We start from the raw sequence: 63,929 nt of genomic DNA, 5'->3' as shown, positions 1-63,929 counted from the left end.
GCATGATATGGCCAGCAACTTTGCAATATTTCTGGTGTGCCATAAGAAGACTGATTACATGAAGTCTGAACTCTAGGCATTAAAAACCCTCTCCTTTACAAGAATAAGATTTGTTGCCACAAGCTTTTGTTAATAATCTGATTTACAGTATGAGGGCCTATTGTGAGACGCAAAGTTGTACGAAGTGGCCACACCAGCGTCGCTATTCTAGAAATACCATGTGACTCTTTTGGGTTCCAGTTGTATTTCACAAACTTTTACTTCTTATTATTAATTTATTTTGTTACTGTTGTTTGCTTTACAGGTTTGAGCATCTATGTATAAAATTTTATTACAGTAAAGATATTACATATGTTTTGCATTTGTTATTTAAATTTTATGCAGTTTATCTTTTTTTCAGAGAAGGAAAATCTTACGTTTAATATAGAAAAATATTTTCTACTTAAGCAGTTTCGCTGGCACAATTCTTAGAACTTGGCTACATTATTAGTGTTCGCAATGTACGCAAGTAATATAAATGAATTTAAAAATGTATATGTGGAAATGTTCCAAGCAGATTTAAAACTGCAGAGATTGCAATAGTTTAGTTGACTGTTCTTGAACGGCTAGCATTTAGGACATTGACTCAGCTCGGACAGAACACTCATGTAATGGATGTGTATTTGCAGATTTCAATCATAAGTAATACTGTATGTTGCCAAATCTGTTGAGGGACCTGATATACATTGAGCAATAAACAGATCTTTATTATATGGTTTTCTTCAAATAGATAAGCTGAATCTTTTTTTCTTTATTTTTTCTTCCAAAGATGGGATAATTCGCACTTTTGAATCTTTAATCAAGTCATTTATGGATGCACTAGAAGTATGCATTTATCTGCTGTGATTGTTTTTTCAAACTTTGCCTGTTAAGTCCACTTTTTTTTTTTTTTTTTTTTTTACTATTCAGCTTTTAAGATGCGTAATATAATTTGAAATAAAAGTCAGCTCGAGAATTTTTATCTGATGTCCTTTAGTTCAATAATTCCTTAGAGTTTCGCAAGATCATTACTTAATGAAGACAAAAATAACCTTTGTTTGAGAGATTGGTGGGTTGGCGAGTTTCCTTTATGTGTGCCTTTAGCTCGTAATTGGCGTTCATTTCTGATGACAGCTTCATCTTTTGCCTTAAATAATGTTGCGAATTTTGTACATAGATAGATAATTTTAGTGAAAATGTTGTATTTTTCTGTATAAAGTAACATGTAAAGCTTGAGTGAAACAATGCTCTGCCGGAAAAATAAAAATATAGAAACTAATTAATATAGCATTGGGTAAATGGCTATCTTACTAATTTGGTGAGATATCGCCAAGCTGGCAGCGGTTTTGGCGAAAAATCATTAAAAGTCCTTAATCTTGGCGACATTTGTGCCCCATCCCTGTATAACTGTAATGGGTATCATAATTTAATAACTGTAATTGATCGTCTGTGAAACTGTAACCGTATCCAGTTCTCATATGCCTTCCAGTGATTTCGAGAAGTACTAGAAACTTCTCGGCGGCCGGAAGATAACTATTTGAAACCGCTAAGAGCATTAGTTTCCCAGCTGGTGAGTTGTTAGTTCAGAGCGACTTCGGAGTATTGAGATATCCGTGAAAGCTTCAGCTTTTAGATGCGCTTTGCATAACATTTCATAGTTTAACGTTCTTAGTAGTTTGAAGTGTAACTACTAATTGTACTCTGTGATACTCTAAACACCTGTACGAGTATTTCGGTGAAAAATTTCAGAACTCTTAAGTGTTTCCTTTGATAAAATAAATTCTATGCTATTTTGCAGTAATTTTTCATATTAGCCTTTTTTTTTTTACTAACTATTTATGAATTTGCTATTTTGGGATTGTCACCGCTGTATCTCACAGACATAAGCCAATTCTGTTTTCGAATCGTAATTGCTTTACTATCTGATACTTAATTAACTGTTTTCTGATAACAGCATTTCTTATTATAACTTCTAATTCAGTCTTCCGTGTGGTTGATTTTGCAGTTATGCGAGGTGCATCAAAGAATCATTTATCTTCAAGGCTGATATTCAAATTTCCTTCATGTTCAGGTAGGTACACAGCGCGGCGGGAGGGGGGGGAATTCAAATGTTCAGATTTTAAATTACGTCCAAAGGGGCATTTTTTAAATATTTGTGTGCTACATTTATTTATTAAATATCATGTTCTTCGCACTTAAACCATAAAATTCAGTTCAACAACAATATCGCAAAATAGTAGTTTTAAAATGAGTATATATTTAGAATTTTCGATACAGAGACTCACGCGTTGGAGATAAAAAAAATGTTTTCTCTGTACAACGTTGCCATTGCTCGCTTTGAAATCCTTGAGTTTGTTAATCAAAAATTCGTTAAAGTTTTACGAAATAGGAAATCCATAATGAAACAAATTTCAAATTTGGTCTTCCACGTGCCCATATTCGTAGGAGGATTACGTCATTCAAAATTCGATGGCTCTATGTACCGTTGTTTTATCACAATACGAGAAATATATATACATTTATGCAGATTTTTCATTATAACACAGGGCGATAATACTTTGTGGCAACAGTTTGAAAAGTGATTCGCGGTTTGTAGTAAATCGACGCAAAATCACAAAACGAAAAATTTGAGTCAGTTCTATATCTCCCGTTCTACTGGGCCGATTGACAAAATTCAAATCGCGATTTGCATGTCTCGAAAGCGCAACTGAGTATATATATTAGATTTATATATAGCATCGTTCTAACATATGTATTTTTACACAAAATCGGACTTTTTTAGAAATAACATACCAATTTTTTTTTCATATTTTTACTCTACGACTCAAATTATGCCTAAATATTAAATTTTGTAAAATATGGTGCAAAATTTACGGAGAAATTCTCGAATTTATCCTGTCGTCTTTTTTCAGCTTGCGCTAAGAATAATTCACTTGGCGAACTTCTTAATACATGGCAACTGATTTTCCTTTCCTCGTTTCTACCATTTTCTACTTCGTTTCTCCCATGAGCAGAAAAAAGATACATCTTTCCTATTTTCATATAATTTTAACGAAGTGCGTAAACTACATTTGATGTTTTTATCGCTTTCAACAAATATACCAAATTTTGGAACGAGCCAATATATAAATTCACGTATATCTTCATAAATTTTGAATAAATAACTGCAATTTTTTTGCAGGTATGCTTAAAAATGCGTCTACTTTAAGATGATGGTAAAAATTTTGTTGATTATAATTCAAAATTGTTTTCGAAAAATTTATAAAAATTATTTAAATATAAAAATTTTAAATATAAATCATAAAAAATGGATGAATTTTATTTGGAATGAACCTGAATTTCGAAATGTGAAAAGAAGAATAAAATAAGTTTAGTAAAAAAAGAGAGATTAATAAATGTATACCAAACTCAATTAACATTGTAGAGCTAAAATTTTGAGAGCTAATTTTTTAAAAACTACTCGTGCGATTTTTACAAAACTAGGTAGTTTGGCGTAATTTGAGTCGTAGAATTAAAATATGAAAAAATTGGCATAGCCATTTCAGAAAAAGTCCAATTTTGTGTCAAAATACCTGTATTAGAACAATACTATGTATAAATCTAATACGTATCATAAGTTGCGCTTTAGAGACATGAAAAACGCGGGTTGAATTTCGTCAATCGGCCCAGTAGGAATGGGAGATATAAACTGTCCCCCCCCCTTTTTTCTCCCGCAGTGTACTTCTTCGGAATGAAAACTGGATACTCTGTATCTGTGCATCAAGTTCTAAATATAACACAAATAAAGCCTGGCGTTTATGGTATCTGTTTTAACTTTCAGATATAAATTTAAAGTAAGTAAAAATATGAAAAATTATATAAAAACAAATCTTAATGAATGGAATATTGGCAGAAATGTTTGTAGAAACATAGTAAGTTCTCAGCAGAATTCTAACCGTTGCCATTTACCAGATATTAAGTTATTGGAGCTTTTATACTGCAAGCTCGTAGCACCTTTGTAAATTAAAATTATAAAAAAAAAATATATAGCGTGAAATAAACGTGCTTTTAAATAAAGTGCATTAAGTGTATTTCGGTTGCTTTTTATATTCTTTGATTAACTCTTCATTTGACGATATATCAAATAAATATTATCATCTGAGATTTTGTCTGATTTAGGGTCGTTTTTTATCATTACTCAGACCTCTGCGTATATTCGTTGAAATCAATTTTTAAAAATCGATTTTTTTGGGAAGCTATCTCTGTTTTGAATATGAGATTTTTTCTGTACGCTTTTATGTTGATTTCGACAATTGGGAGAAGTAAGTCGATTCATTTTTATCAGTATATTCAAATTATTTCTTCAGAAACTGATTGCGAATGCGAATTGAATTGCAAATGCCAACTCATTCGTAAATGAAGGTTAATTTTGTGATGTTTAGTCTTAGAGAAGAAGGGGGAGGGGAATTGTGTAAATTTCAATTTAAAACTTGACGCATGTTGGAATATTTATTAGCACTTGTGGGCTGAAATGCGGTTTAGCCCACTGCTTGGCGAATTTTTTTGAATGGATAATAAATTTGCCAACATGGCTAACCCGATATTTTGAAGCTGTGATTTTATTCTGTTGCCACTAAATGTTATCGCCTTGTGTTATATTTAATGAAATCAAATATTGAAAAATCTTCATAAATGTTTCTCTCATTGTGATAAAACAACGGTACCTAGAGCCATCAAATTTTGAATAACGTACGTTTCTAACCGCATATGGGCATCTGGAAGCCCAAATTTGGAATCTGTTTTTTTATCTGTATCATATTTTGTAAAATTTTAACGAAATTTTGATTAACAAACTCAAAGATTTCAAAGCCAGCAATGGCAACACAGTACGGAGAAACAAAAAAATTTTTATCTCCTAAGCGCGAAACTGCGTATAGGAAATTCTAAAGCTATGCTCATTTTAAAGTTATTTTGCGATATTGCTGTTGAACTGAATTTTATGATTTAAGTGCGAAGAACATATTCGAGAAATAAAGGTAACACATAAAACGTTAAAAAAAGCCCCTTTGGACGTAATGTAAAATCTGAAAGCTTTCAATAATGTTCATATGTGGTGGTTCTTTAATCGAGGTTTTTTTTTTTTTTTTTCCTTGTGGGTTTTTGCCATTTTTCTGCATATATAATTCGGAAACGGCGGTTAAAACGTTAGTCAATTTTCTTAAAGATGGAGGGGTGGTCCGAAAGGGTTTCCACCTGAGTTAAATTCAATATATGCATTTCTAAATCCCCTCAAAAAGACTTTTTCCTGAAAAGGGATAAGTGAAAAATTTTTTCTTGTATGCTTCGTTTTAAAGTTGCTTAGTTTTAATATTTTGTTATCTTTTTGGCTCAGTCCTAGAAGATAGGAAAAGCTGAGGTTATGCAATTCTCTGATGTTTTTTAAGTGAAAATAAGTCGATGTGTACATGGGCAAAGCCAATGCATTGCGTAATGCCAAAGTTGTGCGGGATACCGAGTTTGTACGATTCTCTGGTGTTTTTTTTAAATGAAACTAGATCGATGTGTACACGGGCAAAGCCAATGCAGAGTTTTTGCAATTCTCTGATGTTTTAAGTGAAAATAGACTAATGTGTACATGGGCGAAGCCAATGCAGTGCGCAATGCTGATGTTGAGCGCGATGCCCAATGTGTACATGGTCAAAGCCAATGTAGTGTGCAATGCCGAGTTTGTGCAATTCTCTGATTTTTTTTAAAGTGAAAATAGATCGACGTGCTCATGGGAAAAGCCAATGCATTGCGCAATGCCGAGGCTGTCCGTGATGCCGAGTTTGTGCAATTCTCTGATGTTTTTTAAGTGAAAATAGATCGACGTGCTCATGGGAAAAGCCAATGCAGTGCGCAATGCTGATGTTGAGCGGGATGCCGAGTTTGTGCAATTCTCTGATGTTTTTTAGTTTTAAGTGAAAAAACATCAATGTGTACATTTTCAAAGCCAATGTAGTGTGCAATGCCGAGTTTGTGCAATTCTCTGATTTTTTTTAAAGTGAAAATAGATCGACGTGCTCATGGGAAAAGCCAATGCAGTGCGCAATGCCGAGGCTGTGCGTGATGCCGAGTTTGTGCAATTCTTTGATGTTTTTTAAGTGAAAATAGATCGACGTGCTCATGGGAAAAGCCAATGCAGTGCGCGATGCCGAGATTGTGCAAATCTCTGATGATTTTTAAGTGAAAATACATCAATGTGTACGTGGTCAAAGCCAATATAGTGTGCAATGCCGAGGTTGTGCGCGATGCCGAGTTTGTGCAATTCTCTGATTTTTTTAAGTGAAAATAGATCGACGTGTACATAGGAAAAGCCAATGCAGTGCGCGATGAAGAGTTTGTGCAATTCTCTAATTTTTTTTAGGTGAAAATAGATCGACGTGTACATAGGAAAAGCCAATGCAGTGCGCAATGCCGAGGTTGTGCGCGATGAAGAGTTTGTGCAATTCTATGATGTTTTTTAAGTGAAAATAGATCGACGTGCTCATGGGAAAAGCCAATGCAGTGCGCGAAGCCGAGGTTGTAGTGAAAATAGATCGATGTGTACATGGGCAAACCCAATGTAGCCCGCAATGCTGAGGTTGTGCGCGATGCCAAGTTTGTGCAATTCTCTAATGTTTGTTGCAATTCTCTAATGTTATTCTCTAATGTAAGTAAAAATAGATCGACGTGCACATGGACAAAGCCAAGGCAGTGCGCAATGCCGAGTTTTTGCAATTCTTTGATTTTTTTCCTCTTTTTGAGTGAAAATAAATCGATGTGTACATGGACACCAAGTTTTTACAATTCTTTGATGTTTCTCGAGCGGATACAAATCCTTGTCACATGGGCAAAGCGAGGCTATATGTTATGCCGAACAGTAATGTAACGTATTTTATATGCAATCTTTAATGTATCGTTTGTGTATTTTAAATTTTATTGTTGTTTTAATTGCAAGTTATACTTTACAAATCTTTGTTTTTTGTATTTAAATTGTATTTTTAATTGTTTGTTTTTTATATGTTGTAATGCTTTCCGAAAAATATCGATAATCCGACGATATACTCAATAGTAGCAAAACTGTAAACTTTGTCCCTATAAATAATTTTTACTTTGTTATTTTAATACGTAGTATTTGCTATCGCAATTGCACTTGATAATATGAGTTCATTGATAATATGTGTGTGTGTGAAGCATTGCTTTGTGTTCTAAATTTGTAGTGTTTATTTTCTTTCATTGTGAGAAATTATATTTTTTTATTTGTAGAATGTATAGAATTCTAATATGTCTACAGAGAATATGACGTGATTTAAGAAACAGTAATATAAAAGCTGTGTATGATGTAGATATGCAATAAAAATATTTTTCTTTTTTTATTAATGTAAAGTTTAAAATTTTTAGAAAATAATAAAGATTATCTACTTACTAGTACCTAAGGGATTGTGTCGTTACGTAGCAACACGGTAATTTGTAAAAATGATAAAATTAAAATGTTCGATAATATGTATTTAAATTTGTTGGCAACTACTCTCGTAAAAGAAAAAGAAAAAAAGAAGAGGAAAATAGTTATTGATTTGAACATTTTGGCAACAGAGAGAAACCAGACGAAAAAACTTTAAAATTTTAAAGCAAAGGAATATAGTACTTTCCTGAATTGAAAGAAAGTTCAATAAGATTTTTTGGTAATAAAGATGGTAACTAAAAGCCGACTATTTTCGACCTACAGAATCCTTGTTTATTTACTTCAAGCGTTTTTTTACTAGTAAAGAACTTTTTTAATACTTTAAAATTGTGGCTACGAGGAAATCTACTTGCGGCTCTTGAATATTCCTGAATTATCTTGCAACTCCCGCTGGTGTAAAGCATGACCACCCCTGCTATATAAAATTTTAAAAAGCGGATAGTACATATGTTCTTTGTAATCGATTAAATAAATAAAATGCTGTTTTTTAATGTGAATTTTTTTTTTTTTTTTTAAAGTAAGAAGGAAATAAATCAATATCTACGGTTATATATAGATGTAAATTTATAGGTAATTTTCAAATGCTTTCTAGGATTGCATATTTATTTAATATTACCTTTGAATAAATAGCTACCGGTGAAAGGAGTTTTACAAAGCTGAAATTAATGAAAAATTATTTGAATAAATAGCATCAGAAAAAACGTCTTACTGATTTGTCAATGATTTTAATAGAAAGTGGTATTATGGATATTTCAGATATAAAAGATGTGATTAAAAATTCTGCTGCGGCTAAAACTTGAAGAATTAAAAAAAAATCTAAAATGTTCTAAATTTTAATTAGTTGCCCAAAAGGGTTTGCTAAGGTCTTTTATAACTTTTTTTTTTTTTTCCTTTTTAGCTTTGTTATTAAGCATCGTTTTCTTCGCACTTACGCCATATACAGTTCAACAGCAAAATCACAAAAATTTTAAAAGCTGGATAGCAGCATATATTCAGAATTTCCGATGCAGTGTTGAGTGTTAGCATACATTTTTCTTTTCTTTTCTTTTTTTTTCAGTCTTTTATCACTTTATCATATCAATATTGAATTTTTCTTAGAAAAATGGCTTAAAAAAATTTTTTTTTGTCTTTTTATTATTAACGCTTTTGTGCGTTAAGTTGATTTATTCAATATCACAATCTTCACACTTGCGCCACATAAAATTCAATTCAAAGCAAAATCACAAAATGTTAAAAAAAAAGCATATCTTAAGAATTTCTGGTAGACAGTCCCACGAGCTGAAGATAAAAATGATTTATTCGGTACCGTGTTGCCAGTGCTCACTTTTAAATAACTGAGTTTGTCAATAAAAACGTCATTAAAATTCTACAGAATATGAAATAAATAATAAAAAATAAATAACGTCATTCTGTGTCTTCATTCTATTAAATGCATTTTTATTTATTATTTAAACCAATTCTATTCAAAAGTAAGAAACGAATATTCTTAAGAACGACATCTGTTGCTTTCAGACAACTTAGTTTGCTAATCCACAATAGGCTTATTCAGTATGAAAAATAAATATCTTACATTTTGCCGAATGGCAAGAGACTCGAATGAAAAGTGAAACGACGTTTTTATAGTGATTTGACGGAAAATCGCTTTTGGAGATCGCTCCTTTGCGCTAAAAAGTGTATTGAATGGCATACCATATAGAATAGTCCAACATATTTCGTAGATTTTTTTGACTAATAAAATTTGTTTGTTTAAATGATTTTTTTATGTACGCGAAAATATAATTTGTATTCATTATGCTAAATAAATTTCTTGTTTTTTCTAAATAATTTGCATTTTCGCTTTCAAATTATTATATTTTTTGATAGCATTGAACTGCAAGGGCACCTTGTAGCCATGGGGTGTGTTTGGTCGAAATGATATGTATCATCCATTTAAGTGGAGTCATCACCTTTACACGTTCGAAAAATCGAATTTTATTTTATTTTATTTATTTATTTATTTTTTGCATTTTTAGAAACTGTAAACAGAGCGAGTGCGAGTGTAAATCTGAGATCATGCAAATATAAAAATTGAATTCCACCACCTGTAATGGATGCTGTCAAAGATATATTTAAAGGTATTAGTGTGTCATTATTACTAAAAGAGTGTTTAGGAGGACAAACACAGAATCCAAATCAATCATTGAATCTTTGATTTGGAAATTGCGTCCTAAAACTTCCGGGTGTGGTTATAATGTTAAGACAGCAGTAAATGAGGGTAAATGAGGCAGTTATTATATACAGCGAAGGTCAAGCTGGGCGATTACATACTAGGAATGAACTTGGATATCGAATTGGTGATAATGCAGTCAGGTTTACACTGATCAACGTCGTATTCAGTCAGCCGAATTAAAGGCAGAGATGTCTACAGTAAATGCTTGCAGAGTAAAAAAAGGAGCCAAACTTGCTGCAGTAACAGCTATTGAAGAACAGGAGGGTATGCAGTATGCAGGTGGGCAGTTTTAAACTGTTTTAGTGTTATTTGAGAGAAAATATATTGAAAAGTTTCGCACTTTAAAACCATTTTTCTCAAAATGGTGATTTTCATACTTGCGCGCACTCTTTAAAAAAATCTATCATAGCTATTGATTTAAAAATTTCAGGGTAAGTACATAATGATATTGCTGAAAAAATGCATCTACGTTTTTCTTTGAAAAATTATTTTTTAAATATTTATAAAATTTTAATGAAAAAATTTTTAACACTTTTTCTGTTTTCTAAGATCTTATTGTAATGGTGTTAATATTCATTGATATTTTAAAATTTTTAAATAGGTGTAGAATCATACCTAATAATGTTTCATCACAAAATTGTAAAAATTATTACTGTAACTAGATTTGTATTACTGTCAGTTTGCGCGCAGTGCTTTAGTACAAATTTTAAATTTTGGGGGAAATACTGATTATTTTTTCTGTATAAAACAAATTTTTATACACTATTAGTAAAATAAATCAAGAAACATAATTATCTATGTATAGAAATGGCACACTGAAAATTTCATATATCTATGACGATAACAATTTGACTTATTAAAACTCGAAAATCGATCAAAATTCTTACTTTTTGTGTTGTGCAAAGGTGATGACTCCCCTTAAGCGATTTACTTTAAATGCGCGGTCATAATTGGCAATACAGGGGATTTTATGATTACCAATGATTGCAGATCTAGTATACAATATTTTAGGGAACAGAATTTCAGCAGTTTCTCAGTCTGCGGCCCGAGAACCACAAGTGATTCTTGAAGCCTGGCCTTGTGGTCCCAAATATTAATTTTCAGATTAACTGCTTGTGCCACACTATAGCTGAAAATCTCAGAGCTTGGATGTTACACATGGCAATCATCGTCTACCACATTTGCTTCCAAGACTGACATTTTATGAAATTTATTACCCGTTACCTACCTACGTATGACTGTTATGCTGCTTATCAGCATTCATATCCAAGTATAGAATAGCTATGCAAGAATTGGCGGGCTTATCCATAACATTAATGTTAGTGTCAATATTTATTTAATTTTTAGTAAATAAGATAAAGATTATCCAAACTTTAACAGCCTTGAATTTTTAAAATAAATATCAGTTTTTTTCTGTTAACTGGATTACTTAATACTTTTGTAAAATGAAGCGAATTTTAATGAAGTGTATTTTAGAAATATCAGTCTACTGATAGTAACACACACTGCTTCGAATGTATTGCTTTCGAAGTAATGCATTCCAATTGCTTTCGAAGCAAACAAGAGTAAGGTGGTCCGCAGGAACATTCTAATTTATAAAGTGCCCCCCCCCCTTTGAAAAAGTTTGAGATACGCTGGTTTAAAGGGTGTAAGAACATAATATGAAAAAACTTATTATTTGAAACATTTGGAAAGGAGCGAGTTGATTTAAGTTGATTTAAGCGAGTTGATTTAAGAGATGAAAGAAAAAATAATAGGATCTAATGTACCTTAAATATGAGATGCTGAAGAAGGAAAGTTTAATATTGAAAGGAAAGAAAGTCTACAGAGTTTATCAAATGAAGGGCAGATTTGATTATACCATGATGATACCTTTAGATTTGATTATACCTTAACCTCAGGATAAGCAATACCTCAAGAAAAGTTGCCTCCCAATTTAATAGGGGGCAGATTAGCCGGCTTGTGGTTTAGCTGAGTCCTGACAAAAAGAAAAAAAAAAGTTGTTTGTTTATTTGAAAGAGTGAAAAATTATCATCACAAACTATCAGCCTAAAGAGATAAAGAAAGCCAGGGCCAGCTCTAGGTACTTTGCATTTTGGTGTGATCTCTGCAAGTCCTAAATTTTGCTGTTCGTTCTTGCTCTGAAGTCTAAGAACATTGGCGCCTCTAAATTCTGCACCTTGGTGCATACATCGGTTTCACTGGCTTCGGTGAATTGTTCTTTTAAGGTCTTTTAAACTATCTTCATTTTCAATGATGTTTATTTTTCCGTTATTTACAGTATGCTCTTTTTGTTTTGAATATTGATTTAATTTATGTAATCAAACGTAATCTTATTCTATACCTTAAATTGCATGAAAATAAAAGTAAATTTGTAACGCCATTTTTCTCTTAATAATAATATGAGATATTTCTTTATTCTATGTTTTATTAACTGCTCTGGTATTAACCGGGATTTTGAGTCAACCGTGGTCATCGTCCCCAACATTATTCCTGTAAATTTAAAAATGCTTGTAAATTCATTTGTGGTAACCGTGGAGATTAAATGAATTGCTGTAGAAACAAAGATGCTGCCTTTGTAGAGTTCCACTTTTCAATTAGCTTAACTTGGTCCCTACTGAAAGTGTCCAATCACTTGCCATCCCGTCTGTGAAAGTAACAACAATGTCAGAAGCAGGTTTAAACAGGGTAAGTAGATAGTACGCTCTTTCAAGATTAAACATTTCTTTTCCGACACTGGAGGTAGTGACGTCAGCGCATCACAGATGTCAACCAAAGTCAGTTCTTCGCTGATTGAAGAACCACATACGCAAAGCTTCGTACTGCATGAATGGAAGCAGGATTTTAAGAGTCAAGCACATTGATATATTTCGACCGCCTCATCCGCGACCATGAGCGCAATCACGCATACCATTCGGACCGAATTATTCTCAAAATAGGGTGGAAGGATGGGGACTTCTTTCCCTTCGAGCATATAAATTCTCTCTTTCCGGACGTCTTCACGTGATCTTTCACGTTCGCAGCAAGTAATAACACCCCTTTTGGACGAGTCTACGTGTTTTGGCAGAATGCCAGCCAAGGTTGCGTTTGAGACACCGAACTATATCACCACGCTTTTTGACTTTGGTCGAGAAGAGCAAACCTTGTAGTAACGTAACCCTTGTCTAAACGAACCCTTTTATTTAAAACTTTGACTTCCAAAATATACGACTTGTGCTTAAAGAAATTATCCCCGCAGCATGCGGAATTCAGCTAACATAAAACGTAAATTAAAATTTTAAAGTAATTTAAGCTGTAGATTTACAAATGCGCAGCATAATAAGTAATGACTCACTTCTAAACTATTAATTGCTAGGGTAACTTGGCTGGGGAAAAAGCTAATGTTGTTTAAGTAGTTCTTAAGAATTGGGACGCTAGTTAAGTAGTTCTTAAGAATTGGGAGAAGAAATATCGCAACTGTTAGCGTCCCTGACAAAGCTTAATTTTCAAGAACTCTATTTTTATATATACCACGTATCTCATTTATATCCTGCTGAGAGCTAGCGAAAAGTGCTAGTACAGTTAAAATAATAAGGTAACAAACAGAAACGTCACACCTTTTAGAAAAATAAGAATGAAGTTTAACTGGGAATCTTGTTTCTGTGACTATATCCCCCTTCTCTGTTTCAGTGTTAAGATATCAGGTTTAAACTTAATTGACTCTTAACTTAAACTTAATTGACTCTCATGTTGCTGGGGATAGAAGAGTGAAAATTACTCATGCAATTTTCACTCTTCTATCCCCAGCAACATGGTGACGTCACTGTGACATTGCAAACATATTATACTAATCGTTATCGTTATGTCTTAACGTCCACTTTTTATTACACCATATTGCTACGTTTATGTGACGTCACACTGCGACATTGATGTGTAGTCACACTGCGACGTTGTATTGAAGTTATACTGCAATGTTGTTGTGAAGTCACACTGCGACTTTGATATAACGTCATAGAGTGACATGAATGTAATATTACAATTCAATAAGAAGTTATAATCTTTCTGGTATTAAAATACTTCCGGGATTCTCAAGGTATTAAAATACTTCCGGGATATTTGAAATTTGTAAATTACTGAAAATAGTCAATATAATCATTTGCAATTTTCTCAGCCTACTAAGGTTATGTAATTGTGTTCAATTTGTGATTTATTTGCATTACAGTATGGAACATAATGTACTCTTTGCATATAAAAAAGGGGGGATACTTCTATACCTACCGTTCTACTGCGCCGATTGAAGAAAATTAACTTGCGTTTTTCATGTCTCCCGAATGAGCCAGTTCCCCTTAGAAAGTCCTCCACGAAGGCATCCCATACATTAGGCAGATAGCCCTCGAGGCTTTGCCGTAATCACACACACACACACACATGTCTCCCGAACGCGCTACTAAAGATATACAGGGTGTTTATAAATGAATGGTGCGGTTTTAAAAATTAATAATAAATCGATGTTATTATTAATCCATTGTAAAACTTACAAACTTACAATGAGTTTCGTAAGCACTGGCAACTGTCCAAGTTTCTCATGCTCTACCTGCTGTTTGCTTGTCTTGCTTACTGCGCAGCCGTAACGTAAGTTTTGAAGATGCCGCCACAGCAGGAAAAAGCTTTCTGTGTACTCCGTTTTGAGGTGTACAGATCTGTGGTTTCAGTGCAACGTGAGTTTCGTACAGTTTTCTGCATGGTGTCCCGCGAGAATGTGCACGGCCCATTTTTCTTCGAACAAGAAATTGTGATCGGTGACACATTTCCAGGCTATGTTGGAAACCTAGTTGTTACCCTAGCTGAACACCAGTTATGATGATTAAACTGTGCAATTGGACAGTGCTTCATTCCATTTTCACAAGAATATAAGAGAAGTTCTTAACTGTGTTCTTCATTAACGCTAGACTGGCCGTGCTGCAACAGCAGACAACAACCTTCTTCCCTGGTCATCCCGTTCAACTGATTTAATTTCTTTTTTGAGGTTTGTTAAAGACCGAGTTTATGTACGGCTAATGCCAGTGTACCTTGAGAAAGTTTGTGATCGGATAAAGCATGAACAGTTTGTGATCAGAACAGCAGACCCTCACGGCGGACATGCTACGCAGAGTATGGGAAGAATTTGATTACCATGTAGATGCGTGTAGCGTGACCAAGGGTTCACATATTGAAAGACTATGATTAATGTATCAAAACCTTGGATAGTTTTTATGCTGTAAGTTTTGCCCATATATAAAGTAATACATCAATATATTATTAATTTTTAAAACAGCACTATTCATTTATGAACACAATGTATATTAGTCTTATATGTAGCATTGTTCTAACATAAGTATTTGAACACAAAACGGACTTTTTATGAAATGCCTTACCGATTTTTTTTCGATACTTAAATTCTACGACTCAAATTATGCCTAAATATTAAATTTTCTAAAATTTTGTGAGAAACTTACTGAGAAAATTTCGACTTTAAATAAAGTATTTATTGTGTACGGAATTTTATGTTAATTAACCAATAATTTCAGCCTTTACTATAACTTCTCCTTTCCATATTCCACGCCAGATTGCAAATGAGTAGCAAGCGTTTAAAATGAGGCTTTTGGATTTTAAGACAGAACATGTTTCTGGCTTCGCATGTGAGCTACATTATTATTCGTATTTGTGCTCTATCGCTGCTGACGCTTTAATTCTGACGCTCTGATAGAGATACGTAATAAGCCAGCTTCTAGTAGCATTCAATTATGGTAGTCCTTGACTACTGTTTAACAGTGACGACGGTTAAATTTATTTTCATCATCACGTGTGTTAGCACCACAGTCTGCCCTTATGTTTCAAGGTTTTGTTTAAATAAAAAGGTTATTATAACCTTCTTAAGCCTTTCTCGTTATCTCAAACATAAAGATAACTTGCTTCACTTCTGTTACGGTTTATAGAACTAAAATAGCGTTATCAGATCAAATGTAACCCTACAATTTGATTTTCTTTGTTCAAATTAGAATTATTTTAGTTCAAATAGAAACTGGCTGTATTTATAAGAATAAAAGTAATTCCGCTACTTAATTTTGTTGAAAGAAGGCATATTTTACATTGTTTTGCTGTCAGAAAATCATTTAATTTTTCAACTACGTAAATTTTCAAATTTTGTTGAAGTAAAATGAAAAAATAACGAAATTATAAAACTTCTGTTGCAATAAAAAAGTGTTAATTTGTTCTACAATAAAAGACAATGCAATTATCGGAAGTTTTCAGATACTTCGACTGACTCTCCAGGAATTGGCTATAAAAATACTTTCAATAGAAATTTATTTCTTTGTTTAAATACGGAAAATAACACGAGGTCTGTTCCAATAAAAAGAACTCCATGAAGTTATATTTTTCATTAACATCAGTTTTTCTTCCCCTGGATGGTGGCAAAGCTTCACTTTTAGAATCAACGTTCTATGATATGCAAATTCACAAGTTGTCACAGTAAAATTTAAAACTTTCTTTATGATAGATTTCTTTCTTAATTTTCCAAAGCTATTTAAATAAGATTTCAGAAATTAATATCTTTTCATTGCCCATTACTGCAAATGATAAATCAAAGCAAAACTAGACGTGATTAGATTAGATAATTAAACTAAATGTAGTTAGATGTTAAATGTAATTTTTATTCGCAGAAGTTCAACTAAATTATTATTTCGGGTAATGTTTGTCGGCGTAGCTTAAACATATTTATAATATATAAACATTTTTATTACACTTATAAAATTTTCTACAGGGGCATAAATTCTGTTAAACTACTATTTCAAATTCAAATCTTTATAAAATGAAGTAACTTTTGTTTTTGGACACGTATTCATATTAATTTACACTCGTTTGCCACGGGTGAGATTTTAACTACCATCATATGTAAGTACTGATGAAATGTAATTTGCTTATATTTATTTTTATCGCTTAAATAATTAATGCATCGATTTCAAATTTTAATACCATAATTATATTCCCTTTATCTCTTAAGTAAAAAATTGTTTTTATGATTGGTTTTCCTAATACGTAATACTAATACGAGTCAGTTTTCTTTCAAATTCCTCTTTAAAGGGCATCCCTCTTCTTAGGTACGGAAAAGTTGTATGTTTGCCATATCCAAATAACCTAACCTAAGAAATATTTGTTTTCTACTTAAAAATCTCTTAATAAAGAAATTGAGTTACTTGAACAATACAACTTAAATAACTGCATATATAAAAATATGACATAATTTAGCAGAAGAAAAGAACTAATGTAATAAATTGTAGAAATAATCTCAGAAATTTATATGAAGGAAGTATATAAAAAAGCTCAGCGTTGAAAAGTAATATGCCATTTCTAAAATTATAATAATTACAAAATTTCGTTAAAAACTTATTATATAACTAGGGACTTGTTATGGAAATCACTTGCTATTATTTGTAATGTTACGCAAGGTACCACTCATAGAAGTAGGTAATGAATTTGTGAATTCAATTAAAAAAAAATATGAGAGCACGACGCAACGTGCAGAAAACAAATTCCTTTTTTACAGTATTTTTCAATAGTAAAAGCAAAAGATGTTGAATTATATCTACTATATATAATTGACTCCCTAAATTAAAATTTTAAGCAGCAAGACAATGAAAATTAACTTTTGCTGAAGCCTTCCGCACTCTTGTTAATACAAATAACATGCATTGTCCAATAAATTAGAAACCCAAGATCAATATTTTATTGGACCACCTTTTACACGGATAACTGCTCGGATTCGTTTGGGCATCGAGTCTACATGCTTCTGGAGTGCATTTGAGTCCAGCGAATACCATGCATTGGCAGCTTTTCAGATCTTGTAAATTAGATGGAAGAGGAGAGGGCTGTCAGATGCGTCTTTTTACCACATCCCACAGATTTTCTATGGGGTTAAGATTCGGGCTATGCGATGGGCAGGGAAGGTGCTGAAAGTCAGACTGATGTTCAGCGAACAAATTTTGAACACTCCTGGTACGATGTATAGTTGTATTATCGTCTCTGAAGTATCCGTCGCCATCAGGGTAAAAAATGCAACATTGCATGCTGCATTTGATCTGCCAGTATATCTAGGTATCTCATGGCTGTTTGCTTACCCAGGAGGAACACCAGGTCATCCCTTCCGTGCCAGCAGAACATGCTGCATATCATAATACTCCCACCAGAGCCTTCCACAATGCCAGTAAGGCAAGATGGATTCATGGCTTCCTGGGTTTTTTATCAAATTTGACGTCTTCCATCAGTGCAAAATGGGGTATAGCTTGATTCATCCGTTTCTAATCCTCAGATGTCCAGTGTCTTCTTTCCTGACACCACTGCAAACGAATTCTTACACGTCGGGAAAAATGAGTAGTTTTCTCACAGGCACCCGACTATGCATTCCTCTCCTCTGCAAATGTTCTGCGCATGGTTCGAGTTAAAATCTGTTGGGAAAAGCTCTGGCTGACGATCTGTGCCAGTTGAATCACAGTAGAGTCCTGTTCCACCGTACAATTCGTCGGAGACGGCGCCGATCACTGTCTTGGAAAACTGTGCTCGAACCGCAATTATGTCTTCAAGAGAAGGACTGTGGCTTCCGATTCCAACTTTGAAAACCTTTGATACAGCTGCTTTTGAGAACCTAATGAGATTTGCTGTCTTCGAAATCGAGGCTCCTGCTAAACGGGCACCAACAATAAGCCCTTTTTCAAATGTTGAAAAATCTGTCGTTTTCCCCATTTTACTTCATTCATCGTGAAAAGCACTCTTACCCCTTACTTATACTAGCATTCTAACCCCGCCTAACCCACGTCATAAAAAAAATTTGGATACTTCATCCCTAGCACGCATTCAAATGAAAATCTCAAAGGTTTCTAATTCATCGGCCAGTGTGTGTAAAAGTAAATCGATTGTCAATTCATTATTTCTTTTTTTCATGACTTTTAAATTATACTTTTATTATTATATATTGATTATTATTGATATCATTCACATCAATATACAACAAACAGAGTTTACATGAAAATTTAGCTATGACGAGATGTTCAGAACTGAAAAAAGTAGTCTCGAAAATCCTCAAGACTAAATAACGTTATACTAAACTTATGATACCATTACACGCCGAACAAGTACTAATTTATAAGTCAAACAACAAAAATCAGCGTAATATTTTCAAATTTTCATAGGACAAAAATTTGAAAGTCCTTTGAATTAGTCCTGTGAAAATTTGAAAATATAAGGCTGATTTTTGTTGTTTGACTTTGAAATTAGTGCTATACTAAACTCTTTGGCCAGCCTCTTTTGATAACACTAGATACGGTAGAATGTGTGTGCATTCATCATAGAATACAGTTCCACGATTTCTTATTATCACACCAGCTATTAGTATAAAAAATAATTTATTTCGAAAGGTTTGTTGAAACATTTAACAATAATCGATGGGGGATTAGAGCGTGGAAACATTAAGTATCGTAGACTTGAGCAGGTTCAGGGGGCAGGGATACTTCCCCATAAAGACGAATTACTCGAGCAAGGTCATGAAAGATCAAGGTGGGGATAGAATTTTCTTGTGGTCACATCAAATGTTTGACTTGTATGTGACATCCATGCAAAATTCACGTCCACATCACAATGTGAGCTCTCTTTGACGTTGCATCGTAGTCACAAATGCAGTGTGATGAAAATATAATGTTGGGATGTCACAGAAATTAGGTGTGCTGTATGGGTGCTACAGACTTCTTGTCGACATCGCCTTTTCCCTCGAAGTCTTGAACTCTAATGAATACTAACCAAGAATAATAATTGAATTAATACGTTTATTGATTTGCCATAATATCTTAACTATTAAACAAGTCCATTTATTGTTTTCGTAGTTGCAGTATCATTTCTAGTTTAGGGTCATAATGTTTTTTACAGCAAGAAACATAAACAAATAGTAATGCCGTCGCTGGAATTCTTCCAATTACGCTATGAAGACTCGCTATAAAGAAAGACAAAATTCCGTATATTTTAGCCCACTTAAAGAGTGGGAAATATAAGGTATTTGGGCACTGGGTCCCTTCTTTCGAAGAAAAAAAGAAGTGCTGAAATCTTAGTGGTGACAAATTATCGTCCACCCCGTATTACTTCGGCGCCATTTGTATAGTCATTGGTTTTTTTTTTAAAGCCGGGAAGTATGAAAAATCAGACACTCCTCGTTGGGACTCGAACTTCGGACAAATACAACACGATTGCACGCGGTAAGGATGGGGAAAATTACTTCCAATATAAACCAGGTACTTATAGATAGCATAAATTTTACGTAGGGTGAGATGAATCATCAGTATAATGCTTTTGGTGATTTACTAGTTTATTTTTCCTTTTTTTTTTAAGTGAATATTATAGAATTGTGACTTATTTTCAAATATTTTGTAACTTAAGGATATTCTATGTGTAACTTTTATTTATTTCCAGTTGGCATTTGTGTCAGTCAAGAGCAAATGGAAATGACTACATCTAAATTTCATTTTTCTACTGAAGAGTAAGTGCAGTAAATAATTTTAATTCTAACGGTGTGTGAAATTTCCACTCTAAAACTTTGACTATACAATTTTTTTTTAAAATTTATACGGAACTACTGAAATTCTTCAACAGCTGCACATTCAGAAGTTCTCTTTCATTCTATTATGCGTCTTTCATCATCCATCTTTATCTTCAGGGATGCTTAACTACACGGTAGCACAACATGACTGAAATGTTAATAAACATTTACAAAGTTTACATTTTAGTTAATTTACAAGTGTAATAATGAAATTAATATTGAAATGCATAAATTATGCTTTTATTCGAAAACTTAAATTACATTTAAGCTTTTTTTTGTTTAATCGAATATTGAAAAGCAGACTAGGGCTATCTGCCTAAGGGAAAGGATGCTTTCGTGGAGGAATGTTTAATGAAAATCAGCTCATATTCATGTTGCCCATGGGAAAATGCACAAAAGCACCCAGAAAGCAACCCTTTTGTCGGGGTTCGAACCCAAACTGAACTACCAATATTCAACTGTTTTATCCTTTCGATCATTAGTGTTCCTATATAAACTTATTTTTGAAGTCTCACTGCCACAGGTCAGCGTATAGCTTTTATGAGATAACAATGCTTCTAAATTGAAAGAGATGAAACAATTGGATTTATGACATTAATATAGGATGGAACAATCCCTCACATTTTATTAGGTGTTATATATAAATTTCGGTGAAAAGGGAGGAATAAGATATCACATTCAATAATCTATATGGCCAACCAGAACTTATGATTTAAATCTTTATGATTTTTCGTGATGACGGTACCTGAAAGTATAAGGTTCAATTTAGCTACCAAGTTATTTTTATGTTAATTTCTTTCTGTGCCTTCTATTTTTTTCTGTCAAATATCAGATTAAATACTCAGATTAAGTTTTATTCCTATAAAACGTAATCTGAGTTTATACAGCTAACAAATTTATATCTGAGAAAGGAAGAGCTGTGGGAATCCCCCAGAAAAGCTATTTATTTCTGAGACATCCACCTATGTGCCGATTTGGGTTTTGGTGAGTGATTTTGTATATGTTAAAGTTAAAAGCCGCGGTAGTTAGAATCCAATTAGCAAAGCGATGGAATTACTTCCTATGTTACACGTCTTCCAATATTTGAGTTCCTGAGAGCTATGGCTAATTTTTGTTAAATTTTAATTGAGCTACAAGACGTGGTTTTTAACAGACATTTTAAATAAGTTTTACCTTAGATCTGTTTTTACAGTTTAGACTAGTAAGTGTAAAGATGAGAATTCAGTTAAACACAGAATGGTTAAATATGCGCAGTTAAATACTTAACTAGTTATAACCGCAAAACGCCAGAATACTTACAAAAGGCTTGCAAATAGCATCGTTAAAGATGCTATCCGACGCTACATGTAAATGACCCTTAAAGAAATGCTTTTCATGCTACTCGTATCTTTTGTTCGATAAAGGGGATCTTTTCAGTCGCTTTCTGCCGCAGATGAAGAGTTGCCTTATGAAAACAATTTTGTGTAATAAAACTTCAAAATTTTCAGTATCCAAATAGTAATTTCTGGCCAAATGATAATGGTATCCAAGGCCCAAATAATAATTTCTGTGCTGATTGCATTATCATATACAGGGTGTACCGTAAATGTTGCGACAAACTTTTAGGGGAGGTAGCGCACATCATAAGGATTAAGAATTGGATAGGAACCCAGAAATGTCAGGGGTAAGTAGTAGCAGAGGTAGAAGATGGAAAAAGAAGCAAGAGTGATTAATTTGAAACATTTATTTTACATGCATACAAATGGTGTACTACAGCTTGAATGTTACAACAGTTGCTCAAAGTTTACACCATCAGACGACAAATATGCTTGACACCGACGGACCATTTGAATGCCGCGAATTGTTTGATCTTTCTGGAGCAGGTTCTTCCCGATTTGCTTGAAACGATATTCCACCAAATGTGAGGCTCAACATGTGATTCCAACATGATTGGGGGCCCCTGCTCATTCGTAGCCATTTGAACAGATCATTCTCGCATCGATGGACTGGGCGTGGTGGACCAGTTCCCTGGCACCCACGCTCACCTGATTTATCGAGCCTTGATTTCTTTTTGTGAGAAGCCATCAAAAGTGTTTTGTATCACGATCCTGTTGTGTCTGAAATACATCTCGGGGTAAGGCTCGCCTGCGCAGCTACTACAATCAAAGAAACTCCTTGTGCGTTTGAACATGTACGGCAATAAATGGTTGTCGGTGTCAGCCATGTTTGGCGTCTGATGGTGTAAACTTCGAGCACCTGTTGTAAAATTCAAGCTGTAGTACATCATTTGTATGCATGTCCAATAAATGTTTCATATTAATCACTCTTGTTTCTTTTCCCATCTTCTACCTCTGCTACCACTTACCCCTGACATTTCTGGGCATGGGTTCCTATGCAATTCTTAATCCTTATGATATTCCCTACCTTCCCTAGAACTTTGTCGTAACATTTACGGTACACTCTGTATAGAAAAATAATTGAAACAGAAGTTATTTAAAAATTTGCTGACTTTTAAATCACTCTGTACTTTGTCATTTGCTACTGGCAAACTGTTAAATTAATATTATCAGGCTGGCAAATTGCAGAAGACAGGTACTGATACTGATAGCGCTATCCATGTGTCAACGTAACGAAAGGCATTATACATACATTTACATACACTCTGAGATGGAATCACAGAAATACCTCAGATGATTGCACAAATCAGCAAGAAGCGTCAGATATTAGGGAACGAATGTTGTTGTTTTGTCCATATACTTCACTGAAGAATGGATGGCTGCGCCTCAAGGAGATTGGACTTCTACTTTCCACCCCAGTTTTAAAGTTTTAAAGGAATGTAAGATTTTCTACGGAGATGAGCCGCTTAAAAGAACTAATAGAATAATCAAAAGTCCAAAATTTTACATGATATTTATAAAGATTCGCCGTAGTTGTAGTGGCCTTGTTGTAAAATTTGTAATTCAGATCATTGATGTAGTCCACAATATGAGAGGTTTTAAGATCTGTGTGCCTGATGCTTTCTGTTTTCTAAGAATTATTTTGATGAACTTGATGGTGTCGGAAATGCACTGAAAAATATTATTCTGCAGAGTTTGAAACAAGAGACAGTGACAAAGAGCTTGCCAGTGTACAAAGCAGGCGACTTTTAAGTGATGATGCGTGGAATGACCATGATGTAGATTCTCCGCATCTTAACATTCTCAGTCTTTGATGATGGCTTTTTTAACATACATTGATAAAGTGAACCTGATATTGATTTTCACAATGGGATAGTTATCAGAATCATTTCGTAATTTTCCGCTATAAAGCACAAGTTCTCTGAAAATACTATATTTCCCGCGTCTTTTGATGGCCAAGATTCCTGATGAATACGGGATTCCTGGAATTTATTCATATGCACTTAAAACTGATTGTAGCATAGAAAGATATAGCAAAATGTAGGCTATAATGAAAAGAATATTATAATCGTTTTAATTACTACTTATTCCTCCATGGATTTAATTCATCACTGATGCAACTAGCAATGTGTATAACGGAAACGCTTTGCAGGACTAATGATACTCATGAAAAGTAAATCTGTCTAAATTTCTGAATCTTTTACAAAATATAATATCTTCGATTGAAATTACCCCTATGCAAATTACTGTCTTTGGGTGTTAAACATAAAGCTTCTACATCATTTGAACAAAAATATGTCATGCAGTGAAGCTTTTGTCCATGAAATGCAGGAACAGATTAGGAACTTTCAGTTGGGTTGTGATTGCCAGTAAATAAGATACAGGCTAGTCACAAAGCTGTACCGGCATATTTGTTTACAATGAAATACAGTTCTACTACAGCGTGGAAGTCATTGAAAGCAGTTTTGTTTTATCAACGTGACATTTGCGATTGATGTTTAGAGTTCACTATGAAACATGAAAGTCATCCTCAACGCTTCTGTAGTCTATTTCTTGCTTGAATTTCAGTTTAATCGAAACATAAATTTGAAATTCAGAAGTTTGCAAATTTGAACTCCGTCAGGGCGAAAGTGCATATATTGCTTTCTTTATAATATTAGGATATTTAAAAGAAACATGCATTCTAACAAGGAATATACAGTAATATTAACATTATACTGTCTATTAAGATATCTTCAGTTCTAAAACACATAATTTGAATCTTGCCGGCTCTTATTGTTGTCCACTGCTAATATTAAGTGCTGTTTTTGTAGTCTGCTACACATTGCAAGTCATCGTCATTGTCACAGCTGTAATCGTCTTTGTCACCATTCAGTTTGTCCTCCCACGTGCAATTATCTTCAGAACCATCAAGAACATTAGATATCCCCGTTTCCTTTTAAGCTTTCACTATTACTGCATATGCAATCCCATGCTGCAAGTTCCCCAAGAAATTCAATTAGTAAGACGAAAATTATCTCTACGTAAACGAAAATGCATTTGAAAATTTAAGGAAGCTTGCTTTCTAAACGTCTTGAAGAAGGACAAAAATTCTGTGACTATTTAATCAGAACCTCGTGCTAAAAAGCTGATAGAAAAATATACGAGAAAAGAAATACGCTAGAAAATACGATACATGTTTAATAGCCTGGCAATGTGAGTAAGGAGCAAAGGCCTCTTGAATCAAACCTGGGAGTAATCGTGAGAGACGAGTTGCAAAGCCATATGCTGGATACTTTTCCCTCATATCCAACGTGCGCTTTCACCCAAGAAAGGTTTTGTTTGATGCTGTGTGAAATGATCCCTATAGGAATCTTTTCACAAAACATCAGGAACTGAAAGAACCTATAGAGATCCGATATTCCTATATATATCCGAACCTATATATATCCGATATTCAGGTTCTGAATATCGGAAACTCGGCTGGTCCGGGCTGGAGAGGATTTCTAATGCTGATGGGGAATCGGAATAAATCTGAATTGTGTACTGCCTAGCTAAATTGCTTTTTATTCAATTCATCGCTTTTAAGATGGCGGCTTTTTTGGCTCTATAAAGAGAGTTTAATTCTTCTAAATTATATTTTTTATTTTCTATTTCACATCTATGAAAATACACAACAAAAGCCAATCCAATTACCTCTCCATTCGCGGAGCCATCCGTATATATGTCAACTTCTCCTATTGTTGGTGTCATATTAATATAAGCGATTGATATTCTTTCCTTTTGGTGAACTAAATTGATATCAGTTTAAGGTATCGGGGCACACCTGTGGCCAACTCAGTAAAACATTTTATCGGGATATCTTGAAAATGTTTCTGAGGGGATAAATGTGATGATGGATAAATGTGAGTGTGATGAATAATATTTGTGAAATATTATTCATCTTCCTCCAGAGCGCTTAATATCATATGCGAATACATTCGCAGGATATACATGTCTTATCGATAGAGTTTACAACATTACTGGGATTTAAAATCCTGCTTACTATATTCTTAAGATAGCCCAGAATATCTCAGTTATTTCCCAAATGCTTCCATCCACTGTCTCACTAGCCTCAAAGCATATCATCAGGGTTTAATGAAATAGTCTAACAATCTCATGAGAATCACTGCTCTGGAATTTCAGGCCACTAAAAGAAATATTACTAGACTGTCAGTTAAAACAGCCAACATGAGGATGGCAGGAACAAGGATTTTATAAAGGCAACTGCAGTACGTGTAGGTTCCGTGAATGAAGCAAACTGCTGAAGCAGAAAGTTCTGAGATATGGCACATGAGTTCAGTAACACCTAGAAGGATGATGTCTCAAAAGGAAGACACATCTTACGCAGTGACAGAATTGGAACAGTCCGATAGGTATCAAATGACTCAGCTAATTCAGTTCCTCTCTGTTCACGTGCTCACCACAGTTGTCTGCCTTAGACTGCATAAAGAAAGATTTAAATATTTAGAGTCTCTTAAATCTTTCATCTGTTCTAGCGTGTAGCCTGGAGATCCAGCAGCGGTGCAGATAAATACCGTGTATAAGCTGAGAGAGTTTTGCAGATGCTTTGCTAGTAAAACATGCAGGTAGGTTTACACACGATTTTGAAATATTTCGAAATGACTTACAAATATTTCGATGCCAAAAATGAATAATCTATATATAATTTTTGCAGTTTTCCTGAGTTAGATACACGCTATTTGTTTTCTATGATCTCATATAACAAAAATGGCAGAACACTACAAGTACCGGTGGCGAATCTCTCAAGTCAGATTGGTGCAAGTTGGCAATAGGCATTTGAAATACGAAGCTGACAAGGGCTAGAATATTTACCGAATTCTCGCTTTCAGTGCTATCATTTCGGTTATTCTGGGGTAAGCATACTCAGTTAATGCAGCTGGGTGTATTAAATGGCTCCTGTACACAATTATTCATTGTAACTAACTACTGAATGTTTTTAATAATTGTGGTACAAAGATTCATAACTTTCCGGCCTCCTATTAACAAACTGTTTGGTAATAAATTTTGGATGTACTGGCAAATTTGAGTAATTTTGAAAGTTTCAATAACATAACCGTTTCTGTTCTTTTGTGATGGTTATTTAAGTAGGTATTCTGCAAGATTTTCGGAAACGTTTAAAATTAAGTACCGTAAAATGACTGAATTTTTGACAACAGAAGATCTAAATCATAATGAAATAAAACGAGGTTTGGATGAAGCAGTGGTGATTCCAATGCTTCGCATTCATGAAAACACTAGCAATACAAAAGATTGCTTGTTGATAAAGAAAGATTGAATGACAAGAAGTTTTAAACCAAAGAGATAGCAGTACCGTTATGTCTCTCTAAAACAATTAATCTCGCACATTCTACATAAATACCTTTACAACACGAACAAAGCTTCTATGAGGTGGGTGCCCCGACTTATGTCAGGGATTTAAAACAAAAACAGTCATTCAGTTGCTACAAGAAGCTTTTGCAGTTTCACAGTGCAAATAAAAGAATTTTTTACAGTTAGTCGTAACAGAGGATGAAGCCATGGTTCTATATTGTGATGACCTCTCAAAGAAGGAATCCATGGAGCGGAGAAAACAAGGAAAAGCTCCGCAAAGTAAACAAAAATGCAGAAATCGACAAAAACATTATGGCTACAATTTTTTTGGAACTGCTAAGCAACCTTATGATAGATTAAAGAAAAAAAAACGATTGCAAATCGGAAATATTATTCAAATCCTTTTCACAAGCTACGTATTGAAATTAAGCTTAAATCCTGTAGTGTGTTAAGTTAAGAAATTCATCTTTTTTATGATATTGCTTCAGTCCGAACAAATATCATTGACAAAGAAACAGTATTGAGATGTGGATGCCAGGAGATTGACCATTCCCTCTTGAATAAAACCAACGATCACACCTCATATAAAGTCATATCTAGCTTTCAAACAGAGCTTCGTGGAAGACGGTTTAATGATGGTTAAGAGGTGATAATAGTAGTGATGGAACATTTTTGCTAATAGATCGTTAGATTAATTTTTAAAGATTTACAATTACCGATTAGAATATGGGAAAATGCATCGAAACACAAATAAACTGCATTAAAAAATAAACAGGTCGGTTTCTCTGTTTCGTTTAGAAGTACAAAAAATTTTGGGTCTAATCTCATGGTATCAATATGGTGCAGTGCCTTCTACAGTAGAAAATTAAATTAACATTCCGGCCAAAAATATACATCCTTGAGCTTCCATTTCGGATTCTTTTTCTTTCCGTATACGTAAAATATATATTAAAAAACCAAACAGAGAATTGTTTTTGTTTCGAAAAATAAATAAAATATTTTAATACAGAGGATTTTACATTAAAATAGATTTTAATTTAATAAATCCCGTATTTTAATACTAGCTATTGTACAAATTACTTTGTCTAAATGATATTTAGTTTGAAGACGATATTTTGTTATTATTATTTTTATTTAGCGTTAAAAGTCGTCACATTACTAGGTTGAACAACATTTTAATGCTCTTACTGGAAAAAATTCAAAGCATTCAGGCTTCGAAAGACATAGTAAATCCAGAAGTCATCATAAAAGTAAGTTGTCATTCTGAAAATCTATTTCCAAATAATATTCCCAAATCTTTTAACTCAGAATTCTGTGAAAAAAGTAAGTTCTTATTAGAATAATTAAATGTTTATTAAAAATTGCTGATGTTAGACGACAACATTTAGCATGCTTGTAAAGCGTTTGCCCCTCCTTACCATATACCTTCGTGGTGTAATTAGAACCATGTCCATCTAGAATTCGGGAGCTTCGGAATTCGAATCCCGGAGAGGGCTTAGCTGGTTCTTCATGTTTCCTGCTTCGAATTAAATCTCTACACATTCATAAATGTGATTTTTAGTCCTGTGAAGGATATCTTAAATAGAAGAAGAATCTTGATAACTGTATATATTGATTTAAAATCTACATACGATTTAGTTTTGAAAACAAAACTGTTTGTTTAAATTAACTGGAAAAGTAGTCAGCGCTCAACTACCTGTGATCCTTCTTAAATGAAAAAGAACAACAACAGCATTCTAACTAAAATAGCCACAAGACTGGTTTGTCTCAAGCTGTCATACTAAGCTGCACTCTATCGAACTATACCTAAATACTGTCTCCGGAACCAAGTGTATCCTTCTTACTGATAACCTATTATACGAAGTCTTCAAGAAAAACAAATTATAAGATTTCGTAAGGTCTTATTTGAAATGGATTTAAAGTGCTTTTATTTAACTTAGTCACTTAAAAGATGACGAACGAAGTTTCAATATGTGTTACAGTAACAGCTCAGTTTCGGTCCATGCTCTGACAAGAAAGTTTAGTGTAACGCTTGTAGTTTCCTGTGTGATTCTCCCCGTAAGGTAGTCAAGCTATGAATTCTTTCATTATAAACCTCATTTCTGACAAAGCGCTAGAGAAAAAAATGTAGTGAAATGTAAGATGAGAACTCCTTGCGGGCAATGGGAAAGGTCTGTTTCTGCCAATGCAATCACGCTGGAAATTGACGAGTCAACTCGTCTCGCATATGATTTGTGTATTTCCGGGGCTCTTTGCCTTGAAGAAACAAGATCTGCAGTTCAACATCTTTTACTTCCATTTCCCGATTTTGGGAACAAAAAGCTCTTTAGCATGTTCAAGTATACATTGAAGTTGGTATTAGTTTACAAAAAAAGAAAAGGTTTTCTTTTCTTTTTTTTCAAGTTAAATTATTGTTTTTCCTTAGGTTGTACACCAGACATTAACCATAAGAAAATCTTCAATGCGTTCAGTTACACGCGCATTTTTAGAGACTCAAATACAGTAATTGCGGCGCTTTCTGGAACTGTTTATAAAAACGGGGTATCATTCGAGAAGAGGAATTTTGAAGAAATTCTGGTTCATTGTCTAATCTGTGTAGCATTCTAACAGTGAAGGTAATCCTTTTGTCCTTTTAATGTAGTTTGACTGAATGCAGCAGTGAATTTTATATGAACTAATGCAAAGTCTGTCTCTAACACATGACGTCGTACACAACAAAAATACTTGCAGATAATTTTCTTGAATAACTAAATTAAATAAAAGCTCTTTCAAACCATTTTATATAATGCATACTTCCTAGACGAGCGCGTGATATCTCACCATTCATTCTAGACCCCGCACGAACTGAAGAATGAAGAAAGTGGCAAAAATTATATAAAAGTAACTACAAAGTAAAAAAATTGATGATTAAGTTATAAAATTCATGCCGTAATAATAATATCATTACAGGTCAGAAATTATTTACATGTTAGGAATTAATGTTAATCAATGTTAGGAATTAATGTTGAATTGGTTCTGTTATAATAATATCATTACATGTTAGGCATCAACGTTGATGAATGTTGGCAATTAATGTTGAATTACATGTTAACCCTCGTTACTGCGTGTTCCTCCCTCCTTGCAGTGTGTATTGGTGCTGTAATCGGAAAGCACGTCTGGTTAACATCGGCAGCTCCGGAATTCGAGTCCCGCCGAAAGTAATGCTGATGTTCCACGTTTCTTGCTCCAAAATAAAACGCCTAATAGTCTCTATAAACTTATCATCATACATCCAAACGCAGAACCATTGTGCAAGAATCGGCAAGCTCATTAATTTGATTAATATAATTATTAACATTTATTAAAATTTTAGATCATAAGCTAAAGCTTTAGATCATAATCTATAATAAAAAAAATCTGAAAGGTTTCAGATTTTAAATTACGTCCAAAGTGACTTTTTTAACATTTTGTGTGTTACCTTTATTCATTAAATATCATATCCTACGTACTCAAATTATAAAATTCAGTTCAACAGCAATATCGCAAATTAATTTTAAAATGAGCATATCTTTAGAATTTCCGATACAGAGTCTCGCGCGGTGGAGATAAATTTTTTTTCCTTACAGTGTTGCCATTGCTCGGTTTTAAATGGTTTAGTTTTCTAATCAAAAATTCGTTGAAGTGTTACAAAATCTGAAATTGATAATAAAACAGATTTCAAATTCAAATTAGGGCTTCCACATGCCGATATTCTATGAAAGATTATGTTATTCAAATTTTGATGGCTTTATTTACTATTGTTTTATTACAGTGCGAGAAACATACATACATTTATGCAGATTCTTCATTATTTAATTTCTTTAAATATAAGACAGGGCGATAATATATGGTAGCAACGATTTGAAAAGTAATACAGCCTTATTAAGTTTTCAACGCAAAGTGCCAAAACGAAGTTAATAGTCCTTCAGGGCAAGTTGCCCCTTTGGACTAAAAATTATAGCCAATTCGTCGATTTTTTTAGCCCAAAGGAGCGTTAGTTCAGAAGGGCTATTAATTTCGTTTTGGCATTTTGTGTCGATTCAATAAACGGCGAATCACTTTTGAAATTGTTGCCACCAAATATTATTGCCCTGTATTATATTTAAAGAAATTAAACAATGAAGATTCTGCATAAATGTATGTATGTTTTTCGCATTGTGATAAAACAACTGTACATAGAGCCATCCAATTCTGAATAACGTACATCTCCACCCGAATATCGTCACCTGGAAGCCCAAATTTGGAATTCGTTTTATTACCTATTTCATATGCTGTAAAGCATTTATGAGATTTTGATTAAGAAACTCAACTATTTCAAAGCGAGTCATGGCAAAACTGTACGAGGGAAAAAAAAAATTATCGCTAGTTCGCGAGACTGTGTATACCGGAAATTCTATAGATATGCTCTTTTAAATATTTTGCGATATTGCTGTTGGATTGAATTTTATAGTTTAAGCGCGAATAAAATGATATTTAATAAATAAAGGTAACACCCAAAACGTTAAAAAAATACTCTTTGGGCGTAATATAAAACCTGAAAGCTTTCAGACTTTCCCCCCCCCGTCTTTATTCGATGGTGCAAAGAGTAAAATTCTGATATGTTTAATCTGTTCGTTAAACGAAGATATCCACGAAAAAAAGTTTAAACATTAAATTAAGGAATTTAAATATGATTTTGAAATAAGTCGCTTCATTAGATTATATTGCTATCGGTAAACAGTGTATGTATAAAATTTGAACGCAATAGCTTATCAAGAAACAGATTAAAAATCGATGAAAAAATTCCTCTTATGTGGACTGAATAAAAGCTTTTAAAAAACGTTCCACAGAATATTCTAATTTATAAAAGTTTTCTCTTTTGAAAAAGTTTGAAAAACGCTGATTTCAAAAGTGAAATAAGTATAATTAGTATTCAGAAGTATCGCCTAGTATTATTAATGTATAATGCTATACAAGACTACATTATTGTAATATGCGCTGTATAAGACTATATTATTTCAGAAACTTAAATGCATAAACGTATTTTTGGAATAAACGATACTTTGAGAATGCTTTTTTGAGAATAGCAATAAATTAACTTTAGTCTAATAGTAATAAAAAATATTATATTTACATAATGTGTTTACAATAGTAATTTTATTACATTTAACTATGGACTACCATCCTTCATTACGCTTTATATCTATTTCAGGCTGAAAATATCACGTGGATGATTAAAGAATTGGGAGGAAAAGTTACCGCGAAGAACATTAACCTTTTGGATAAAGTTATTGCTTCTCAAGAAGAAGGTTACACCAGATTTAAGCGAGATCTTTAGCACTGGCTATAGTTATGCTTTATTTCTTGTTCATTTGGCTCGGTTTCCAAATTTTTTCCAGTCTGATGTAATTGTTTTAGGATTTAACACTACGTTAAATCTCTGTATTAAATAAAAGTCTTAACTCTTCCACTTATTATGTATTACGAATTTGTTTTTAAATATCAGCTTTTTGTTGAAGGAGATACAGTAAAACTTGGCTCACAAACTTAATTCGTTCCTGAAGCTAGTGCACCCGAATTATTCGTAAATTGAAACAATTCTCCCTCCCGCAGGATTTAATGTAAAATGAATTAATCCATTCTCGATCCCAAGGAATTGCTTAGAAAAGAACACTTTCTATATAAGTTCGTAAAGCAAAACTTGTGTAATTCATTAAATGCAGACACTAAATATTTAATCCAATGCTAAGTATCTTAAAGGTAGAAGAACTTGTATTATATTTTACCGTATTTCTTCGAAGGAAAGTTGATTGCGTAAATAGAAAACGGCGAAGAAGCCAAAGCTCTAAAATGATGTTGTTTGGTTTATTTGATTATGGCAAAGCACTCGAGGGCTATCTGCCTAAGAGAAGGTATGCCTTCGTGGAGACATTTAAGGGAAACTGGCTCGTTCACACATTGGGAAAACCACGAAAACTGTTATTGATTGAAAGACTTAAAAATATGCGATAGCTGCTGTCTTTCTGTTCTTTTTTTTTATCTCAAAAGGGACTATTTGTAAGTGGCATTTTGCGTCGGTTTACTATAAACGGCACATCACTTCTCAGATTGTTTCCATCAAATATTATCGCCCTGCATTATTTTTAAATTAAATAGTAAAGAATCTGCATATACGTATGTGGCTTGACTTGCGAAAATACGATGCTACCTAGAGCCATCATATTTTGAACAGCGCAGTCCTCCACCCGAATCTGTGCACCTGGAAAGCCAAATTTTGAATTTGTTTTATTATTTATTTCATAGTTTATAAAATTTTAATGAATTTTTGATTAACAAACTCAACGATTTGAAAGCGAACGGTGTGGCAACAATGTACGGAATAAAACATTTTTATCTCCAATGTTTATTATAAACGGCTAATCGTTAATCTATATCGGGAATTCTAAAAGTATGCCGTTTTTAAATATTTGTGATTTTGGTGTTGAATCGAATTTTATGTGGCCTAAGTGCCAAGAACGTGATATTTAATATATAAAGTAAACACATAAAAAGTTAATAATAAAAAGACAAAAAAATTGTTAGCCGTCTTACTAAGAAAGCTGAATATTGATATGATGAACTGAGAACAGAATGAAAAAAAATATAAAAATGTATGCCAACACTTACAATGAATGTATGAGGTATTTTAAACATAAACTGCTATGAAGCTTTAAAAAATTTTGCGATTTTAATGTTGAACTGTATGGTGTGAGTTCGATGAAAACGGTGCTTAATAATAAAGCTAAAAAAGTAGGTTAGTAAGAGCAGATTGATAAACTGCGAGCTCAAACAGAGTGTAACAAACCTTAGCAACCTTTGGCCAATCGTTAAAAGCTGAAAACATTCAGATTAATTATTTTTCTTTTTCTTTTCCCTCTCTCTTCTTTTTTCTTACATGGCTAACTTCTACTTAAGAATCGCTGGACCTTATTCTTGTTAAAAATTTGTTAAATGTGATTTATTTGTGTTTTAATTTTAAAATGTTCCTATAGCAAGATATGGCATTATCATTGCAAATATTATGTTACTCCTTTATCAAGCTGATAGTGCTTTCCACCTTACTCCATTCTCCACAAATTTCGCAAGTAAAATAACTAGAAGTATCCTCCCTTCCGTTTTCTTCATCTGAAGACATTTCCTTTAGTGCATTATATATTTTGGAGTATCATTTGTTGTCAGCTTATTTGTTCGTATAATTCAAGACATTATTCCAGGGCTTAATTTCAAAAATTAGAAGTACCGGAGCCCTATAGAAGACCTTCAGGAAAGAGGAACAAAAATAAATAAAGAATAAGATGACTAATAAAATCATTAACAATAAAAAATTAAATAACTCATTATTAAAATAATTAAATAATTAATGGTTAAAGTAATTAAATAATTAAAATTAAAATTTAATAAAATGCAAAGAGATAAATTAAAATTTAATAAGTAATTTTTAATATAATTTTATTAGTAAAAATAAAGTTTTCAAGATCAAATTTCAACTAAAATTATTGTTCAGTTACATAAAAGAAGTTCTTATTTAGGGCTCCGGTGCGCTCCGGCTAAAATTATAAATTATCCCTAAAACTAAGAAGTACCGGAGCCAGGCTCCTGTGGGCTCCGGCGCAACTTAAGCCCTGCATTATTCGTCATCCAAGGATCCACTGTAATCTTCGAGATCTTTAATAAATTACATAAGGATGAAACATTCAGTTTTCAAATCCCATGAACCTTGCAAAGCTTCGAAACTCAAAAACTCGAATCTTTCTTTATTCCAGTCTATTGAATACTAATAAGTTTTTAAAAAAAATCGTTAAACTTTTTAATACAGAGCTCTGGAAGGATAAGTTTTGCTGACATCCATTAGAAACGCTTGTAAAATACCTTACGTTAATTAATAAGTTATTAGGATTTAAGATTTTACTATAGCTTCTTTTTTTTTGTATTCCTTATTAGAATGTAAATTCGGTATTGGGTTTGTGTGTATTTAACCTCAAGGCTTTGTTTCTTTAGATTAGAGAATCTGGTAATCGGGTCTTGGCTGTTAGTATTTCTTCCAGCTCTGCTTAAAAGTGGTATTTTGTCTTTAGCATTCTCCCTAGCCGATGTTTTGAATACGCGCCGGTAAAATGTCTGAGCCAACTTAAATTAGTCAATGCTATGAGTAGTCTTATTACGGCATCAGTGTTTCAGTGTTAATTGTGCAAGTTTCGTTTGTAGCACAAGTTAGGACTTTTCTGTTACATTAAGATTAACTGAGAAAAAAATGTTTTAACCTTCATCAGTATCTTGTGATTTACCTAAGACGTAGCGATAACTTGCTATTTCTCTAGATGATCTGCAGGATTTTAACAACTCTAACTTCCAGTCACATAGCAACCCTGTACGTTAATTAAAAACCCTGTACGTTAATTAAAAAAATAACCCTTTACGTTAATTAAAAAAAAGAATGCGGTTACACAATCTGAATGCTACTTATATCAGCAGAAGCCTCTCGCAACTTTAAATTACCTCTTAAAATAAACAAGCTTTTGCTTTTTACGAACCAAAATTACGAAGTTTGTAACTCAGTGTAGTAGTTATCAATGCTCATCACTGAGAAAATCCTTTCTATACACTTGCTTTAATTTCAAAAGAAAGTGGAAAAATGAAAAATAAAATAAATAATAATAATAAAAAAACTGAACTGTTATAAACTTCCAAAACGTTTTTCCGTTACCGTCTCCCGTACGTGTTCTAGTGGTGTAAATGGTTATCACATCCAACTAGCTTTGTAAAATCCACGATTTGAATCCCTGCGTGGTCATAATATAGTTTCCACGTTTCCTACTTCGAGAACCTATAAACCTCTCCAGTGCCGTCCGAACTAAAATGTGGTAGATGACCATCACCACCTAGATTCGACCAGGTCTCGTGCCTGTGCCAAGTTGCCCGTTAAATAGAGGAGATATGTAAGGATTTTTAGTTTTCTCCATTCATATTCTCGTGCTGTAAACTGTTAGCATTAGAAGCTATAGCATTAGAAGAGGAGTGGTTTTTACTCTCGAAGATGGTATAATTGATTTTACGTGCTTTTTGGTTTAAAAAACTGTAATGGTTTGTACAAAATCATATTGAGAAAGAAAAAGCCTTACAATTTAAGAACCTTCATTACATATTTTTATATATTAAGTTTAATTTATAGCTATTTAATTTAAATATACATACATATATATATGTTGTATGATCTTAAATTCATTTAGTGCGAAAACAAGTTACTACTACTTGCGCAATTGCTGCAAAGTTAGTTAATAATAATTTATTTCCTAAACAATATTGATTAATTGATTATATTATCTCCTAAGTTTAATTAAAGTAGAATTTAAAAGAGTGAATCCATACTGGTAAGTTATATTTTGAAAGATGTTTTGAAGTAACTTGAAAGTAAAATGTTAATAATGTTTTAACGGGGACTGGAAGTAAATCATCATGAAAAACAAAATTTCAATTGTAAAAGGAATATAATCAATTAATAAATATTATTTAGGAAATAAATTATATATATATATATATAATTTATTTCCTAAACAATATTGATTAATTGATTATATTCCTTATATATATATATATATATATATATATGTGATGGACCAGCTTTTGTCCGGAATAAAAATTAGATTGGTGAAGAAATATAGATGTAGTCGCAGCTTAAATTATCAGACGATAAGTTTAAAAAACAGGATCCATTTATTATTTTTCAGGAGAAAATAGCAGTTACAAAAATTAAGATCTCCGGAGTTAATAAAAAAGAAATAACTTTTTGTATGACGTTTACTGCATCATTACATTAAAGAAAAAGCCCCCGATATTCTTTTGCGAGTCCTTTTATAGTCTCTGGAAAGGCGGAGCTTCCAAGAAATGACGTCAGCCTCGTCAGCCAATCCAGTTCGCTTTAAATATTTCCAGAACATTCTATAACTGTACGTGTAGAAAAGGCGGGAAAAACAACTTGACTATGGGGCTGTGGATTTAATTCCACGTACTTTCAAATAAGAGAACGTCGCCATTAACAATGAAAAGAACATACAGTTAGAATTTTAAGTGTATTCTTGACTATGGAATTTTGTTATTACAAATATATATATATATATCATTAAAAAACTTTTTAATACCATCTATAAGAACAAAAATTCAATTAAAGCCATAAATTATGAAAATAAATTTTTTATACTGTATTTTAATAAGTATTTTAAATTAGTACTTCTAGACTTCTATTGCAGTAAAAACCATAAAAAAGAAAAATCCTGAATCGCAAAAATACCAAAATCAAATGTAAACATTTTTAAGAATGGAAAAAGTAGTTATTGTCATTGACTGCAGATTGACTTGTCAAGGGGAACAAACCAATCTGCCGTCAATTAACAACAACTAAATTAAGCGAGAGTGTTTCGTCATTCCTCCAAGTAAAGACCCAATTAATATTCTGAAGAGCCAGATCACAAGTCATGTATAATCTAAATCAATAGAAAGAAATTAGTCTGTTTTAGCAAAAAGATTTCATAAACAAAATAAAATTAGTAAGATAATCTTTTAAATTAAATTCATTAAGAACGCAACTAAACGGGATCCTCACTTTAGAAGAAGCATTCCCCAACACTCTCAACTTCAAACTCAAACTCAAATGTAAAAACAAAATTGATACATTCTTTAATATTAGAATGTTAAATTCAAAATCAAAAGAAGATCAAAATTTACAAAATCTTTTAAATTGAAGTTTAACAAAAAGTAGTTAATTAGACATTTAAAGATCAAACTTATGAAGGTAATTAAAATCAACTTATATGTCTGCATAAACTTTAAAACGGGATGTTTGGAATTGTAATTGCATTCAGTGATGAAATGTAAGATGGGTTATCGTAAAAAAATGTTGAACTAATTTTAGACAGTTTAACTGTCTTGAATTCGTCTCTAAATATGAGCATTGACTCGAGTAAGAGCAACGAGCCAGGCTGTTGGTATACGTGGCGTGTTTCCCGGTCCGACTCGACTCGATGAATACCCTCGTCAGATTACTCAGTGTTTTTTGATCTGCGTGTTTGTGCGCTTGTGAGTTAATTGTTTTTTACATTTAATATGAAAATAATCATTTTACGATGCCTCCCAAGAAGATTGTTGCCTCAGATAGTGCTGCAAAGAAAAAGAAAGAAGCCATGGCCGTTGAAATTAAGAAAGAAATCATAGATAAACATGAGCATGGTGTAAGAGTGACTGAATTGACGAAGATTTATGGCCTTTCGACATCGACGATCTGCACTATTCTGAAGAACCAGGAAAAGAAATTAAGAAACTTGATGTGGCCGTAGAAGTTACCGTTATTTCCAAGCACCGTCCAAAACTCCTAGAAGATGTTGAGAAGTTACTGTTGCTTGTGTTGTTGGTGTGGATTAACGAGAAGCAGTTAAAAAGCGATTCGGTGTCGGAAGCTTTAATTTTTGCTAAGGCTAAGAATCTGTACTTGGACCTTCTCCGAAAAACACCAGGTACGTCGACTGAAGATGAGATGGTAATGAGATTTTTGGGGGTGCGGAACGGATTAACTAAGTTTGCATTATTTTCAATGGAGAAGTTTGTTTCTAGATAAGAGAAATTCGCTATACGAGCTCAATGCTGGAACAAATTAAACTCGTATATCGAGCTTCCACTGTATATATATTCAGAAATGACATTCTTAATTATTTTTGTATTAAACGAAGATGGGAAATTTTTCCTTTAATTAAAACTTATTGTTCTTATTAAGGATCTGATTGACTCGAGAATTTCTCTTTTGGAAACTTTAAGATTCGTTACACCTCTGTTTACATTATTCATACGAAATCGGGAAAAGTTGAAAAAAATAAATGACCTGACATTTTTTTCAACAGCAACAATAGCTCATCTGCAAAACCTTACACTGAGATTTCTTTTCCGGAATGAAAAATACCTGGAAAACGTCTGCCTCGCTTAAAAAGTGATTTTATTTTATCATTATGCAATTTTAGCTAAATAGATTAACGTATACTTTTCAGACACATTGTGAGATCAAAACTCAGAGATTGATGCATGCACTGTTACTCACTAATTTTTGTGAACTTGCTTGTGTTTTTATACTCCGCACTCAGTATCCTGTAGGATACTACATATGAAACAATTGTTATAATCCAAATAATATGTGCTGCTAATATATTTCTGATCTGCTCATCTATATTTTTACAGCAAAAACCCACATTTTTGTTCATTAGAATTTAAAGTAATTAGGATTTTTTGAATCAGGAGAGAGGAAAAATGTGCAGTGCCCTCGCCGGGATTCGAATGCTTGACCTCTAGAATACGCGTCGAGTATGCTTCCAATTACATCACAAGGGTATGCTGAAAGGAGGGAGAAAGTACCTTATATAGTTCCCCTTTAAAGGGCGACTAGGGATAAGGTGACCCAATCGATACTAAACTAAAAGTTCTGAACAACAAAAAATGGATAATGAAAATTTTTATATCCTTGACAGAAATTAAAAATGAAGTTTTCAGAAAAAGTATTAAGATTCCGGAGTTATTTTGAAAGATGATAACAAATATGATAAAAAAAAGAGGTATGTGATGTTGAAGCATGGTATCTGTTTCTTATAAGGATGAACAAGCAAAGATAAACTTAAAACTCAAAATCGTTATATTTTCTATTTAATCCCATCTAATAATTAAAAATTTCATATTGTCTCATTTTTCTAAGTATTTACGATTTTACTTGTTTATTTCACAAACACAGAATGATAATTTTTAAAACCAAAATTAATAATTAAAATTTAACTTCCACGTACGAACCTGGCACAGAAACGGGCTTGTAAACCTTTCATGATTAGCAAATAAAAATAATACACTTGACGAATTAGACGCGTCTTTTGACCGGCAGATATGGGACAGTCCCAATTCCGGATAAGGGATTTTTTGGATAATTGAATATATGTTTCTGAAACCTACTTGCTCATGTTTTGTGATACAACGTGTAAAAAGTGCTGCATAAGAAGCTCATCGGTAGTGTTTTTGATATATCTACCATAATTAAATAAACAATATCGAAAATCCTACATATTATTTAAAATTAAAGCACATTACATGATTTTATATCTCAGAAAAAATTAAACAATATTTTAAAATTATCAAACTTATTATGATGTAAAAGCTACGAATTTCTTAGTATAAGGACGTATAACTTAGAATGCCTGCGTGGTTACAAGACAGTGTAGAGTCATTAGGTTATTTGAAGTAGGAGACATGAAAGATGTACAATGCCCTTGCTGAGACTCGAACCTTGACCCCTCGAATACGCGCCGAGTGTGCTACCGTTACACCACGAAGGCATGCAGAAAGGAGTGAGAAAATGCCTTCTATACTGCCCTTTAAATGGACGACTGGGGATTAGGGGACCCAGTCGCCAAGTCCTGGTGGTGAAGAATTATCATTCACCACCTTTTTAGTTCGGACGCCACTGTAGGGTAACTTAGAATTTTTCAATGTCAGGAAACTGAGGAAATGAGCATTGCCCTCGCCGGGACTCGAACGTGGACCTCTCGAATACACGCCGAGTGGGCTACCGTTCACCACGAAGGAATGCAGAAAGGAGGGGGGAAATACCTTATAATAGTTATTAAAATATTTTGTGATGCTCCACACCATCATCCGGTTATCATCACCACAGAAAGAGACTTCGTGGCTATTCTTCTTGAGATGCACAACATAACGGTTCTCTTGGTCTCACTATACTCCCCTCCGACAGCTAATATAGATACAACTATCCAGCGAATGCAGCAACTACTTCAGCGGTACAGGTCCCATAACATCTTATGTGCTGGGGATTTCAACGCCCACAGTTCCACATGGGGACAAGCCAGCACTGATCCTAAAGGCCGGATGCTAGAAGATTTCTTTTCTAGTCAAAATATGAGCGTACTTAATCATCATGATGCTGCACCCACCTTCGATCGCGTCCACTCACGGGGATGGCCCGACCTTACAGTAGCAACATTGCAAATTGCGCAAAGGATTCAGGATTGGACGGTCGTAGAAGGCTTAAGCCTTTCAGACCACAATTATATTAGATTTTCTATCGCCAGTGAGACAGCCACCTCGATAATCAAGAGGTATAACTTGCCAGGTAATAAAGTAAGGACATTTGCTGCAGCCATTAAATCCCAACTTGCCCACTTCGCAGAGTTGATCGAACAAGCAACTACCACCGAAACCTTACAAGTTATCACGAGTGACATAATGTCCACCATAAGAACAGTTTGTAATGAAATGTTGCCAACCAGAACAACCAAAAAGATCTCTAATCTAAACTGGTGGAGCAGTCATCTCAGAGAACAACAGCAGAAAGTTCGCGCCCTTAGACGCCGTCTTAAGCAGGAGCGGCGTCACAATATTTCTTCTAACACGCTCATCACTTTTCAACAGGAAACAGCAAAATATAAGAAAATGATCGTACAGGCCAAACTGGAAAGCTGGAGAAAATTTTGCACGGAAAATACCGAAATATATGGCATACACCACAAGATTGTCACGTGTAAGCTTTTCAAACCCGCCTCCTTCCATCTGCTACCTGTCCCAGAGATCTCCAATAAACTCACAGAGACCATGCTTGCAGAAATCGTGAAGGCGGTCTTCGCCACAGACGACCCCTCCGAAGGCACGCAAGCACATAGAATAATCCGATATGATACCTCGGACATTGATACTGCAGAAGATACTTGTTTCACAAAACAAAAAATATTGCACATCTTAAAGTGCCTACCGCAAAAGAAAGCACCTGGGCCGGACGGAGTAGACTATCGTATAATTAAACTGATTGTGCATTCGAATATCAATCTATTTCGACAGCTATTCAACAAGCTACTAAGTACCGACACGTTCCCCAGGTGCTTCAAGATCGGCCAAGTAATTCTATTCCTTAAAAAGAACAAGGATCCGAGAAGAGCGGATGCCTACAGACCAATATGCTTACTATCAGCGCTTGGTAAGACATTTGAAAAGTTGCTAGTGAACAGGCTCCGACCTCACTTGCACTCTAGTAATTACCCGAGCGAGGATCAATATGGGTACCGTACAGGCAGATCCACCGTCCATGCTCTCATGAAGGTTAAAGAATGTCTCCTACAAAAAAGATTGTCCGGTCATCACACCGCGTTCATCTCAGTCGATCTCAAAAGTGCCTTTGACACGTTGTGGTGGCCGGCAATCCTACGGGCACTAAGGAACTCACGCTGTCCACGGAATATCTATCGGACACTGGAGAACTATCTCGCAGAACGAAAACTAATTCTGCAGCATAATAGTGGCATACTACAAAATAATCAAACAAGGGGATGTCCGCAGGGTTCCTGCGCGGGACTCTTCCTATGGAACTTAACGTACAATAGTATACTTACACAGCCGTGGCCAAGTCACACGAAAATAGTTGCATATGCCGATGACACGGCACTAATAGTACAAGGCCCCACTAGAGAGAAATTGCAGAGAAACTGCCAAGAATCCTGCGACCTCTTTCAGGAGCGATGTGCAACGCTGAAGTTTAAGATTGCCGAAGAAAAATCCCAAGTTTTATTGATTCCAAAAAAGGGAGGTTCCCTAACGCGACAACCACGCATTACGCTCAATGGGAAACGACTTGCAATCAAGCGAGAACTCAAATACTTGGGAATAATATTTGATGACAAACTGAATTGGATAGCGCATGTGCTCTCCCTAAAACAGCGCACAGCAAGCATCGCTCAGCAGCTCAAGATGATGAAAGGATATCGCTGGGGTCTCAACCCCCATATCCTCAAGATCCTCTATAACACCGTCACTGGGAAGATCGTGACGTATGGAGCAGCTGTCTGGGCCTTACAGCAGGGCAGAAAAGTAAAGCATTTGCAAAGCATCCAACGGCCGTTTTTATTAAATATCACGAGAGCATTTAGAACTTCCCCGACCAATGCACTGGCAATCCTGGCTGGCATACTGCCCTTGTCGATTAGTGTCGAGAAGGAAGCTACGTACCAGATAGTCAAGCAACTCGGCCAAACAACGCAATTTGGGGAAGAGGTGTTTACTGCAGATAACCTCGAAAGAGCAGTCATCAGCCTTGACAGGTACCCGTCTTTGCAAGGATGGGGTGTTAATGTCAACCTAAAGCAGACCACAAGATCCACGAACATAGATGTTACCTATTATACGGATGGATCTAAAATAGACGACAGTGTGGGCTGTGCTATGCAGCACTTAAAGAGGGTAGAATAGTAAGCCAATGGAAGGGGCATTTGGAAGCGCACAATAGTGTCTTCCAAAGCGAGGCCACAGCTATAAGTTATGCACTGCAAGCGATAATTCAGCAGAGGCTATACAATAGTTACATAATAACAGACAGCTTGTCTACGTTATGCGCCATCCTTAACCCCACCCACAGTTCTCCAATAATAGCAGCTATTCAGGAATACCTCCGTGCTCATAAAGAATTAAAAATTAATCTAGAATAGACGAAAGCCCATATCGGAATCATGGTAATGAGACTGCAGATCGGCTTGCAAAAGAAGCAGCCCATAACGTCGAAGCAGTCCCAGTACAAATCCCATGGCCGGTTTCACATTTAAAACGGAATCTGCGCGCCACAGCTCTAGCACTCTGGCAGGCTGCGTGGGACAACGAAGACACAGGCCGCCGAGCGCATACATTTCTGCCTAAAGTAGATAGGGAACTACTGGTTGCACGGCCACAAATGGTGTATTATACCACAAGGCACGGGCCCTTTCCAGTATATTTTGAGAGATTTGGAATCTCCAATTCGGATCAGTGCTGCTGCGGCGATCTGGGCACAGCAGAACACTACGTTCATGAATGTCCTCTCACGGAGGGAATGCACATTCCGTTCCCGCAGACGAACAGGGAGGCATTCAACAGATTTATGGTCAAGCAGCGACACCAGACCAACAAAATTACTCATATAATTGATAAGCTAATGGACATGGGTCCAGACTTATGCCATGTGTAAATATAACTGGTCAGTATGTCAGCAAATTTCAATGTAAATCAGAATCATTCAAGTATAAGTAATTTAGGTATGTCTGCGATGTGTGTATATAGTGTGGGCAAGCGTGTCCTAATGTATGTTATTATTATTATTATTATTATTATTATTATTATTATTATTTTATTTTTTTTATTTTTATCTTTATTGTGCTAGGTGTATACACTAGCTCTGTCTTATTATTCCAAAGCAAATTAAGGTAATGTCATGTAGGTATTTAGAAAGTATATTTATGTAACAGTGCTGGATTGCATGTCAGCAAATATGTATTAACAGAAGCATGTAAATAACTACTAATGTATATCTGCCCTTGTTTAGCCATGTACAATGCTATTCTTGAAGATTCAAAATCACTGGACGGGTGTCTACCCGGTGGCATTTGGTTCGCGGAACTGCCAACCGGATGATCCAGGCGTTGGGTTTGGGCGCCTTGTGTAAGCCTCCCATGTGGCATCTCTGGCTTTACTCAGTATAAGGGCGGACGGGGCCCTATATGCTAATTAACTTAATAGTAAAGGGGTGGTGGCCACGTCCTCCGTCACTCTCACTCCACACCATCATGTACAGACATACAGACAACATTTCTCGAGAGATCCTATGAAATTCTGTAATTCAATGTCAGCTTCCTTCTCTGTAACTTCATTGCTCTGTGCGTCATCTTCATCTTCACCCTTCCTCTCCTTATCATCATCTTTCTCGTTTCATAGTATATGTCCAGTTATTCCTCGTCATCTTGAGACGGGGTGATAGGAACAGAATTGTATATATCCATCCAAATCTTCATTAACACTAATCTGTAAGCAAATGTAAACAAATTCGAGATGTCCGCGGCGGGCGCCGTTCTTGTTTTAGAACCAAGAGAATCTTTGTCATTTGATTCGTCATCTACGCACATGATCATAGGCCACAACTTACACCAGCAATGACATAAAATAATGTTTTTTCATATCTTTCCAAAAAGAAGAAATATAACATCCTTCAATATGAACTGTCTCTAAAAATCGGGGACACTACTTTCAAAAATAAAATATGGACGCATGAAAAAGAATCGTTAATTCATATTTACATCCTCGGTAATTCCTTCATTCGTTAATTGGTTAATAAATTGGACGGATGGAACAAAACAGAAATAATGTCAACATTTAAGTCATCAGATTTTTAATTTATTGCGTATTTTCTTATCGCATAGGCCTAAATTTCGGATTTAAAAATGCATTTTTACTGATATTTACCATTATGAGAGATTTTATTGCATTTAAAAAATTCCCGCAAAATAAAACTTGTTTTTTGGATATAATTTTTATTGTTTGATCACACTAGCCTTCCCCAAAATATCGCGTGTAGATAATAAAAATTAAAAATTTCTGAAGCGCACCATTTTGAAATTTGTAGATCGGTGCCGAGCTTGATTCTTAGTATTTATGTAATTACTATATGCCTCACAAATATATTCACCAAATGCATCTCTGAAACGTGGGTGACAAAAGCGAAGTAAATTCTCATTGGACGAAGTTTTGCTATAGGTGTATCAAGTAACACGCTAGTTTTCTACGCTAAAATTCGCACATTGAATTATAAATATGCTAACATGCCACCTCGAAAAACTGATAGCAGAAAAAAGGTAGAAGTGTACGAAAGATAACGTTGCGTCAAAAACACAAATTATCATATCATTTCCAAGACCGTTTACATAATGAAAAAACTAAGACTTTCGTTACTATTCATAGCGTAACAACAATATCTTCTCCCTGAATGTCGTTAATTCGTTTAATTATTAGACCGAAAGGGTTATTAATCTCGAAACACTACGTTGTTTCACTTTTAATTCGAGTCTCTTGCCATTCGTTATAATGTCAGATACAAATTTTTAAATTTAATTATTACAAATATACAGAAAATATAGAACGTTCTCATGTTAGTCTAAATGTCTGTTCATCTGCTGTGCTATAAAATCTTTCGCTATTCCACCTGGACCATCTCTAGTGATAATCTGCTGATAAACCATATTAAACTTTAAACTAGCCCTTTTGAGTTATGAGGTATTTCTCCCACTTTCCTAGCGTCCTTCGTGGTGTAGTGGTTCTGCACACTGGGCCGGTATTCCAGAGGTCCGTGGTTCGATTCCCGGCGAAGGCGATTGCTAATTTTTCATTTCGTCTGCCTCCAAATAATCCTAATGTCTTTACAGTGGCACCCGAACTAAAAGGGCTGTGGATGATGATTCTCCACATCCAGGATTTGGCGACTAGGTCCCCTAAAACCCTAGTCACCCTTTAAAAAGGGGAGTATATGAGGTGAGTGAGTGAGTGAGTGAGCGCCACCAAGGAAGACCACTGACCTGGCCTTAGCCTCACAGTGTGTTATCTTCCTGGCAGAAACCATCTACTCTCTGCTCCATCCTGCTCCGGGAACGCAGCCGAATAGTATATGAGGTATTTCTCCCACTTTTCTAGAGTCTTGCGTGATGTAGTGGTTCTACACACTGAGCCGGTATTCCAGAGGTCCGTGGTTCGATTCCCGGCGAAGGCGATTGCTAATTTTTCATCTCGTCTGCCTCCAAATAATCCTAATGTCTCTACAGAGTGACCTTTAAAACCTGAACCCTTTCAGAATTTTATTTATTTATTTATTTAATTTACTTTCTATGCTATTTTATTGCAATACAGCATTTGATAAAAAATTATTCTTCAAAATATTTTCATTGCTAGCTCTAAAAACGTTCTGTATAGTGAGCAGTTCTATCTTCAATTCATTCTTATATCATGTAAAGACATTAGGTTAATTCGAAAAGCCGGAGAGATGAAAAGTTAGCAAACGCCTTCGCCGGGAATCGAACCACAAACCTCTGGAATACCGACCCAGCGTGCAGAACCACTACACCACGAAGGCACGCCAAAAAGGTGGGAGAAATACTTTATAATATAAAGTCGGCATTTCGTGATTCTTCGTCTCGCTAATGATCGAGGGGATAATGTGGCTGAATACGAGTCCGTCAGCTTGAGAGTCAAAGCCCAAACAACAGGCCATCTGTTTTAGGTAGGTTTACCTTGTGTGTAACATAAGCTTGTAATGCATATAAGCCAGTTCTCATTTTTAAACCCTTTACGGAGAATTTTATCCTCCTTGAAGACATCCCACCTCTTAGCAGGTAAAATCCCAGTCATTCTTTCTGTTCTGAAGATTTATATGAATCCTTATGATATGTTTCACGTGACAAATGTCACCCCCTAAAATATTCCGCCTGGGGTTGACCGTCTTCTCTTCTTCTATCTAACCACGCCGCTGACTCAGGGCCATCTTCCTAGAACCATTTAGTTGCTAGTTTTTACTTACAAAATAGAATGTTGTGTTGACAAAAGACTGGAACCTGTTGAGGAAACAGGTACTCAATGAAAAGATGGAGATTTTCAGTTAGCAATTTCACGGAAGAAAAGCAGTCAGAAAAGCTCTCAAGAAATGAGGCAATTAATGTCCCAGAGAGAATCTTGTAAAGGCTGGTCAAAATTTTACTGACTTTCACAAGTTTGGCATTCATTGATTTTTAATAGTTTTGTGATATTCATGCAACTGATGCTATATTCAGTTATAAGCAGCATCAGTAACATCAACTTCCGAGATGAAGAAAAAGTGGAACGTGATTTACATGATTGTGCGACCAAATTGAAGTTATGATGGGGAATCTGATCACCAGTTATGATGTGTCTGTGCAAAGTATAAACGTATTTTGCAATCGTATGCTGTTAACAAAGAAATGTGATGTGATCATCTCGTCAAAAACCAAAATTTAATTGAGGCCTAATGAGAAAAATTGTTCTTGTACATAATTTTTTGTTTGGATTCTAACTCACAACGTTATGCGCTATATATATATATATATATATATATATATACACGTCAGTTTATCAAGAATTCTGTAAAAATTCGTTCATTCCGAGGATTGGTCACCCAATGGTCAATTTCCTGGCTCCAATGAGTTATCGAGCTTACTATTAGTACCTGTACGATGGTCCATATTCCAGTGATTATTTTCGAAATTATTTATAGAGCCATTCTAAGTTTCTACATCGTGAGCAGCAGTAGTACTCTGCCTTGTGTACTGTAACTAAGCAGTATATAATTATTTGCTGTTTCGGTATATAAATGTAATGAAAAATGAAAACTGAAAAGTGACCCTTGCTTAAAGCAGTTAACTTTTTTTTAAGTGAAGAAGGGGCACTTAAGTTATAAGGAATGAGTCATTTAACTATCATAGAAATGTCATATTCCTATCCTCTATAGTTCTTGAAAAAATAAAAAATAGGGTGGGTGCATGAAAATGATCAATATAGCAGAGGCAGAACGTTTCTAGCTTCTCTATTTACACTGCAGTCAAAGAGAAAACATTTTTTGCGAACTGTGTTAAGAAACTTTATGCGCAAGGTAATTCTATGAATCGCATTAGTTTTTTTCTCTTTTGAATTTTAAAATAGTGAAAAGTAGTTTACCACTTCTGATGCTGCCAAGATCCACCAGCGGCCGAGTGCATAAAAGGACTGAACACTGGTATTTCGACCGAGTTCAATCTCGATGAATAGGCGGCTTGCAGAAGAGCTTCCTTAGTGCTACGGAAACGAATCGTGAGTATGAACCAATTTCCCTTAAAAAGGACTTCCACGAAGCCAAGCCTTTCCTCAGACAGAGCGTGTTCTGCATTTCGGTCACGTTGTATCGCTGATATCTAAAGCTTGCTAATTTACAACCTTGTATATTAATTGCCGGTTTGTGTACGTCGATGGTAGGGCTAAGAGGCATCTCGCGTTAATAATCTCTGTGCAGCTTCCGCTGATTACTTAACTTAGGCTTAGTTTTTAATTTTATATTTCTATTTTGAGTTACAGCCAAAAGTGTTGGCTTAGTTTTGTAAGCACCAAGAATGCCGACTGTAAATACTGAGTTGAATAAAAGGGACTTTTCACACTTCCAATGCCTTGTTATTGATACAGTTCCCAGTTAAAGCAAAGATCTAGTCAACAAAGTAACTTTAATTTAGCTAGAAAAGCGGTTCTCAACTTTTGACTAACGCGTACCATCTAAGCAAAAAGTGAAAAACTTTAGTACCACTATTACATTTTGCAATGATTATTTTTCAGTTTCTCAATGGAAATATTAAAAAAAAACCATTTTGTCATTTGCGCAAGCTATTGGCTATTTATATTAAATCTGCGTATATAAAAATATTAGATTAAAAATTGATTACCATTTGTACTATCAAAATTTAAGTTATAACAATTTAATTCTAAAATTTAGTGTGAAATTTGATCCTGCTTAAGAGAGATCAATTTCTCTATCTGTAGTCTTATTTCACTCAGTTTTAACCTTAAATTAGGATCCACTTTTAATTTTGTTCTGTATTTATTTTTCAAATATATAACATGGAAGGAAAATCCTTGTTTTTATAAATCAAACAGTAAAAACGTATAGAATTATGTTGGTAAATATCAAAACTTGAATAAAAGTAGTCATTTATATTCAGAAACTAAAACTAAATACTTAAATAAAAGGCTGACTGTATTCCCCCGTTGAAAGTATGAAATTCTTCCCCAGAAAAGAGAATTCCCTCGGCGGAGAACCCTTGCTCTATGTAAAATCGATAGTAGTATAAAAATAGAATATAGTACTTAATTAAATATTCCCATCATTAGAAAATAATTTGTTTTCCAAGGTTGTTTTCAATTCTTAATTTTGTGTACTCGCATTAAGAAGGATTGCATTTAATTAAGAAGGAATTCAAATACCTGAAAAATTACCTGACTGAAAAACAATTGTATCATTTTATTTGAAACAAATGTAAATCGTTATTAAATCAACTATTCGAATATTCATTTCATACACATACATAATTTTTCTTTCCTTTGAAAATAGTATAAAAATTTCGTGAAATTTTGAATAAATACATTATTAGAAAATCTTACAAGTTCTTTTTATTGATTTCTTTTCGAGGAGATGCAACTGAAAAACTCCTAAAATAATTTTAAATTATATTTCGCGGAAAAAGACTTTCCTCTTACACGTACATGAACGAATTTTATTCATTCATTTCAAAGAAGATACGGTAGCATTTTTTTATTATAAATTTGTTTATCTGTCTATGTTGAAGGGGAGCATTAACGCTTTACTCATTGTCTTCTAAAGGATGTTCTATGGGTTTTAACTCCAGACCCTGTATATCAAGCCTTGGACCTTACATAATTTCGCATCCGCATTCTCGGGATTATCTGGGCGGATTGGTTTACAGCTAATAAATATTTTTAAATTATACGAAGGCCATTTTGTTGTTAGTTGTTTGGAAGAAGCAAGGCTGTGAAGATAAGAAATAATATTTAAGAATCGTCGACAGCACACCCTACGCATTAATCCTCAAACTGAAAACTTGAACTGTATTTCGAGATCCAGACCGGCATCCCTGCAACCTTCACCATGAAATCTTTCTTCGTTGTTTTGGCTTTGATTTTCGCCGTTGTGGGATGTAAGTGCGAACATTTTATATTTTTAACGTGAAATTAGATTATTATTATTTTGGTCTATTACTTTTTAGACAAAGTCTGACAGATGGGCGTTTGATTTCGATTTCGTATAAGATTTGTACGATTTTTACAACTTAAGTTCTGAATTTAAAGTTTTTAGATGAAGATGTTAATCATATTTTTCTTTAATGTTTCTGTCATATACAGCAAAGGAAGGAGTTTTAGGCTATTTTTAACAACTCTCTGCATCTGAGTCACCGATCTGTTTTTGAATTTTATGATCTAAGAAGACCATTTCTACTAATTTTGTGCTTATTTAAATTTTTTAAAAAATGTTTAAATTATTATTGAATTATGACTTAATTTCTTTCACCCCTTTTTGAAGTGATAATGCTCTTTGCTTATATGTTTATATTAATGGGCGAGAGATAGAATTAGGTGTAGCTCCTCTCACTTACAGCCTAGTAAGTTGCAAATTTTGAATGGCAAATGAAATAAAATTTATGTTATTCTTTGCCAAGTTATGTTCTATGTTCTTACACATTTGTATGATATTATTACGAATTACTCGAACAGAAACTTAGAACCATACTGCTGATTAAAGTTGGACTCAAACTGAGAGACATGAAGTTGCTTAACATTTTTGCAGTTTCGGTTCGGTCTTTGAAATACGTAAAAATATCAGAAGAAACTAAATATACGAATTTATTTTTAAGCACTTGACTCCAGCTTTTAATTTACAGTTCATTTGTGTAAAAATTACTCCCCGATGTTGTACTATTTTGCATGGCAGAATAATAGTAGTGTATTCGGCGTTGTTATTAGTGGTGGTTATAAATCCTCTAGTAATGATTTTGACTGATTGAGGACATTTATATCTTATCTTACTTTATAGAATATTTTGTACGATATAGCACTAAATGTAAGAATTACATGGAATGATATTATAATTGTATTTGCATTTATTCTATATAATATGATTTAAAATTAACCTGAAATATGATTTAAAATTAACTATGGAGAATTTTATAGTAAAATTAATTGTAATAATATTTTATGAAAAAAAAAAGGAATGTTATTTCGTAACGGAATTTTGAAAGCCAATTGTATTTTTTAACTACTGATTTTAACTTTTATCGCCCTGAAAACAATCTTTTAAAGCTATTTATTAGAAACTCATTTACTTTATTTTATATCCACATGCTTATCAATATGTGAAAATGAAGTGTAATATAATTCCAACAACCGCTGAACAATTGCTTTTCTGATTTAACTTAGTTATTTGTGTGTAATTCTACGAATTTCTGATAAATTATTTTGCTTACTCTTCTGCAAAATGGTATTCAGTATATCATCAACAAAACGCCAAAAACAGGAATCTTCATTTTAAATTGGTTCATTTATTTTTCTAACTCTTACTTTACAGCTTTGACATGTGCAGAATTGAAGTTTTAAGCTATGATCAGTATGTAATCTGGAAGTCAACCTATACTTCATCTAATGTTTATAAAATTCTAGTTAGTTCACATTTAGCTTAAATGAGCAGAAAGAAAAAAATTTCATAAATACTCGTAAATGATTATATTTCGATATTCAATCTAAGTAATGTTTAAAATTTTTAAAGGGGTTTTCAGATGTCTAACAAAATTAAACATGCCTTAAAAATACAATACATAATATGAAACTTAGAAATAGAAATCAACCTATGCAATGATAAAATAAAATAGTTGCATAAGGAAGTCGAAAAGTTATTGACAAACTTAAGAAACATACAGAGCAATGGTCTTCAAAAACGTTCAACCCATGGAACCCATAAAGCTACATTTTTTTTTCAGAGAATTCCTACCATCCTGAGAATAGAGAATCCTAAAAAACCTTTGAAAATATATTTTAGTTTTCACTATAGTACATGAAAAATAAAAAAGAACTCCTCAATTTAATAATAAGTTTTATTTATTAATTTGTATACATATTTCATTAATTTTTATTTATTCATCGCAAGTGTATAACAGAAGTGATTTGCTTGCGTATTTTGTACACAAAATACTGAATTGGTTCTCCACTGATGTTATTTGTAAGCAAATTTCACATTCGGCCATCAATCTATGTTTTTAGTCCAAAGGGATTTGAATCCCGAAGGACTATTAGTTTCGTTTTGGCATTTTGCGTCGGACTCATAAATTTCGGTTCACTTTTCAAACTGTTGCCACAAAATGTTAGAGTCCTGCATTATATTTGAAGAAATTAAATAATGAAAAATCTGCATAAATGTATGTATATTTCTCGTATTGTGATAAAAAACGGTACATAGAGTCATCGAATTTTGAATAACGTAATCCTCCAACGAATATGAGCATGTGGAAGACCAAATTTGAAATTTGAAATTTGTTTTATGATCGATTTCCTATTTTTTAAAACTTTGACGAATTTTTGATTAACAAACTCAAGGATTTCAAAGCGAGCAATGGCAACGTTGTGCAGAAAAAACATTTTTATCTCCAGCGCGTGAGTCTCTGTATCGGAAATTCTAAAGATATGCTCGTTTTAAAACTATTTTGCGATATTGCTGTTGCACTGGATCTTATGGTTTAAGTGCGAGGAACATGATATTTAATAAAGAAAGGTAACACACAAAATGTTAAAAAACGCCCCTTTGGACGTAATTTAAAATCTGAAACATTTCAGATTTATTTTTTTCATTTTATTGTTGCGTTGTTAATTAAAGAACAAGCCGGCTCTAAAGCAGAGGTGAGATGATCAGTAGCCTAGAGTTAAGTCGTTCTCACAAACGACTGCTAAATAAAGATACATTTTGTTTTGAATTATTAATGCATTTATTTTTATACTGGGCAATATTTTTCTTGATTGCCTAAGACACCAAATATCCTGGAAGCGGAGTTGATTGTAGAATAGTACTCTGTATCTCATTTCAAGTAGAAATAGAATAAAAAAGTCAGTTCTTGTCATCCCTTACTGCATTCTAATGCTTGTATTCATTTTTATTAACTCAAGTAAATATCATCCTTTTTTTTAGGTGGAATGAGCGCAAGACTTCGCAGGCAAGCTGAAGCTGCTCCAGATGCGGACACTGATGTTGCTGCAACGTAAGTTATTTCATTCGATTAACGACAGGTTTTGGCTGAGATTTAATTTCAAGATCCCTCGTAGACTGTTCTTAACCAGTACGCTGAACATACGTGGGCAGAAGAAGTTATCAATTAGCTATTACTCCTCTGATAATTTAAGGACGGAAGTTGCAATAGAACTCGGGAATACGACCTAAGAGACATCAGGCTATATTGTATCATCAGGCCATTAAATAGCTCATTCTGAGTATGGGTGCATTTCAAGATCCTTTCATTAAATATCAAATGTGAATTTTGTCTTACGTTCATAATTCTTTGACAACCCTTTGTAAACATTTTCCATTTGTTAAGTTAAATAATATGAACTAGAATTGGAACTAGGATTTAAATCTCAAATCTCGTGAATCTTGCTAAAGATTTGAAGACCCCAATCTGTGGGATTTTTTCATCATTCGAATCTTTCAAATCATAACTTAAAAACCCATTACATATTGAAGTTCAAAACTTTTAAAGGATTGGTTTTGTTAATCCTCAGGAGAACGTTCATTAAAAAAGAATGCGTCATTGCAGTCGAACTGCAAAACATGAGTATTAAATCTGGCAGCTGAGTGCCATGATTCTTTTTTTAGAAAAAATTAGCTTTCCAGGCTTAGTGTTTATGTAATAAATTTTGATACAATCTTCATCTTCTCTGCATTTGTTTTTATATAAAAGTCTTCTGAAAAGGAGTAAATGATTTCAGCTCTTACTTAAATACTTATTTTTGTTGAATTATATTTTAAAAGTCAGCTTCAAAACTCCAAAGTTTTAATTGGCGCAACATGTATTGAATTTCACTTGTATTTGCTTAATAAATGAAGGTACATTTTTATAAAACTGCTTTATTAAATTTGATTTTCATTAAACACAGGCTTCAAATCATACACCAATTAAAAACTTTTAATGTTTAAGGAATTCCCCCATTTTTGTTTTAAAAAGTCTTTCTATGAAATATTTGAGATATGTTTCGGACTCGAGAGTCGGATTTGAGAAATTTTAGAATTCCTCCCACTTTCTAGATTCATGAATATCCGAAAACAAGCAAATTACTATTCGCGATTCAAAGCAAGTCAAAAATGTAACCTTAATTTAGAAATTAATGGTGGAAGAAAGAATATCTGTATTTATTCGTGCTGTTTGCTTATAAGACATTATCGTCTTTAAGACGGAAATTTACATGCACTAAAAATAAAAGCATAATTTTGCATGATTTTAAATAAATTATTTTCTTAAATTTCATTTTTTTCTTGTTTGTAGATTTAACTACTTATCATACCTTTAAATATTTTGTAACGATGTGTAGTAATTTAATGTTTTTTGATAGCACACAAGATCCCACAATAACTCGTTTGAATGTGGCTTTGTACTTCCTGCTTACAGAGCTTAACAAACAGAAATCTTTGGGTGGACCAGCAAATCCCGGTGGTATCCAGAAAGTAAGTTCTCCCGATAAGGAAATGTTTACTTTAAATCCTCTTTCTCTAAGGTTTGCGTACTTCTCCACTACAATTTTACAGCATATTTCTACTAAAATCTGTTACAGTTTTACGCATGCATGCTACCCTGAAGGCGTAAAACTGTAATAGATTTTTTTCAGAAATCAAATTACCTTCCTCAGTTGACGAAGTTTTGTTCCTTTATTTTGGACACATTTAAGATGTCACTAAAGTACACCGGTGCTTAAAATACAAGTACTTTCTGTTGATACGTAAGCAAGTTACATTGCTCCTTTTTCCTTCTTAGCGAATGGTGTTTAAATTATGTGGTTTCACAACTTTCCGATTTGTGAATGTTTGTAGAAATAGAACAGGACTTAAAAAAAGACTTGAGTGGAAAACACGAGTTTTCTTAAGCGTAACCAATTTATCTACGAGTAAAATGATAGCTGTTCTTTATTTTGAAAGAATTCAAATCTAGGAGAAGGCATGGTTGTAACTGTCTGTCTCTTCATAGGAGGCAAAGTGGCCCACCTATTAGGTGCCTCCAAAATAAAATGGCCACAACTTCTGGCCTTAGTAGTGGACAAGTCAAAGTCGGCTGAGGGCCTGTCATTGGGTAAAACAATTATAGAGATACATTTCAGTCCACAAATAGCAAGAGAGTCACAGAAAGGCATTGACCACTAGAAGAAATTAGACGATTAATATTTACAAATATTATAGACTCGCAAACTTGTTATAACTTTTATCCAAATAACAGAGAAGGCGAACCATGACTTAAGAATCAACTTTGTTCTTCCATGCAGGCGAGATTATCTTGCAAGTCGCGTAGACCCAAGTTCTTGCTAAAGTTGTCGGACTCTGCATCATAAGCCTCCATGAACTAATTTTTAAAGCAACATGCTTTTATGCAAGTTATAGACGAGGCTAAAAACGCATCATTCAGTTAGTTAGATCACCAAGAATCGAATCGAGTCAAATGCAGGACCAATTGTTAGCGTATTTCAAATTTAGCCACTTGACTACTGACATAGGCCGTTTGTAATGTAAGGAATATTAAACCTAATCCTGAAATTAAGTATATATATAAGCATATATAGCATATATATATATATATATATATATATATATATATATATATATATATATTTCAGATTATTATTTATTTTAACAACGTCAAATATAACAGTGATGAGCAAGAATGTAAAATTTGCGCGCATAAGAAATTAAAAATAATATTTTAGGTACATTTTTCAGTAAAAGAATTTTACTCTCACGTTTTATTCTTAAGTCCTTAAAATTTCATTTAAGTTAATGAAAGTTCGTATGACAACTATTTGGCTGATATTTCCAAAATTGTTAAAAGTATGACAACAGTACTGCTTAAGCATCAAGAAGTCTAGAATGAATAACACATTTTATTAACTTTACAATAGACCACAAGAGTAGGGCTTAAACGGCTATAGTCTGCCTGTGGATCGTTAATTGTTTTTTTCCTGCTATAACAGACTTTTTTTTTTAAATCTTCACTTGTCTTATGTTTTATTTTTTTTTTTTGCAGGCCAATGCTTTAGTCACCAAGATCAGTCTGCTCGGAGGGGACGTAGATGACGTGAACAAGGACCTTCTGGCTAATGTTGTTGCCTACTCCAAGCCAGCAGCTGCTGATCCTAAAGTTGACCTTTCACAGTTCGGTGCCTGAACTCATCATGTCAAATGGATCTTCTAAGTTCTCAGTAGCAACCGAGTACCAGGAAATAGGCAAACAAATCATTTTGCTCAATACAGTTTTTAACAACCCACCAAATTCCTCAAGATCTCAGTCGTAAAAATTTACGATAAAATTCAGGTATTGTTTGCCCACTTCCAGCCAGTCTTTGTAGCTGGTGATGGTACATTCGCATGTAAAAATTGTTTTTGAATAAAATTTTATTTGTTTGCATTGAAAAAAGACTGTATTACTGTTCATGCAACACGGATAATTCAATGCAGTTAAATCCTGAATTTTTTCTCATCGCTAGGTGTAACTTCAAATTTCAAATGATAAAAGATAAATTTTTAATTGAAATTTCCTTCCGTATTAAAATTGAGATCCGTTATTGATCGACAGGTGACAGGTGAGAGCAGGTACGGACACCCGGACGGCTTACATAGACTACTCGGGTATCGTCCGGATCCCGCAACTATCTGAAGCTACACTCCGAAAACAATACAAGGGCAAAATATAGATTTTTCTGCGTGCAAAATTAAACATTTTCATGGCTACATCGCATGCTAACACATTGCTACATATACTCGCTACAATATACGTTTCATAATATGCATTGCGTTGATCATTGCACTGTATTTAAGGCACATTTACAACTCAATGCTGCACTTAATACACTATATATTCTTTGCAACATATTACGCTAAACATTATTCTTGACAATTCAACATAGATTCTGAACAATGTAAATGTTTAAAACTGACATAACTGGATTATATAGTACATAACTTCGTTATATAAGACAGACTTAAATAAATAACTTGATACAACAGATAAATAAAATAAGAGCTCTTAAATAAAGAGCAAAATTGCACATTACAAACAAATTACACATTTTGCACACAGAAATCCTCTTTGTTTACTTTGTGCTGTACTTATAATACACAGAATACAGATTTAAGAACACAGTACAGCCCATATTACTTTTGATTAAATAACATGTTAAAAGTTAACTGTGGCATAAATTTTGCTGTATTCTTAAAACATAGCAAAAATAACTTTGTAATTAAACATTCTACTGGTTACATTGCACCTTAACATACTGCTATATATAAAACACTCAATACACTAAAATTTTTATAATACATATTACATTGAACACTGCACTATATTTAGGACACCTTACAAAACTCATTTCTACACTTAATGCACTGCGTGTAGTGGCTACATATTACATTGAACATTACTCTTGATTAAATAATATAGGCAGTGGTAGTAACTCTTTGTTATATACAACGTAATTCTTAATACAAAAAGCTTATAAAAAACACTGTTAGAAATACACATTGAGGGAAAAAAATTACAGATTAAATTAATTGCAGTTAAAAAATTACATGTGCTAGATACATTAAATACCGTATTTACCATGCACTATACATTTCATAATATGCACGTTAACACATTGCTATATATAAATTACTCAATAGACTAAAATTTACAGAATGCAATAATATTTACATACATATAACTACTATAAAAATTACTACTATAATATTTACATTCTGTGCTCTTGAATACATTAAGTTGTAGTACTACAGTTATAATTATTATGCTTCCTGCGGCTCAAAGCATAGCTCAGCATGCTACGAGCACTTACACATTTTACCAAGGTACTATACACAATGTGTTGTACAATACATTATTCACAATACGCTGCACAATATTCTATTTATAAAATGCACATGCTTACAATATTGCACCCATGCATTAATATGCTCATTACAAATATACATACTTGAACTATTTACATTTGGATAATATTAAATCATTTTTACATTTGTTTTTCGTGTTCACAGCCTAATGTTACTCTGAGTACTGACTCAAGATGGGCTTCTTGCAGGGGCCACTGGAAACCAGTGTGCATTGATGCTTTGAATCTCTGCGAAATTTAAGGCTGTTATTGTGGGCTGCATAATTCTAGTCCTAGTGCTTCAAGCTTGTTCATAATGCTTTTGAGCTTCTTGAGATAGACCGGCTGCTTAATGAAGAAGCGTTTATAAGCAATGTCAGTATCAGGAAGCCTCATGTGCCATTCTTCCGTAAGAGGGCAAGATGTAACGTAATGATCAGGTGTACCTACTTCATTACAGACTCAATGATCAGTTGTTGATATTACCCTTTGATAGAAACATTGGGGAAATGGTCCGTGGCCTGTAATGAAACGGGAAAGGAAAGGGGCTGAGATGAGTCGATCTTGGGAAACTCTAGTAGAAGAACTCATAACAAAGTCATGGGTTCTACGGCCTTGCGATATAGAGTACCATTCCTCTTGCCATTGTTGCTGCGATTTAATGCGACAGACTCGCTTCAGATAAGATTTGGGAAGCGGGATCTGGACATCTTGCGCACCGATATTCTTTGCAGCTTCCTTTGCAAGAGTGTCTGCATCCTCATTGCCTCTGTGGCCCGCGTGTGCTTTAATCCATAAAATCTGGATGTTGCAGTCATGATCATTTTCTTTGAGCAGGCATTGTATATCTGCTATAATCGGTGGTGGATGGAATGGATCACGAAGAGCAAATTGCCGACTGACTATCTGAGAAAATGCAAACGTCTCGGTCAACAAACTTCATAGCTGCTGTTATAGCCTGGCGCAATGCTACTGCTTCAGCTTAAAATACCGATCTATTAAGTCCAATGTATCCTTTCCAAGTTTCTAAGACTTTATCATGATAATGAGAAATAAAAGCGCAGCCTGCCTCTTCGTTGATTTTTGAGCCATCAGTGAATATGCTGATGGTATTTCCACCGCCTGTGTCTCTTACCCGTAAATCCTGAGACATAGAGGTATGGGCACAAATGCCCAACCCATAACTAGCGGGATGAACTTTGAGCTGAGAAATTTTGTTCTCAAAGTCTGATGGTACAGATGTAGTTCCGCTAAATGAGGCTGACTTCCTAAGAAGCATGACAGTAGAAACAGTTGCCTCTTGTAGTGCGGCTATTGGCAGAGGAGTAAGTCCAGCTAGAACCGCTGCCGCTGCTGTGGCCGTTGTCCTGTATGTTTTCGTGATAGCAAGGACGAAAGGTCGTTGAATGCTATTAAGTAAATTCAATTTCCTCGCAGTCATGGGTAGGGCCCAAATAGCTGCCCCATACAAAACTATTTTTTTTACTACCGTCTTGTAAATAGTCTTGAGGAAGTGAGGTCGTAATCCCCAAACTTTGCCCTGCATATTTTTAATTCTAGTTGCTATTCTTGTGGCTTTGACCCTTTGGGCTTGCAAGTGAGGAATCCAAGTGAGGTTTTCATCCAAGATGAGGCCAAGGAGTTTTAGCTCCTTGACCCTCTTGACCGTCACTCCTCTTAGCTTGATGCACGGGTTCCTTATGATGATTTGTTTAGGCTTGTGAAATATAATGTATTTAGATTTTTCCTGTGATATTTTAAAGTGTTTTTCAGTGCAGAGGTTGTCAAAGAGCGAGATAACCTCGTTGCAGTTTTTCTCCAATTCGTCCCTGCTATGGCCTCGAATGATGAAAGTGGCATCATCTGCAAAGGCTACTGTCTTTGTATGCGACGGCCAACGCGCATTCAGTATGGAGTTAAAAGTGACATTCCAGAGATCTGGTCCAGAGATCTGGTGTTATTGATCGACAGATTGATATGCGAAGAACATCTGTAACGCATCAAAAGGGAAGTACGCATAATTCATTCTTACTACTTTCTAGAAAACACATACAGCCATGACAAAATACATACAGATCCCAAGACAACTGAACTTTGCTCACGAAGCCTGTTGCTTAGAAATCCTCCAGCATTTATGGCGAAAACTGAAAGTAGAAATTCAAATGTAAAACTAAATTTAAATATCTAATAGGCAAAGACTGCACACAACCGTTTAATCGCGAAGTTGGCTCAGACTTCACCGGCGTAAATTTAACTATCGGTACAAAATAACGCAACGCCGATTACAGAAACTCTTATCTATAATAGCAAACTTAGTAATGTGTCTTCGAGAGGCAGGATACGTTCTGACTTAACATTCTCAACCCTCACTTAAATACACGTGAGCTAATTTGCATTTTGACGGCGAAACGGAAAAACAGAAGCGACATTAAAGAGTCCAAGTATAAAATAGTCCAGTCATTGATAATTTAAATTAAATATACTTCATAAGATCACCAGACCTGTCACTGGCAAACTGCTTCCTTTAAGGCTCTCACCTGGAGAGGAATTTCCCTGGGGAGATTTCACAGTTTCAGAGGTAGAAAATAAGAAGTGATAGTACAGTTTTAAAATAAAATAAACGTTAGTAAAACTTAGGATCCTTACATTCTTCCCGCCAGAGTTAGTTAGTTTGAAACTGAGGTCTAAAACGACCATGTTGAAAACTTTTAGCTCTAGATTCTAAATCTAATGCGAGGCCAATCTTTTACAAACATTCCTCACTAGAAACTATCTAATCTAGAAATTAGTCGTTTTTACATGATCAATTCCATGGACAATTACTTTTCATCTGTACTGCATCTACAAAGAGGAGTTTTTTTTAGTTGAATCTGGTTCCATCCAGAGATCTAGAAGGAAAATTAGTTTAATGAAATGTTAAACAATTAAATGGCAAGTAACATGAACACGTATATCTTTCTTTTAAAACTATTCTCATTTCATTCATGCCATTATTTAATTATCTCCCCGTGCTCTCTGACATGTGTTTTAAAGAGAAACACCAAACACGTGCGTGTCTATGTACAAGTGTTCAACACTACCACCTGCAATCAAAACACTAACGTGTTAAAATTCAACATAACAAGACCTCAGAATACACCTTATATTCATCTCTGAACCCTGAGGTACTATTCTCAAAAAGTGGCTAACTCTGAAGTATAGCGTCAGAGAGCCTAAGTACGTTCATTCAACATTTAGCACATATTCACAATACTTTGCTCGTTTTACAGTCATACCAATAAATTAAAATTTTGGCATTACTATAACATTTTCACTTTTAACATATCACAGTACTTCTTAACTTTTAAGATAACAGTTCACATTGTATATAAGGACATATTAACATGCCGTTAATTTTACGCATTTTAAAACATACATTAGTAGTACTACAATGTTTGTTAACTTCTATTTCTTTCAAGCAAGGGCTAATTCTTTTATATTTAAATACTATATTTCAAAAGTCCTTCAGACTAAAATTTATTTTCTTGACAGAATCTTTTAAATAAGATTTTATAAAATAATTTTACAATTTTCTTAAGGTACCTTTCTCATAGATTGCCCACCAGCGGCCGAGCGGTAAAGACGCTGAACACTGGTAGTTCGGTCCGAGGTTCGAATCCCGCGAACGGACTGGCTGCATGGGCGTTTTCGTGGTTTTCCCCATGTGTAACGTGTATACGAGCCAGTTCCCCTTAGAAAGTCCTCCACGAAGGCATCCCTCCCCTTAGGCAGATAGCCCTCGAGGCTTTGCCATAATCACACACACACACTTTCTCATAGATTACCAAAGCTTTTACAAAACTCAAGTATTTACATATTCCTATTATACAATAATTTTAGTTTACTCGCGAGTAGTTGAAAAACATAGTAACAAAATAGGTAAAACTCATTTCTCGCCTTTTTGGCGATAAAGGTAGGCCTCACATGAGGTAAAACTTCTTTAACTTCTGCCACTTGCAGTAAGAAGGAAAAATTAACTTAAAGTTCCAAAGTAACATAAAATTTTACTTATCTTTGTGATATTCCGACATCCGTTTTGCCACCCAGGCCTGGAAAGTGGCGAAGACTACAGTCTGGTTTATCCTGCGTCTTGTGCGGGTTCGTCCTTCAGTTCCTTCCTCAGTGAGCTTTCTTTTTTTTCCTGTTTGATGACCCTTGAAGACCTTCTTCCTAACTTCCGATTGTACTCCCGGAAGCTTGATGGCAGCTGTTCTTGGAGGAATCGGGACAACTCTCTCCCGTTGTTGCCTGGATCTAGTTGCTGGCTGTTCAAACGTTTGTTGCTTCCTTGCATCTGCAGCTGATTTTCCTCGGTCGATTCGTCGACATTTGCTGCGTAGACTCCTATCCGATGGGTACATCTTTCGTTTTGGAGCAGTGTTATGGTTGCTGCCATTTCTCCTGGCTGTCTTTGCATTAGTAGAACTTTTCCCTTCTTCATGTTGGGGTGGTCGTGCCCTCTCTTTTCTGGTCGGTGGAACGGCTTCTTTTTCTTGTTACCTTCAGTTTTCCAACGGGGGAACTTTCTTTTCGTATAGACTTCTCTACTCCTGGTTGGCCCTTGTGATTGTTGTTGTGCCACCTCTGGAGATTGTGCCTGCAGTGCCGGATCCAGCAAAAGATCTTTAAATATTTGCATTTTATTACGATTATAGAATGGTTTGATCGGGTCAATGTTTGCGGTGCAGGTTTCACCATTCTTGGCTTTTAACACCACTACAGCCTGAGTTACTTTCTCTATTACATAAGGTCCTTCAAATCGTGGATAGAACTTTGCAATTTTATCTTCTGGTGCTGAAGAAAAGTGAATGCTTAATTTTTAACACTTCATCCCTTACTTTATAAGTTGCTTCCCGTCGTTTCATGTCATAATACAGCTTCTGTTTTCTTTGTGCTACTTCAATGTTCTTCTTTGCTTCTTTAATTAATTTTTCTATATCGCCCATTTGAAATTCAGGGGCTCTTTGTTGAACATAAAATAATCTACCTAACGGCGTTATAATCTTTCTGCCTAAAAATAACTCAGCAGGAGTTTTTCCCGTCGTGTTATGTTTGGCGGTCCTAAGGGCGAAAGGACCCGTTCCGCTATATTTGATTGCGGTTGATACGGGACCATTTTTAAATGACGTATGCCCAGTTTTTGGCACATATCTTCAAATATATTACTTACAAATTGAGGACCATTATCCGATATAACTTTTAGGAGCGCCTCGTATTTTAAAATATATTTATTTAAAATAGAATCAGTAATTACTTTCGAACAGGCTCGTTTTAAGGGAACAATTTCGGTCCACTTACTAAAATGGTCAACCATAACAAGGA

The 63,929-nt window shown here is 34.3% G+C and overlaps 2 protein-coding genes across 5 annotated transcripts; both read left to right on the top strand.

Moving 5' to 3' along the window:
- Positions 1-4,164: 4,164 nt before the first annotated feature.
- Positions 4,165-32,479, top strand: LOC118201556 (uncharacterized). 4 transcript variants are annotated; one of them, XM_035373670.2, is made up of 4 exons: positions 4,165-4,319; positions 20,160-20,226; positions 28,177-28,264; positions 32,224-32,479. In XM_035373670.2, the coding sequence occupies exons 1-4, from the start codon at positions 4,271-4,273 to the stop codon at positions 32,347-32,349; spliced, it is 330 nt and encodes a 109-aa protein (XP_035229561.1). In that variant the 5' UTR covers positions 4,165-4,270; the 3' UTR covers positions 32,350-32,479. The 4 variants fall into 4 exon arrangements, with proteins under 4 accessions (XP_035229561.1, XP_035229560.1, XP_085682184.1 ...); XM_035373669.2 differs by having other exon boundaries at positions 28,153-28,264; XM_085826058.1 differs by lacking the exon at positions 4,165-4,319 and adding an exon at positions 9,807-9,968.
- A 17,973-nt stretch (positions 32,480-50,452) lies between these two features.
- LOC118198606 (uncharacterized) lies at positions 50,453-57,121 on the top strand. Its single transcript, XM_035370328.2, has 4 exons — positions 50,453-50,608; positions 53,641-53,710; positions 55,056-55,167; positions 56,732-57,121. The coding sequence occupies exons 1-4, from the start codon at positions 50,560-50,562 to the stop codon at positions 56,870-56,872; spliced, it is 372 nt and encodes a 123-aa protein (XP_035226219.1). The 5' UTR covers positions 50,453-50,559; the 3' UTR covers positions 56,873-57,121.
- Positions 57,122-63,929: the final 6,808 nt, after the last annotated feature.

The sequence above is a fragment of the Stegodyphus dumicola genome, chromosome 10 (genome assembly GCF_044657685.1).
Source record: "Stegodyphus dumicola isolate Sdum_Otavi_A_Nest chromosome 10, ASM4465768v1".
NCBI lineage: Eukaryota > Metazoa > Arthropoda > Arachnida > Araneae > Eresidae > Stegodyphus > Stegodyphus dumicola.
Note: the sequence above shows the minus strand (reverse complement) of the source record. Positions and strands in the feature narration are given on the sequence as shown.

Coding starts and splice junctions, on each gene's coding strand:
- LOC118198606 (XM_035370328.2), top strand. CDS start 50,560: ATGAAATCTTTCTTCGTTGTTTTGGCTTTGATTTTCGCCGTTGTGGGA. Junction 50,609..53,640: donor GATTTTCGCCGTTGTGGGAT/GTAAGTGCGAAC, acceptor CCTTTTTTTTAG/GTGGAATGAGCGCAAGACTT. Junction 53,711..55,055: donor GACACTGATGTTGCTGCAAC/GTAAGTTATTTC, acceptor GTTTTTTGATAG/CACACAAGATCCCACAATAA.
- LOC118201556 (XM_085826057.1), top strand. CDS start 9,878: ATGTCTACAGTAAATGCTTGCAGAGTAAAAAAAGGAGCCAAACTTGCT. Junction 20,227..28,152: donor TTTCATTTTTCTACTGAAGA/GTAAGTGCAGTA, acceptor ATTTTTATTTAG/CGTTAAAAGTCGTCACATTA. Junction 28,265..32,223: donor ATCCAGAAGTCATCATAAAA/GTAAGTTGTCAT, acceptor TATCTATTTCAG/GCTGAAAATATCACGTGGAT.